This window comes from Pagrus pagrus (assembly GCF_965226575.1).
Source record: "Pagrus pagrus genome assembly, chromosome: 24".
NCBI classification, from domain to species: Eukaryota; Metazoa; Chordata; class Actinopteri; order Spariformes; family Sparidae; genus Pagrus; species Pagrus pagrus.
The window spans coordinates 1,335,147-1,396,094 of NC_140206.1; the positions used below are offsets into that span (position 1 = coordinate 1,335,147).

At 45.2% G+C, this 60,948-nt stretch overlaps 1 protein-coding gene across 1 annotated transcript; it reads left to right on the plus strand.

Annotated features, from left to right (window-relative positions):
* Nucleotides 1-3,743: 3,743 nt before the first annotated feature.
* On the plus strand, nt 3,744-59,917 carry LOC311253085 (zinc finger protein GLI2-like; the record flags this gene model as incomplete). The annotated part of the gene is made up of 13 exons (XM_084346819.1): nt 3,744-3,837; nt 27,908-28,013; nt 36,380-36,582; nt 39,338-39,517; nt 45,663-45,864; nt 46,254-46,446; nt 47,608-47,718; nt 50,060-50,200; nt 52,937-53,086; nt 53,827-53,991; nt 54,743-55,024; nt 56,600-56,948; nt 57,268-59,917. The coding sequence occupies 13 exons, from the start codon at nt 3,744-3,746 to the stop codon at nt 59,274-59,276; spliced, it is 4,185 nt and encodes a 1,394-aa protein (XP_084202945.1). The 3' UTR covers nt 59,277-59,917.
* Nucleotides 59,918-60,948: the final 1,031 nt, after the last annotated feature.

The following is a 60,948-nucleotide window of genomic DNA, read 5'->3' on the forward strand; positions in this document are numbered from 1 at the left end:
ACGGAGGCTGTTTTTCTTTTCAAATTAACGGTTTGATTCAGAAACAGGGAACGAGGTGAAGAAAATATCACTTTCTTGCATTTCCCATCCTCTGTGTTGGTATCTAAAGGACAAATGGTGAAACAAATAGTAAAATAAGCAGCAAACAAGAGGCTTTATCATGCGTGGCCTCGGGGGAATACTCCTTCTCCCTTGTGCTCTGGTTTTAGCTTTCAGATTTTGGGTCTCATTGCTTCTCTTGAAGTTAAGAGGAACAAGTCTGGGAAGTCGGTATAAATTCAAATGTCAGTGTTAGCCTCTATTTGTACATTCGCTGCTCGCACAATAAACAACCCCCCTTCGGTCGGAGCTGGATTCTATTTAAGACTCGCCACCGACCTGGGCTCCTTTTACGGGATAGCTATTATTCAAAGGAGAATAGGTGTAGGGCCCGACCATAAATTCCAGCAAGTGGCCCTTCGAAAAGGGGAACCGCGCCGAGGAATTGACTGCGTGCTCTGTGATTTTACTCTGCTACGCTGTGACCTTTTGAGTTGAGACAGAGTCATTTGTTTCGGTTGACAAGAGCTGCTCCCATAATTCAGCGGGACAGCGGCTGCTGGTAATATCGGTGATGAGCCAAACTGTACTCTTGTTCGGCTGTTACACCTGGAAGGCAGAGGCATTTGTTTTCCTGACACAGGAAATACCCTCTCACTGCAGGCCAGGGTGATTTCTGGGAGTCGTGGCCCTCCACAGGACTAATCTAAATCATGTGTGTCGCCGGGTGTTTGTGAGCTCTTAGTTAATTTACACTGTGTCAGAGGTGTTGTTTTTGGGAGGACTTTGATATTTCTGGGTGAACTCCACATGCTGCAGGAACAGCTACTGCAGAGGGAGGAAAACTGTAGGTGAAAGTACTGAAACATCATGATTTAACAGCGCAAACATCACACATCTGTGATGATCGTGAAGCAACACAAGTAATAAAAAGTGAAGTGTGTTTGCAATCCGGACTGTGACTCGGTGGAAACGGGGGGGAGGGTGATCCGTCCTCTTGTTCTCTTAAATAACTTCACTCTTTGTTGGCCATTATTCTCAAATGAATCATTGTTTGCCCTTTCAAAGGGAGCCGGCAGTCAACAGTGGGAGGTGACACTTAATAACACCACTAACTGAGCTGTTGACTTGCTAACGCGGTTGTTAGCTACTCCTGCAAGTAAATTCACTGATGTTTAGGGAGTCAGTCTCCTGTTTCAGCGGGGCCACGGCCTCGTGTGGTGATAAAGCTAATGTTAATGCACTTATTAAACTATGATAATAACAGTTACTTTGAATAAACACAGATTAAACTTCAAAGTACACCTTTAAAACTCTCACTACATATTATTTTTCTGACTTTAAAAAAGGGGACATTGCCTACTCTTGTGACATGCTTTACACAGTTTGGCTAACTCCACTCCTCATGCTTCTAGATAAGCTAACTGTATTAATATTAACCCATGTTTGCTAATTCAATCATTAGCACTGCAGTTTGTGCCGGTAGAGGAGAAAAACTTTTGCCGATATATTATAAAGTTGACAGTAATTGAAAGGCTGTCAGTAACTTATAAGTTGCTAGTTAAAGTTTTTCTGAGACTGCAATGTCAACATTAGACTTTACAGGATAAAGAAGTTAGCATGCTAGGTTAGCTGTTAGCTGCTTGCAACAGAAAACAGGGGCCGTGCTGGTTTTTGTACATGTTAATGTTAAAAAGATTACGCGGCTACTTAAAAGACTGCAATGCCAAAATTAGCAACGAGGCAAGTTAACATGCTATGCTAACAGTAGCCTAGTATTTGTATTTTTCAAAAGTTAGGTTACTGCTGGTCCAACAAGTTAAATATTATGATACTGAGTGAGCAGATCACTGTGGTTAAAATGCCCCAAGATCTAGGCAACATGCTAGGTTAGCTGTTAGCTTCACGATACACAGAACAGTAGCCCTTTTTTCCAACTTTTAAAAGTCATAGTTGGTTAAATTAACCTTTTAAAACCCCAACTGTCCCATTTAAACAGCTTTAAGGTTGATAATATATAACTTTTCGAGACTTTTTCATCTTAAATAACATTTCACACAAAGATCTTTGGGATGATTTCAGGTAAAAACATCTCAGCTTGTGACCGACTCACTGGCAGTTTCAGAAACAGGACCTGTGACCGTCTGGTTCTGGGGACGGCGCCGGCTGACAAAGCGCTGATTGCAGGTCACACACTCCGATGAAGCAGCAGTTCATCGGGTTTGTAAATGAGCAAACAGGGTTTTACTGCCTGTTTAACAAAGCTGAGCTGCTGACTGACACTTCAGCCTGGTGTCTTTATTGCTGCGGATGAATCAGTGTAACAGGTGTGAGAGGCCCGGAGTGAAGCATCATGGGAAGTCCCTCGCCACACACACACACACACACACACACACACTCAAAGCTGCCTTAGTTGAGGTGATATACGAGGCACATAATGGCCGTCTCTCACGCCTGCAGTCCTCTGATGTGTCCTCGCAAATCATCATTAGTCAGGCTCAACATTTGCTGTTGGCACATTTAGCAGCTCGGTGGTTTAAACTACACAACAACTGTAACTTGTGTTGTTGTGTTTTTGAGGCTCAGAGCTCAGACACATCAGGTTTAGAGAAGTTAACTCAGCTGTATGGACTTCAGGTCACACTTGGTCGTATGTGGAGAGAAGATGAGGTTATATGTGAGTAGGACTGGTTGATTTGTCCGAGGAAATACTTACAATTAAAAGGTCAAAGGTCAAACCCAGAGCAGCCGGTGTGTCCCTCCAGTTTACCTCAGAAACATTGAATAAATGTTCATCATCTGAACCCACGTGGTGCCGACCCGACACACGGTCCCTCTGCTTCTTGTTTATCTTTGCTCAGATTATCCCCGAGCGCCGGGCGAACATGTCGAGGGATCTCTCATGAACGACGGCTCGCCGTGCGGCGGAGCTGCCATTCACGACTCAATCTGCTCCCTGGCAGCGAGGACGTGGGGTCGGCTCGGGGGTTCTGGGGGTTAGAGGCCGGCGGGGGAGGAGGAGGCGGAGGTCTCAGCTCACATGTCATCAAAGTTTATTTGACTATTGACCTTTCCACCAGGACTATTCAGACGGGCTTCGAGGCTTTAACAGTTAGAACAATACCAGTTTATCTTCAAAGAGGGAGTGGAGATGAGGCGGCTCTGTCTTCAGGCTCCATCATGTTACTGATGTTCATCTAAGACCTGAACCTGGGTTCTGCTTGGTTAGGTCTCTTTGTAAGACCGGGCTTTAGATTAGAGTCCAGGACCAGCTGAGGCTGGGCGCCATTTTGGCCCCTCTGACACAGATTTAATGACAATAATGACTTTTATTTAAAGCCCTTTAGACAATTAGTTGATTAAGAAAAAGGTAAAAGGTTTCACCAGGATCTCAGCTGACTGAGGCCTACAGTTGTATCAATGTGGATGTTGGGATGTGAAGGACAAGATAAACTCTCAGTCTGAACCTCTTCACAGCACGAGGTGTTTCCTGCAGCAGCAGCAGCAGCAGCTCTCCCTGCGCTGAGTCTTTTCATGGCGCTCTCCAGCAGGACCGTCTGAGTACCCTCAGCTCCTCTGGAGAGTCTCGAGCGAGCCCTGAGAGTCCTCATCTCAGGCCAAATTAACACTTCCCTCCCTCGGCGAGTGCTCTCGCCTCGCTCGGCACTAACAGCCTCTTTTGTGTGCTTTCACTTTCAGAGACGATGGAGACTTCTTCATCGAGAGCCGCCGAGAAAAAAGACAAAATGGACGGGAACGGGTTCTCCGACCTCCCGAAGAAACCCACGGAGACGAGAGGTGAGGCTTCTTCTCTAACTTTCTCCCCGAGCAGCGACTGGATCTGACTCGGGTGTCCGGTTGTCTGTCGGGCCTCGGCACGCCGTGTGACAGAGCGAGCCGAGGTCTCGCAGGTGCTCGGCCGGGGGGCAGAGGGGGAGCGAACACGGCCCATGAAATATACATTTCAAAGATAAAGTGAGATCTCGGGAGCCGGCGCTCGTGGCGCTCCTCAGGCCCGATAAGGTACCAGCAGCAGTCAGAGGTGACTTACAGTAGATGTCTGATAGGAATCCTAAATAGAGCGAGGCCTTAAAAGAGCATCGTTAATGCGGATCGCCCTGCATCAAGGCGAGTCGAGCAGTGTGGCACCATTTGAGCACATAAACACTGATGAATAGATAACATGACAGGAGGAGAGGAGGCGGCGGCAGGTGAGAACCAGTGTTTGTGTTGTTGAACTAAATCAAGAGTAGCAGCGATCGTCTCTCGCAGGGGAGCGAGAGAGGAGACATGTTTTAAAGATGTCAGCCAGCGTGTGATGAAAGGCCGGCATAATGAGGCTGAAAGACCTTGTTCTTACCTCCAGAGTATAAAACAGAAAAAACTGTCCGGGGCTGGTGGAGCGAGGACGACATGATGGAGCCTCACTGTGACAAAGATGCAGAGTGATGTGGAGCCTTTGAAATGGAAATTAAACGCGTGATTTAGTGACATTTCTACTCGTTAATGAAGGACTTGGTGGCCTGCCATCATAAAGGAACACTCATTAATTGATAAAGAAGGAACAAAGCTGGAAATGGAGCTGCAGAGTAGCATCACTGGTTTGTTGCAACTTTTTAAAGGATGTCACCACAGCTCAGTGTCTTACTGGACCAATCTGTGGCACAACGTCCACATCCAGTGTTTGAGTCGCCTTAACTTACATTAACCGAGTGTATCTGCCACATAAATGACCTTCTTACTTTACCTACACCAGAGCTTCTATGTGGAGGATTATAAGTATAAAATGTTGGTTTTGCTAGTTATAAAGCGTAAGTGGACCTCATCTCTAGTTTTGCAGGATCTGTATCAAAGTTGTTGTTCTCTTCAAGAATATGTGATCGGTCCAGATTGTTTTTTTTTAAATATTTTTATATTTTACACTAAATCTTCACAAAAAAAACTCATAATGAACATTTTCCTGATTATTAGAATCTTTTTTTTTCTTTTTATTTATCCGATTGCAGACTTTTAAAAATGAATCGACTCATGAAGTGGCAGAATAAAGGAGCAGAAAATAGAAATACTCACTTGAAGTACAAGTACCTCAAAATCTACTTAGTTACATTCCATCACTGGACAAAGCAGACGCCTCTTCAGGCTTCACGTACTGTAGTTTCTCTGGCACAGCAGCAGATGCTTCTCCACGAGGAGTTTCCCCCCAAAGCATTAAAAGATGTGATCAGATGAAAGTACTGACCCACATTTAAACCGACCTGCTGAGGTGTTTCTACGGCGAATGTCCCGTGAAGTGGAGGTGAGGACGTTGGAGAGGATGGAGGTGCATGTTTAAAAGGTGTCAGCGACCGTGTGATGAAAGCTGCGTCTAACGAGGCTAAAAGACCTTGTTCTTACCTCCAGAGCATAAAGAGATGAACGACAGCGCGCTGACATGGATGCAGAGCGACGGGCCACTTTGAAATGGAAATACAGCCAGTGATTTGGTGACATGCCTCCTCTTTAATGAAGAACTTGGTGGCCTGCCACGATGAAGAAATCGAACATTAATTGTTCATAAGAGAATATAAATGTGGGCCGGCTGCTACATGTGGTGTTGGCGTGTACGGCGCTCCGGTTCTTCACATGCTCTTCTTCAATATTTGAACAAAGCTGAGGCGAACTCTTTCTCCCAGCTGGATTATGAGAACATTCCCATGATCCTCTCTGGTCACATGGTCTCTGTCAGTGTTTCCATCAACTTCCTGTCCCTGATAAGGCGCTGGCTTGTTATCTGTTGTAACCTTTAAAAAAGGGCCGTGAATAATATCGAAGTTATGTCTTGATCATGATATTAGACAACATATCGGCTTAGAGCTGAATATGATATATCGTCATCGTAGAGTCTGATGAAATTGACCACTGACTGCTGCTAATTGTAGCTGCCGTTAGCATGTTTGCCCAGTTAGCAGTGCAGCTAGCGTCGATGTTAGCTGGCTATACCTGGGCTGGGAGCACCAGTGATTATCGCCGCTTGAGGTACAAAGTGGTATTACCAGACAGGACGAGCCACGGCTAGCTGGTTAGCATGCTAACTTCAGTGGACATCTTTGCATCACAATGTATTTTACATAAATCTGCTGTTTCTTCACATTCTTCTGATCATTTAGTTTATTTTTAACACAGTTTTTAAACGACTGAGAGGTATTTAACAGTGTTTTGTTGTCGCTACAGAAATAATCAGGTGTCCGTTGGCACAAAAACGACACATTTTTCTAGCATCAACATTTTTACATATTGCACCTGTAAACATAAAGAAGCTTTTTGTCGCCTTGAAGTGAAAAAGGAGCTAATTTTTTCTGCTGTGCGAGCCTCCTGTTCCTCCGACCCTAATCCTGACCTCGCTTGAACTCCACCGTCCTGTTGTATATTTATAAATCCTCAATATGAGCCGCTGAGTTTTTAATCTCCTCTCCCCTAAAATAAAAACTCCTCCCTCCATAACTCTTCCTCCCTATCAGCCTCCTGTTTTCATCTTAAATAAACAAGAAGCCGCGACTCTCGATATCAGCGGAGAGGCTCGGCGCTAAAAAACCACAAGCGTCTGCCACTGTGTCGAGACAGAGCAATTACTTATCGCTGTAATATGCATTATTATTCCTGTTGCCAGCTCCTGATAAGTGAATATGCAGCACGAGAGCGCAGCAGATGAGACCTTGAACCTGAGAGGAAAAGACTCTAATATACGGCTGCTGCTTTTATTGTCGGCGTATGTTTTACTGTTGGCTGCAGGATTCCTGTCACCTAAGTCATGCCCACCTCTGAGCCCCGACGCCGCCTCTCTAACAGCCCGCCCTGTTTTATATTCCCGTCTCGTGTTATTTATTTAGAACAATTTCCTCTCTATCAAAGCACATGGCTAATGCCGAGTTTTAATATGTTATTTACACATAAAAACAAGCTATTTACAGCGGTGCATGTGTGCAGAAGGGAGGAAAATGAATGGGCCCCGGCGCCCCTCTCCGATCTGTTATATCACAGTTTAACAATCTGGATTGCTAATAGAACCATTTATCATGGAGCGGTCATTTATTTTATGTGAGCGGCCCAGGTCCTGTTCCCAGAGGCCTATGGAAATGGGGTGCGCATATAATGAAGCTCAAGTGCGAGTCACTTTGTTTAAAAAGTGGATCCGCCTCGCCGCGAGTCAATTAGGATGGACCCAGGTGCTCCAGACGCCGCTATCTGCTCCGTCCTGATGATCCTTCCCGCGACGTCCACTCTCCCCCAGACGTGAAATGTATTTTTTTTTTTCCTGGAGAGTGAAAAAAAAACCTGGCACGCTGACTTCTGGACTCGTGTTCGGCGCCATGTACTAAGAGGTTTCTGGGCCCGCTCTGCTCGCCTCTCCTGGACTCTGCTGCCCAGTTAATAGATTCAAATGAGCGCTTGTATTCCCTCTGACAGCACGCATCTGTCTGCCTCAGAGCACAGATTTACGCCATCTCAGGGACCTTGATGATTTCAAACCCGTTCGTAATAACCGAAGGTATTTAGAGGGAAAATATCAGCAGAATGACAAAGAATCCAGCGACCGTTATTGATGTACGTGTCAGGTTCTGGACTCGGGCCTCGGAGGATTAAAGTCGCCCCGCATTAGGGAAGAAATTTCCCTCTGTTTATATACATATAAGCCCAGAGACATTTCTTTAAGGCGAGGTGGAAATCTGATTTACGCTGGATTGGATAAATTTAGAGTTATTGCCTTTTGAAAAATCCATCATTTATCAGGAGGAAAGTTTATCCTGATCTGCTCCTCAGGAAACACGACTCCCCGACACTCAGGATCTTTTCAACTAAATGCTCAGAGAAAACAGTTCTCGCCTCAAGGTCCGGTTCTGCAGCTTTCTGTCATATCACGTGCTCTTCATCAGCAGGCGGCGTTGGTCCAGTTGCAGATGCACAAATTCACATTTTTTCCCCCTGAGATCTTGAAAGACTTCACGTCCACGTTAGCTCAAAAGTTGAGCTTCAAGGGTCGTTCTTGTCTTTAGAAACAGCAGCTGAGCCAAAAAGTATCTGTTCTGGAGCTTTCGATCATATCAAATACTCTTCTTCGGCAGCTTGGTCGACTCTTTCCAATCATTATCTCCTGGAGCTTCACAGCAGCAGTCTCTGCAACAGCTGAAGCAGCTGGAGACTTGTTTTAAAATGGAAACAACCACAAAATAGAAGAAATAATCCATTAAAACTCTGCAGAATTAGCTGTAAGCACTTCCTGTTAGCAGTGTGCTCATGGATGAACAGACAACTATCACTGGATCACTGTGATACTGAAGAAAACTTAAAAATATGACAATTCTAAGGCAAGTTCTGCACATACAAGGAGCATATATTTTTCTATAATCACTCTCTTCTTCGGAGCCATAACACACATGAGGTACACATATTTTTAAATTCAGTGTGACTCACACTTTCTGAGGGTATAATTCATTCACAATAATGCATCCAAAAATCCACTCAGAACTCCCAGAAAACGGGATGCTCCTTACATGTGCAGAACTTGCCTTAGAAACATCACGTTTTTAAGTTTTCTTCAGTATCATAGTGATCCAGTGATAGTTGTCTGTACATCCATGACTACACTGCTAACAGGAAGTGCTAACAGCTCATTCTGCAGAGTTTTTATGGAGGTTTTTTTTGGTTTGTTTACTAAATCAGGGTTTTGGTGAGATTATTGTCTGGAGACACTCGGAGGTTTATTCTTTTCTCTCCCAGAGGAAAATCGTCTAAATCCTCCTCTGATGCAGATTTCTTTGTTTGTTTCGGGGCTCGTGTTCGTTCCTCTCTCCTCTCCGTCTGTGTCGGTAAACTAGGCCACAGGAAACTACCGGCTGCCGCTAATGATTTGATTAACTGGCTTTGGTGGCTCATGACATACATCTTGCTGAGAGTGAGTTTGTCATTCGAGAGGGAGATTGATGCTCCCTCCCCCCGACTCCCTCCCTCCGTCCCTCCCTGCAGCCTCCCAGGTCTTTCTGCTGAGTCTGGATGGTCCGCGGGGAGGAACCCTAAGTACTTAGCACCTCCTCGGCCGCCCCGGGGCACTCTGGGTGGAGGGGGAGGGAGGGGAGGCAGACCTAAACAGGCTAAACAGACACTTACAGGAAGAAACCAAGAGGAAGCTTTAAAACAGCACTCAGATCCTCATGTAGCTGCTTCTGTGCTAGTTCTGGTGCCGTCTGTCACGCTAACTCGAGCTCTTCGTTAGCATTGGGATACATTATTCCAGTATGGAAGACTGGAGCTGCCAAAATGAAAAACAAATAAACAAACTGCTCGATAAATCAGTTTATATGTCTGGAAACCAAAAATTAAATGGTTCAATAAATACATTTATATGCACTTATATGTGGCAAAAATAACATTAAAAATGAATGTGGACTTCAATTGTATTTGTTTATATTAAACATTTTAAAATGTGTTCCCGTATTTATTTCTGAATATATTTCTGTGTTCTTTTCCCTTTGAACTTTGCCAGTTAAAAGATAAACACTAATAAATAAATGTGTTTGTGTAAATAAAGAAACTAAAATTAATAAATAAAATAGCAAAGTAATAGAACAGGGAATCCATCATTATTTCCATATTTATTTATGTATTTATTTAAATTTTATCTTGCAAAAGGAAAAGAAAACAAATATATTAAGAAATAAATAGCATTAAGTCATAAAAGAGAAAATTTAACGGGAATTCATACAAAGATAAATAAATTCATGTCACGTTTCATAAATTAATTAACATCTTCATTTATCTTTAATGGTATTTTTGTTGCTATTAATGGCATATTATTTTATTCATTGAGCCATTTATTTATTATTTGTACTCCGTCCTCCATCTTAATGCTCAACAATGTGAGAGTTTCTGCTTTTTCAGGTCTTCTGTTAAATAAAAGTGAATATAATTTTAGGGCTTTTGGACTGTTGGGCTCACAGAACTAAAGATTTGACGGAGATTTTTCTCAGTTTTCTGATGTTTTTGACCGGATGATTAATTTAAACAATCATTAGTTGCACCTCTCATGCTCACTTTGGTTCGACTGACACCAGTCTGATGATGATAACATTTATTTTCCCTGTTGAAGAATCTGTGGTGATTTATTTATTTATCAGGCTAAATTTCAGCTTCAGACCAAAAAACAGAAAAAAAAACCAAAACACCTCCATGTGAGGCTTAACACCTTGTTTGGACTCACTAAAGCGGTTCCTTCAGGGATCAGTTCTGGTTCTGTAAGGTGCTTTGGATTAAATGCTGACATCTGCCTCAGGTCTGATCCAGCCTGCGAGTCAAACCAAGGGCCGGACTGCCCGTTGGAAACAATGGGATTAGTCTGGATGTGCTAGATGAATGGAGCCGGGCTGGGCTGAGTAAATAGTGTTTTAAGAGAGGTGAGTTAGTGATAAGGACGGGTTTCTTTATCTCGGCCCGGCGGACAGTGAGTAATTGATGGTGGCGGGACGCTCGGGCCCCCACCGCACGCTAGCGAGCTGCACAGAGAGCACTCGGGGGGTCAGGCCCGCTGGCAGAGAAAAATGTGACCGAGAAAGGCTCAGCATCCACCTCCCACTCCAAAAGGACGGCCACTAATCTTCCTGAGAAGGAGGAGAAGAAGAAGAAGAGGGGGCGGCGGCTCTTTTCTCTTCTCCTGCCTCGGCGCTGTTTAAATGAGGCCCGGCCCGGGGAGGCCTCCGAGAGGCAGGGGCAGGAAAACAGCCCCCTGACATTAACACGGCCGACTAACACAAAGTGCTTTAACTGCTGGACCGTCAGCCTGAACAGCTGTGCTGCTGGAAACATCCAGGCTCCATCCAGCAGAGGAGGGCTGATGTTCAGAGCAGCAACTGGGTTTCATCAGCAGGACGTTAAAACAACAGAATAATCAGACAGAACCGGACTTATCTGCAGGGACGTCCACACCAAGAACTACAACGAGAACCTCCGCCAAGGTCCAACAGCCCCCCTTTAATTTAATCAAGACTAATCCAATATCAGATAACACTTCGAATCGACCAGATCCAGACTCCTATTTGGATCCGGATCAGATTGGACTCACTCACAACACCAGCCACCTGAATACACCTGATAGTTTTAATCAAGATCCACAAATTATTCACTGAGAAATTAGAAAATTTGGAAGAACACCCTCCCTCACAATGTGGAAGGACCCTAAATCTGTCCCTGTATCCCTCAACCAACCGACCGACCGACCAATCGACCAACCAACCGACCGACCAATCGACCAACCAACCGACCGACCAATCGACCAACCAACCAACCGACCAACCAACCGACAAACTGACCAACCGACCAGAAAAAAGTCAGAACTCAGTTTTCTCTCGTCAGCAGTCCTGATCCTCTCCAGTAAGATAGAACTAAACATGCTGTGATATTATTTGAAGGCTGTATCGCCGACCTGAATTACTGCCCGTCTCCACCCACATCAGTCCGAGTCCTCTCCAGTTCTTGCACCTAATGTTGAGCAGAAATAAACTGTCTTGGATCCTGAAAGCGTGTTTGGACCAAAGTGGGCGTCCTTTGACCTCCAGGCTGCAGCAACAACGTGTAGTTTTGTTCGAATGCTTCAGTCAAACACAACCAGACAGCTGCGTGAAGTATGACATCACTTTCACTTCACTCAGATACAAACTGTGTGATGAACTTCAGCTCCTGTGATTCAGACAACATGACTCCCTCAGTCTGAGCGGAGGTGACGTCACTGTGGAGGAGTCAGTGACTGAAGCTCAGAGTTCAGCCTGGACTCAGATGTTTCCTGCAGCATGTGGCCCCTGACTGTGGCCCCTCGGTGAGGTTTCCAGTAATCACAGCGACTCTCTGGCTGTTTCCACATGTGAGGCTGCTGCGCACACACACACACACACACACACACACACACACACACACACACATTTCTGTGGCTCTTTGTAAACATTTAGCTTGATGACTTTCCAAGATGCCCTCGTCCAGTTTTATCTGAAGTTTCAGTCGGGGAGCGGCTGGTCTGAGGGGCCGTGAGATTACTGGCACTAAGTGAAAACAGAAATGTTTGTTCTTATATTTACTGTATTTATACACCGGTGGAAGATCTCTGGATAAAGATCAGAGTTTTAAAAAATTCATACGTCTCTCGGCCCTCAGCTGATCCTCACTTGTTAGTTTTCAGCCTTGAGAAGAGTCATTAAACCAAACTTCCAGATTTCAAAGCTCATTTTTGGCAACAAGATAATTAACCCATTATCACGAGAAAACCAACACTTGTTCCTCGTATAACTTGTGTTTATTAGAAGTCTACGGAGGCCCTGAACCCCCAGATCACAAGCTGATTATTTTGTCACTTTTCTGGGCGTCTTTGCGTTATTTCCAGGTTCAGGCCGAGAGTCTCTTGTCTACAGGATCGCTCATGGGCTGTTGTAGGTCGATCATAGAAGGCAGGCTCCATATTGATGCTCAAAAATGTGAGATTTTCTGCTTTTTGTTGGCCTTATGTTAAATAACAGTAAATATTATTATGGGGTTTTGGTTTGTTGGACTCACAAATCAAAATATTTGATGGCATGGTGGAGAGTTTTCTCTGTTTTCTGATGTTTTTGACCAAACGATTAATTTGGTGATTGAGATAATAATGTTAAGTTGGGTCTCTTCACGATCTCTGATTGGCTGTTGTAGGCTGTAGGGAGGTCATAGAAGCTCCTGTCTGCTTAAATGAAGAAAAAAGTGTAGTTAAAGATAAAAACATCGATAATAGCGATGAAGAAATCGTAACTGTTAACAAACAGCAGGTTTTCACTGTAAATTCTGACAGTAAACTACTGTAATTACACTTTTGCAATGCATGATGGGTAATTATTTGGAACTGACTGTAACTTTGTATATTCACATTAACTCCAGATGCTTATTACAGCATCATAACTGTAATTTCACATAAAAATGCTGTATTTTTACAGTCAGATGGTGTCTGTAGAATAACTACAATATACCGCTATGAATTTACTGCAATTATTGACAAGTAATTTACTGTATAATTGAGGTAATCATGTTCACGGTGCGTCCTTTATGTGTTCGGCAAACACACACAACGTTTCCATCTTAATAGGACTGACAGACGGGCAGGAGGTACCAGTGAAACTCAAGACAACACTTGTGTTTTGACGCGTCGGCCGTCGTGTAGCGCTGATTTGAGTTTGTGTTCTCGGCGCTCATCAAAGTGACGTCTGTCTGTGTTTTGCTCAGGATGGCTGGTTGACTGAAGCCGTCCCAGCGCTGATATATGTAACCACCAGCTCCAGGCGACGTCTGCAGACATCAATCTCTCACAGCCGTTAAGGTTTGCTTGCACTGATTCCAAAAACAACAGGCTGCATTCCTGCAGATTTACAGCTGCGGGGAGCGAACGCTCAGGAGCGATATATGGATGTTTCAGAGGATTAAGCCAAAACTCCCCCACCTTTTTTCATTTTTCTATTTGGTATCCCTCCTCTGCTGCTCTACCAGACTGCAAATCAGTCCCCCGCCTCCTGAGAGGTCGCCTCGGAGGTTCAGGGGCAGCTCCCGGGTCTGTCTGGGTCCAACATGGACTCCTCAGACTTAAACATGAGACGTGGAAGATCACAAAAGTGGAGATAACTGGATGAGAACTGGAGGAAAAAGTGCCTCTTGAACCAGAGACCTTTGTTACAGATGTAGATTATGTCATTTAGAATATTTCCTAAATATAAGTAAAGAAACGAACCAGAATCTGTCTCGTCTCTGATCCGGCCCGAGAGGAGACGGACGCCCCGGCAACACCGACCCTCGATGTAGTCATGTGCTGCTGATGTGATCTGTGCATCCAGCCGGCCACGACCCAGAACCACCAGCAGCTGCCGTTAAATCACGGAGCTGCAGGAGGAGAGTGTGTTCACCCACACAGAAACTGCTGTTTCTGACAAGATGTTCAATCTTTAAGTGCAAAAATTTGTCGGGACTCTGAAAGCAAAAGCATCTGAAGTCCAGACGAACTAAATTCTTCGAGGTTTTAGCAGCTCGTTATGGTTCTGACCCGTACAACCGCAGCCTGGAGGGCCACCATCGATGTTATAAGAGAAGGAGAAACAGAGGAGGCAGACAGAGTTTCATGTCAGATACACAACGTCTTTCTCTTCCTTCTCTGATGGAAGTCAACACATCATCCAGTCTCAGTCAGACGTCACTGCACTACAGGAGCAGTGTGTTCTGGTCCGGTTGTCCTTTAAGCTCAGTTTAAGTTCCTAACATGTAGTTTTTGCTCCAGCGAGGGTAAGAAAGGTTCAGACGTGGTGATAGAGATGGAGGATTGTTGTTCACTCGGAGTGAGAGTCCAAGAAAGCACATTTTGTTTGAACTATCAGCTCCATTTAATGTCTTAAAGTTCATTTTTCCAACCAATTTAATTCCCGACAGCTCGGAAAATGAGTTGTTAGAGAAGAGAAGGAGAAAATGAGGATGGAGAGAGAAATAAAAGGAAGTAGTGAAGGAAAAGGGGCGAGGAAGGAAACAAAAGGAGGAGGTAGGAAAGAGGATGGGAGGTTAGGATACAAAGGAGGACATGGAGAATAGGAGGGAAAGAGGAGGTAGGGAAGGAAATAATATAATTTGACTAGATTGAAGTGTGAGAATCCAAATATTGAGAGTTTTTACAGACTGTTCGGTGCAGGTTTGATGACCAGGTCTCCTCGCTCCATCCAACAATGAGCTTCTTCCATGTTATCCTGCTCAAAGTGAAGATGTTGAGCTTGTTTCTGAAGCCGAACACGTGAGGTGGACTCAGTCTGAGGCAGCGACGGGCCTGAAGCTGCTGCAGCTGCCGTCTGAGAGCGCCGCCGCTCTGTACTCAGTTACAGTGAAACGAGGAGAGGCACGCTAATTGCCTTGTAAGTATTGCAGAAAGCAGCTGGAGATTAGCAATAACAGCTAATTAGCTCTGCTACAGTGGAAATCAAAGCTTCACATGAGGATAAACACACAGTCTGCTGTTTGTCTGCCCATTATAAATCTTTATGAAGCACCAGGTTGTCACATTCATGGATTTTTAGAGAGAGAGCGAGGTGTTGTGTTTCACAAAGTTTCCCCCTCAACACCAAACCCACGCCTGCATCAGCGCCGGCCCGCGCAACTGTTAAAACACCGTAAATATGACTTTGCTCTTTTCTTAACTCAACACTGAGGAGTATTTTCCCTCATAAACGCGGTGAAGTAAGTGGTTCCCCGTCAGCCGGCCTCACGCTCCACACTCAGACAGCCAATGAAACTGATTAGAGGCTCAATAAAACACTTTGTGTTGGAGCTGGAAGTCACTTCAGCACTTTGAAATGACGCCTTTGACGGAGGAGATGCTTCTGATGAAGACGCAGAAACACACAGAGCAGTTAAATAATACTGTCTGTTGCAGCTGACCACAGTGTCACCAGACTCCCTTAACAAACTGGCTAATTTTGAGAGTTGTTGACTTTGGAGAAACATTACGAACATTGTTGCTGACAGACTCTGAATCATTGTCTCCTTCTTGTAAATTCAGCATTAAATGAAAACAGGAAGTTGTTTGTTTCCTTGTACAAAGTGTCAGTTTGTGGCAGCATGGCTGTACCAGCCTGTCTGCTTCTGTGTCTATAGTGCTAAAGTCTTACCTGCCAACATGTAGCAGCTGTTTGAACACACTGTTTACACTGATTTCACCATTTACACTCAATTTATGAAAGAAGAAACATTTTATTTGTGAACATCCTGTCAGATCATATTTACTGTTTTTCAATTGTTCTCCATGTTATTGACTTTGAATTGTGCGAGCATGACGTTAGCTTTCTGGCTAATAGCTGATCCAAGTGGACTAGTTTACCTCCTGTTGATAAGTCGTGTCTAAGATTCGTCGAGACACTCGAGAGAGAACTTCTCTTTATCAGGTTTTTCTGTGAAGTCACTCTGTTCATGATGACTTTTTAACTCTCAAAACCTCCCTCACCTCCCAGAATCAGTTGTCTAACTCCCGAGCTTGAACCCGTCAGTCTTTTTATTTCCCTGTATTGAGACTCGTCCCACCCTCCGCCGCTCTTTGTCACAGTGGCGACAACACTGAACCCACGCAGGGTCACATGAAGGCGTCTCCTCGCTCTCCGCCTGACTGACGAACTCGCTCTTTGTACTTTTACAAAGGAGGCTCGACCTTCCTCTCAGTATTCCCATCGTCTGACTCGAAGCCACCTCTTCATCACACGCGGAGGCTTCTGTCATCATCTGCACTATTACTGTTATTTACCATTTCAATGTATTCTAACAACAAAGTGTCTGCAGCTAACGGCCCGGTACCATTTCCAGTCCAGTCCAGTCATAACTGTAGCAACACATGTCTTTCAGAAATCAATCTGTCTCCACCTCCAGCTCCTGGAGCGTCAGAAAGCAGCAGGCAGCAGCGGCAGGCTGCAGGATAATGTGTGTAAACCGTCGGGACGTGGGTGTAATGACACATTTCTTACTGACGGGGAAACTCGATCACAGCTGACAGCCCGTCTGCTGGGCCTCGTACACAAAAACACAGCCAGCTCTGGCCGTAACGCGAGCCTGAGTGACGTCGAGGACGACAGGAAGCCTCAGCAGGCGGCCTCCCGCCCCCGCTCACACTCAGCCGGGGTTGTCGGAGGTGGGAGGCCTCCCCTCTCCCAACAATCCCCTCAGCCGAGCTCCTGTTTCCAGATCAGGGGCTTCCCCTCCTTCTTTTAAATTGGACAGAAAATGAGTGAAGTCCCCGAGCTTTGTGCCGTCAGGATGAGATGAGTGATGAAGGTTTAGCACGAGTCAGGAGTGTTTGTTTCAGAAACTCACTCGTCAGTTGTAGTTCGTTGTAGTTCTGCATTTATGATTATCCTGTTTCCAGAGTAGTGGCAGTAACTATGTACATCTACTCTGTTACATTTCAGAGATCATTTTTCTAAATCTGTGACGACAAATGGGAAAGAAATTGTGGGAGTTGAATGTTTCTACATCTGTGGAAAAGGTTTTGGCACTTTGAAACTTGTCGTACTGCCACTGCAGGATGCTTCTGGTAGCTAGCCTCCTGCTTTAACAGCTGCTCGTGTTAACAACGATAGTTTGAACATAAAATATTAGAAAACAGTAAAACACTGAACTCTAACTGCTGCAACTGACAGAAGGTTATCCATTATAACCATAAACAATGCTATAAAAATGCAAACAAATCAGAATTATAAATAAAGTATAACTCACGTTAGTACTCGCACTACTTTTCTTTCAAGACTCGTCCTACTCCGTCTCTGATTGGTTGCCTTTGTCGTGTTTCTCCGCTTTACTCAAACTGTTAACTCAAAGTGCAGCTGTGGTTGTGTCTGTTTTTCCTGCCTCATGATATGCTGGTTTATAGGCTGTAGTTCTGCTTCTGACACCGGTCCGGTCCGCTTTACCCGACCTGTTGATAGACACTGCAGCTGGAGCGCTGCAGAGGTTGGTGTGTTTACTGGGGAAACCACACACAGACACAACCCATTAACACCAGACCACCACTGTACAAACAGGCGGGAAATAGCATGCTAGCTAGCTAATTTGTGTCTCATTTGTTGTGTAATTAAACAGTAAATTCAGAAAATGTGTTTTCTTGTAATCATGGGTCAGCACCTCATAATTATGAGAAATAATTACCGACTTAGCTTTTTAGCACATTTAGTGCAGAATCTGTGTTGCTGTTTCTTTTTGTACAAAAATGACACAAACATTCAGCCCTGTTGTAATAATATTCAACACTTTTACCTCCTCAGTCTGAGAGGTGACATGTATTTCCTCTCTGCAGTGTTTTGGCGCTCTGCAGCCTCATTTGCTCGGGAAGCTAATGGCTCTTTTAGACTAATTGTTGTCCTGATGTGCTTTGTCTTGTACCCATTGGTGGTGTTTGCACGAGCTAATTAGCCACCAAACCAGGCCGAGCGAGGACTGAAATAAGGTCAGGAAATATGCAGATCAGTGCTGCTCTCATTTACACCATCTCTTTCTTAATAAGTCCAAACACGAGTCACAGGAACTCATTAGACAGGACTTTTAAGATGAATCGCGAGGTGGACAGAGATTTTTTATTTTGGGTCAGCATTATGTAGCGGAAGCTAAGTTTAAAGGCTTCATATTTAATGTTTTGTTCTATTTCAAGGAGGATGATTTCTCCTTTGAATCCCTGCACAGTTTGGAAAACAGTTTAACGTGGCTCATTTTCTGCTCTCGTCCCGTCCCGATGTGCTCAGACGAGACGAGATGAGGTGCGAGTCAGCATTTAATTGTGTGTGAGGCGGCTTCTTCTTCCCTCCCTAGCCAACCACTTTATCATTACACACTGCGCTGTTTGCAGGGCTTTGTGGCCCTCGCCGTCCCCATTCAGAGGCTGAATCGTGCGGGTCAGAGGTGGCCCACTTGGGATGAGATGCAGGAGGAGGGGGAGGATGGAGAGGCTCGCCACTGCTGCTCCTTCAGGCCTCGACAAACCCAACTCTTACACTCTCTAATGGAGTGTGTTGTTGCGTTTGTGCTTGTTGGACAACAGTTTATTTGTCAAGCTGGCACTGACTTTTGTCTGGAGATGCTCCGACTTTCGATGTTGGTCTCCACATAAACAGCTGGAAATGTCTCCAGGTCTCCATACAAAACACCCAGTTTTGGTCACTACAAAAACAGCTGGAGATTCTCCGACTTCCCTCAAAAAATAGATAATCTTGGTCATCACAAAAGCGGCTGGAAAGGTCTCCTTAAAAAACTCCCCCTTTTGTGGGTAGCCAGATGTGGTGGCCACAAAAACAGCTGGAAAAATCCCCAGGTCTCCTTTAAAAAACACCCTGTTTTGTCGCCACAAAAACAGCTGGAAATGCTTCAACTTCCAGTGAAAATAAACAGTTTTGGTCACAACAAAAACAGCAGAAACTTCCCCAGGTCTCCTCAAAAAGCACTGTGCCTCCAGGTCAGCTGAAGAAGCACCTGGCTTCTGTCTGTAACTGTTGAAAATAAACAGTTCACCTTGTTAAAAGTCCCAGAAACAAGAAGTGAAACTTGGCAGATCTTCAGCTGCATCAAACACCAGAGAGATGGTAGAAGGAGGGAACGTGTTGTGTTGCTCCGTCACCTCCGTCGTGACCTTTGTCTTCACACTCTGGACTCACACAAAACCCTCTTCACACACTTCAAACTGACCTCCGTCAACAATACCTCTCTGTCGACTCTTTTCTCTGCTGAACAGAAGCATGTGGGAGACGGCTTGAGAGGAAACAATAGAGAAAAGGAGACAAACCTAAAGGGAATTGACTTTCTAATCCTGATTAACACTTTCCCACTGCTGAGAGCCTGCTGAGGTCGCACATGATTTTAAAGAAGTTGCTTTACTTTTAAGTTTGTAGTCCTGTTGTGGAAAAAGAGACCCCGTCCTTTTTATTTTTAAACACAGATTAACCAGCTCTGAGAGTCAGAAGTTAAACTGCTGTAATGTCTCATCTGATCATCATTTTCTGCTCTTTCTTTGTGTTCTTGGGGAATTACACCACCATCACTTTGAGCTGAAATTACAAGATCCGGACTCTGATTTGTTTTGACGTCTCCTCACCAACAGAACCTCTGCCCCGGCGCGATGACACGTTACAAAAACTCTCCCATAAACAAGCTCGTCAGGAACCCATCTGAGTTTAGTTTACAGGGCCCGGTTGGCTTGTAATCGAGCAGAGTGAACCAAAGCCTTTCATAAACACTAACTTTGCCACTAAGAGACGTCTGTAGGTGTGATTACAGCTCTGCTTCAGGAGGATCTCTCTGCATATATGTGCCAAAGATGACGTGAGAAACAGCCTTTGGGTGGTGATACATCTGTTTCTCCTTGATTTACCTTACATTTCAGCTGGGTGAGATAATGCCATGATATTTTTAAGCTTTATCGCGATATGTGATACAAGTATACAAGATACAAGATTTTCATAAATGTTAATATCGATATTGTGACAATATTTAAGAGATGACTATTGATACTTTCACAAAATATGAACACAGCCTATAGATGTCCCTAAATCCTACACACTGGACTTTTAAGTTAAAGCACTGATGTACATTTTCTTCCAGTAACTGCAGACGCCTCCACATTTCTCTGTGGCGCTCCACAAGGCAGGATCCTCGGTCCTCTGTTATTCTGTTTATAACGTTACAGCCTCGTCTCTCTTCAGGCTTCATTTGATATTTTCCAATCTGAAGTTCATTTAAAAGGTGTTTCTGAAGAGCTGATACCAGTACTTCCTGCCTGTATATTATAGGATAACTGTTTATCTACTCAGATGTACGGGATATTGTGACAATATTATAGGGATGATATGGATATCTGTAGATGACTATAAGCACTTTCACAAAATATCAACACAATCAGATTTTTGATCAATAATCATCAGTAATGTGGATATAATGACTAAATGGGTATCATGGCATCGCTTTACTGTAACGAGCCTTTAACCAGGAAAATGACATGATATAACCATATCCAAAATCTAAGATAACACGTTCTTATAACGATAACCATATAATATTGATATGGAGCCCAGCACTGACATAGTAAGTGACATATTATTATATTTAGAAAGCCCCAAACACCCTCTGTCTTCACACAATCGAAGGAAAATGAAAAAAAATTAAATAAAGGTAAAAAAAAAAAAATCTGTAGTCCCCTTAACCGCCAGCCGTTGGACTATAAACATCCATATTGTCTAAAACCTCCTGTGTGTCTGTTCAAGCTGAAGAGGTCCGACCGTCTTTAGCAGCAGCGAAATGTCAAACAAAATAAAGCTGGGGTCAGAAAATAGAGAGGATTCAGCTTCAGCAGCATGTGTCAGGCGTGCAGCGGAGCGTTTATCGACACGGGAGGCGGCCGAGTGCTGACGCGACAGGACGCACCGAGATCTATTTTGGTAGATCGAGCTGGAGGTCCGGGCCTCCTCGGGGAGGTGAAGAGACGTCTCCTGCTTCCACCTGCGACGCATTCATCACGAGGAAGAGGCGCATCACTCAAAACATTCCCCCGTGTTCCCTGGTTGTTCTCTCCCTCCTCCAACATCTGTATCTGCAGCGGCCTCCCCCTCATTAAGACATCACAACAAGAAGCGAGCTGAGCTAATGTGTAAAACTCAGGTGTTGCTGCTCTCTCCTCACCCTCCTTCCTCGTGTTGTAGAAGAACTAGGTCTGTTTAATTTACAGATGGCCCACTGGAGTAATTTCCCATTCAGCTGCTCGACTAGTCCGGGCCGAGGTATAATCCCAGGCGCCCTCCTAGCAAGGGTGCCAGCGGGGTAATATGGATGTTAGCTGGGGAGCACGGTGACAGCCCCAGAAGCGACGATTTAATTCATTGTATTTTAATTATCGCTCTCATTCAGCAGCTACGAGCTCTTTCTGTGGCTCGTCTCGACAGCGAGCCTTTATCACCGGCCCGTCGGAGCAGATAATAAACTTTTGCTTTAAGGTAATTACTTAATCTGGACAAACCTGTGTGTTAAGCAGTGCTATTAAGCGAGGTGGTGATAAATCAGGCGTGCAGTGGAGGTGGGTGATTACTCGACGGTGCAATCAGTCTTTGAACCCGAGCAGTCTTTTAAGTACCTAAATTGCACAAACAGCATGCTAACAACATGCCGCTAGTGGCACGGAGAGCGGAGGAGGCCCGTCAGCGGCCCGGCAGCGCCGCCTGCCTCGTTTAGTTAATGCCAGCCCCGTGATGCAGGGGGGTTATTAACATGTGGTCTGAACACAGCTGTCAGAGGCTGGTAGGACCACCTCAACACACATGGATGGATGGATGGATGGTGGATGGATGGATGGATGGATGGATGGATGGATGGAAGGATGGATGGATGGATGGATAAATGGATGGATGGATGGATGGATAAATGGATGGATGGATGGATGATTAGAGGATGGATGGATGGATGGATAATTAGAGGAGGATGGATGGATGGATAATTAGAGGAGGATGGATGGATGGATGGATGGATGGATGGAAGGATGGATGGATGGATGGATGGATAAATGGATGGATGGATGGATGATTAGAGGATGGATGGATGGATGGATGGATGGAAGGATGGATGGATGGATGGATAAATGGATGGATGGATGGATGGATGGATGGAAGGATGGATGGATGGATGGATAAATGGATGGAAGGATGGATGATTAGAGGATGGATGGATGGATGGATAATTAGAGGAGGATGGATGGATGGATGGATGGATGGATGGATGGATGGATGGATGGATGGATGGATAAATGGATGGATGGATGGATGGATGGAAGGATGGATGGATGGATGGATAAATGGATGGAAGGATGGATGATTAGAGGATGGATGGATGGATGGATGGATAAATGGATGGATGGATGGATGGATGGAAGGATGGATGGATGGATGGATAAATGGATGGAAGGATGGATGATTAGAGGATGGATGGAAGGATGGATGGATGGATGGATAAATGGATGGATGGATGGATGGATGGAAGGATGGATGGATGGATGGATAAATGGATGGAAGGATGGATGATTAGAGGATGGATGGATGGATGGATAATTAGAGGAGGATGGATGGATGGATGGATGGATGGATGGATGGATGGATGGATGGATGGATGGATGGCCTGCATGCCCTACTCTGGTTCTCCAACAGGTTGGGAACCCCCAAAGAGGTCAGAAGGAAAAACTGAAGGATCATATTTTTCTTGGTTCCCTGCCAACATCTGAAAACCATTTCTGAAGGAACGCTACCTTCTAGGCTTTAAGGGGGCACAATAGACTGAGTTAAGAGGGAGGAAGAGGACTTTTTGGTAGCTTAGGCAAACTAACACAAGTCTTACCAAACGTTTCCTCAGTGTTCAGCCTCTCATATCTGCTATGTTTGGTGACTTTTGGACAGAAGAATGGAGGTTTTGTGGGACCGAGCAGCGCTTATCCACCCAATACTGTCTTTTTTATCACACGGCTTATGTTTGATATTTGTGTTGGTGATTTAAAGGTCTTGTTCTGCTGCTGATCAGTGTTGGTTTACTGCTCTCTGACTATTGATCCAGCCTGTAGTCAGTACATAAACCACTCTTCTCCTGCTGTGACTCTACTCGCACTGACTCGTCACTATTTCCTGGTAAAAGTCCTCCGCTGCACAGGAAGTGATGCACTATATGGCCCATGTTTACTTTGGGCAAAGCAGAGAAGAATAACTGAAGAAATCCTGATGCAGCAGTGGGACTTGAGCCAAGATATTCAGCTGTTATTTCCAGCTCTGATCTCCCTCGTTCCTTCCTTTCTTGACCTTTTCGTGCAGTTATTTTTGATATGGGATACTTTGACTTCAGGCATCTTTACTGGCTGTAGTCTGGCTGTTACAGTCACTGAAAACACAGAAGGTTTGGAAATATGTAGAGGAATAATACTCAAAAAAGTTTAATGCACAAAGTTTCGCAGCGTCTCTTCAGTGAAGACAATCCTGTCTGAGCAGTTTCAGGACTCCTAAACTTTAAGGTAACGCTGCAGCCACATAAGAAAACAGTGTTTCTGCTGTGTGCTACAGAAGGAGGGGCTGACGATGAAAAACTGGAGCCGGCCCGCTGCGGCGTTAAAACAAATGTTATCGAGCAAAGACTAATAGATGGCTGGAGCCCGAGCGAGGCCACGGCGGCGCTGCCTGACGCTGCGTACGCCCAGGGGGGATCGGGGCCCAGCGAATCAGGTAAATGTGCCTCTTGAACTCTCATGAGCGCTCGCCTTTTGTTCTTCCCGTGGCGGCAGAACAATGGAGCTGTCTCGGTGATGGAATAAGCCTGCCTGGTCAATCCCCCGGCCAGGACGCCGCGCAGGGCCGCAGAGGAAACCTGGAGGAGCGGCTGAACGACTTCCTCCAGGTCCGACGTGTCCGGACCAGGAGGGTCATCCTCCTTCAGAAATCTGAGCTTCAGACTGAAACTTTTAAAAGCACATTTACCAAAACTTTACACACTGAAACTGTTCAAATCATGATGATGCCTGCATTACCCACAATGCATCTGAGCCACTAAGTGACATAACTGGGTGGAGTTACTCTTTAAAGTGCAGTATAGCTTCTGGTGAATGATATTCTCCGGTGAGCGACTGCAGATAAACGTTTCGTGTTTTGAACAAACTCTGTAAAAACTTCTCTAAACGTCCATCTAAAAGTTTAAAAAGCCCAGAATAGAAATGACCTTACGTACTCTGACCCTCCCCGTCTCTCCGTCATGTCCTGGTGACCCAGATCCAGCCGCTCTTTGTCTCCCCTCTTATAACTCACCCCCCACTGTTATGAATGGAGCATTAACTCGAGCTGCTGTTTGAATGGGGCCCTTCAGCTCGCTCTCACACTTATATAGTATGTATATATACTGCCTCTGCTCAGCCGGCACAGAGTGTAGAGTCAGACAGAGGCTGATTATACAGAATTATAATGGAGGACGTCCGGGGGCAGCGAGGCCGATGTAAGATAAAGAATGAGCGTGAGAGAGATTCAAGAAAGAAAACATAACTGGAGATAAAGAGACGGCAGGTGAAGTCACATCCACAGGATTTCTGTAACGGGACGCTAAAAAGTCAACTTTCCACGCGTCTTCTTGATGAAGCCACGCTGAGGAAAGGGAAACTTGTAGGCGTTTAACCAGTCGCAGAGCTTCAGGGTGATAATGATCGTGGCAACAAGAGAGAAACAATACGATTATAAAAAGGTAATATTTCATTGTTGCAAGTGATTTACATATAATTCAGTGTGTTTCTCCTGGTTATTAGCTGCTTATATTTGCCTGCTGAGCAGATCATCACAGCTTCACATCAGTCGGTGTTTGCATGAAGCCTGTTCTTCAGCTTCTCTGCAGGACTCTGCTTGTTCTTCTCAGTTGTGTTTGTTAGTAACACAAGCGAAAGACGTCTGTCAGAACGACTCAGCTGCTGCTCTTGCCTTCGTTGTTTTCCTGTCTTGTGCATCGACCCTTGATTCTTGAAGATGCAGACATATTTCAAATCCTCTTACTGCGAGAGAAAGTGAAGTTTTTGTTCCTTGGTAACAGACAGAACGACTTCTTCTACTGTTGCTCTTTGTGTAAACGCTTGAAAAGTAAATGTAGACACCTCGACTTTACATCCACCGAGCAGTCGGAGCCGATCCCAGCTGGATTTACTCAGCGGCTGGTTTCAGTATCGTGTGTGTTCGAGTCGTGACTGAGTCGTGTTAAAGTCGTAGCTGCCCCTCCTCCCAGTGTTTGTCATGGAAACAGCCTCGGGCTCGTGTCTTTAATTCATCTGAAAGTCTGTAATAAAGGCGCCACACCTGACATTCAAAAGTCAGACGGCAGCAACTGTAATGCTGAGCAGCTGTGAGGAAACAGCAGTCACACTGAGCAGCATCTGTATACGTATGTCTGTCCCTCTGTCTCTGTAGCTACTTAGATTTATAGTTTTATTGGTGTCATGAGCGCTGAGCGACAAAACTGGGGAGGAAAACAATCTAATTGTGACTTTAAGTTCATCCAGAATGTAAAAATAAACCCTTTAAGTTAATAAAAGTGCAGATGGATCAGTGAAAGGGGACACTGTTGGTATTTGGTGACAGGAAACCGACTTCTTCTTCTCCTTTGGTCCAAACTAAACATAGCTCAGACGTGAAAACATCGAGACGAAGCTGAAGCCATCCAGCCTCGTCCCGTCAGGCCTCGGTGGCACTGCGCAGACCGAAAATGAAGTAAAGAGCGCTATTTCTGCCGGCGTTCGGGGACCGGGTCTGTCCGTCAGGCTGTCAGGGTGCAGAGTGAGAGGAATGGACCTGGAATGCTGACTCACTCAGGTCCCGGGGCCCCTGGGAGCCCTCGGAGGCCCCGTTATCCCTTCCCAACGCAGATAATGATCCGTGGCCCTGACCCCGACGCTCCGAAATCCCAGGTCACCCTGCGAGATTCCCGCTAGAGTGTGTGTGAGAGTGTGTGTGACAGGAGAAGAATTTTAATGCAGACCAGAGATCAGCTGGCTCACCTCCTCCTCCTCGTCCTCCTCCTCCTCCTCGTCCTCCTCTCCGTCTTTTTGTTCTTCTGCGATCCGGCAGCTCGGAGACGAGACACACCAGGTTGTAATTAACAGGATCTGAACACTGTACAGAGGGCGAGCGAGGGAAGAGATGATGAGAGAGAGAGAGAGAGAGAGAGAGAGAGTTAGGCAATGCCCTCGTGGAGCAAAATAAAAAACCTGAGAAAAATGTTAACAAGAAACATAACTCCATATAGTCAGTTAAAGGCTTCGTTTACACGGCGGTAAAATGAAGACACTCGTGTTATCGCAGCAGCTAATTAGTTCTGATGTTTTGGGTAAACTTCCCAGAGCCGAGAAAGGAAAACAAGAGCTTTAATGAAAAATAACAAGGGCCATTAAAAGGATGCACGATGAAACACACAGAGCTCGTAAATACTGTTAAACTGGACGCTTAAATTGGAAGCAGAGGAGCAGCTTTATGGGCTTCATCTTCAGGCCTGAAGAAGTGACGTGTTGCAGCCAAATGCTGAATTTGATCATGTGAAGTGAAGTAAAACAGCCTACATGTCACATGTTAGAGGGCAGCAGTGTTCACGTGTCGTTACTGAAAGATGCTAACATATTATCATGTCAAGGTTTATAAGGTGATTTACTGAATATAAAGTATTTCTGTTTGTATTATTCTGTTAATCACTTAATCAGATCAAACCTCAAACATGGAGCAAACATGGAGCAAACATGGAGCAAACATGGAGCAAACCCCAAACATGTCAAAACCAGATTTTCCATCAGTGGTGTGACGTCATCTGGCCAATTTATCTGGACATCTTCAGCTTCTTCTGCTTTTGAACATGTTATCAATCTGTCTCTTGACCAGTTCAGCCTCATTCTGAGTATTTATTCGTTATGACCCGGAGAATCTTTCTGCCAGAAAACCACAAAGTTCACGTCAAACAGTTGCTTAGTCAAGTTTAGGAAAAGTTTAGGGAAAAGGATGGAGGTCAGGGTCGAGTGGTGGGCCGTACCCAGGAGAGGAGGGAGGACTCTCGTCCTGGTCTTGTATTTTCTAAAACAGAAGTAGATTGTGCCTGAACCTAACATGCATCTGGATTAGGCGTCCAGAGATGTGACAAAACGAGGTGAGTGTTGAGGACCTGACTTTACAACAGTCTCACTGGAGCACTTCTTTAAGTCTCTTTCTGATTTTCTCACCTTGTACCTCAGACAAACGAAGGTCCAGAACGCTGCTTCGGTCTCTGCAACCCTACAAACACAAAGCAGAACCCGACCGTCACTTGAGTCCTGGAAACAGAAACAGGATTCATAAAGCAGCCGTGGTGTAAATCACAGCCGGCGTGTTTACAGCTGACCCAGGAGTGTGTGAGTGTGTGTTTAGCTGTAGCTGTGGAGGAGTCTGCAGAAAGCTTTCCCAGCGCTGTCAGACCCGGTTTGAGTCGGGGCTGCAGCTTCCCTCCACACAGTCCATCATCCCGTCTAGTTCAAAGAGCGTCTAGCTGCAGGTCTTTGTCAAAAGCCCGGTTGGATATCTTTTATGTTCAAGATGTAGGATTTCTTAGGACGACTTTGATTATTTATTTATTTATTCCACTCCTCTTGTGTGATAGTGCCAATATTTTACACGAAAGTGCTCAGCTCGCTCTGAAATTCATGTTGCTTTATTGTAGCCCGTTTGCCTTTGAAATCTCTCTCGCAAGCTCTCTTTTTTTTGAAGTCTCCTCTCCCTCCCTCCCTTCCTCGTCTAACTCCGTCTTCTTCTTCTTTGCTTTTCTGTTCTCGCAGCCCCCCACCACATCTTCCCCACCTTCCACACGCCGATCCCGATTGACATGCGCCATCAGGAGGGGCGATACCACTACGAGCCCCACGCGCTGCACGCCATGCACGGGTAAGTGGCCTCTTTTCTGCTAGGTAAATATTTTCTAAGGGTTTCCTCAGACAGAAGTTAAAGTTGTCAGATGTTTTTGATGCGAACCCTCACTTCCTCCTCACTCACTACTGTACAGCACACAGGCTGTTTCTCTCCTTTAACTCTGGAGGATTTGCTGGAGTGGATGTTAGCCGGCGCTGATGAGAGCTGAGCGTTCGCCAAGTTCAGTATCAAAAGCAGATGACAACATGCTGACTTCCAAAGTGAATAATCAATGCTGCTTCTAAATTTCCCCTGTTTCCGATACAGTTTGATTATGTGGGCGAGCTTCTCTGCTCTTTTGGCTCCAGCCGTCTGGGGATGAAACACTGTGAAGCTCGCAGTCTGAAGTTTTGGTTACTGGGAAAAATCTTCTCTCTTTTACCAGCTGAGGAGCCGCTGAGCAAGGCATTTTACAACTGGAGCTTCTGGCCAAGAATGTGTGTGAAGGAACAAACGTTCAGATTTTCTCTTTCAGTAAAAGTTGACTTGCAGGAACATGTTAAATTTGTAGAAAGGTTTATTCTGGTAGATTGATTGCATACGCTTTGTGTCAGATTAAACCACATTTAAAGCTCTTTATTAAAATTCTTCAGACTCCTGGGCAGCTTTTTGGTGTCGTAGTGAAGAACCGACACAACAAGAGCTGAAGAAAACCAACATTTGAGAATATAAAAGTCGTTCCAGTGACTTCACGTCATTTCCAACACTGGTCTCTAGGTTAGCAGATTAGTTACGAACATAATTAAACTTAAGTTATGTGCATTTATAATTGAAGAAACACAAAATGGTTCTTTAAAGACAAACCAAAATCATCGCAGTCATTCTGACAGTCGACCTACTGTAGTCACAGTAGTCACGTCATTTACACGCTACGACACATATAGTAGAAATGTCGACATGATACAGAGGTGACGGACGTTTGCAGGAATGTAAACTGCCAACATTTTATTCTGGGCGGCCACAAACTTGTAGGTTCGTCTCAAAGTTTGAATAGAATATTTATATAAATTACGTCTCAAACTGTCGCTCTCTGCACATTTCCTTGTAATGTTATCATCTGTGATGAAGGTGAAGTATAATACGTTTATTCTTTGTTGAAAACTGCACAAAAAAAATGAATCAATTAATCACATCATCATAATCAATCACATTCACAGAACCAAAAAAGCAATCAGACCTCGGACTGGGAGTTGTAAGCAAGCTGAAAACCTTTGAAACTACAGATTTAATCTACAGCAATGAATCTTATTTTATTATCCGATCTTGTGTTTTGTTCATAAAATCTTACTCGGCGCAGTGACCTGTAATTTCAGCTGTCACATAAATAAAGAGGAGCAAAACTCTCCTCCTGAAGCATAAAATACAAACAGTGGAAGATGAATGTATTAGTTACCCTCCTGGATGAATAAACAGGTAATAAATAAATAACTCTCTGCCGGTTGGCTCGTATCAATCTGCAGCTCGCTCCATTAGCGGCGATCGGCAGGGCCGGATCCATCACCGATGACATAATACATCCAGCACCTCTTTATATTCATTAATGGCTTGTTGTGGAGCTAATCTGTGTGGTGCAGGCCGTGTTGCCCCCGAGCTAGCGCGGTAATTAAACTCCCAGAGTATAGAGGTCACGGCACAGGCTGCATGTGCCGCTGCAGCGCTGGTGGTGAGGCCGACTTCCAGGCTGCGCTGGGGTTCAATAAGAGACGCAGTCCCATTTATTTTCCTGAGGGAAATTCAGGGTGGAGGGAAAAACAAGAGTGTGTTGCACAGAATCCAACTCAACAGATTTGTTGTGGTGAAGAAAAATATATATATTGTTCTCAAATGTTAATTATTGCAAACAAACAGTGAAATGTGAGAGAGTATACCTCCTAAATTTCTGCATTCTGAAGTCTAAATCTGCGTAAAAGTGGACGTGTTCAGAAGCTAAATAATGTTTAACGTGTTGATTTTAATTGCTGATTATAGAAGTATGACTATAAATTAATTTTGCAACAACTGGACGACAAACAACAGCAACATCGACTTGAAGAGACTTTGTAGAAGTTTTGTTTCGACATCGACAACTAGGCCAACGATATCCTGATGAAGCTCGTGACATGTGATCGAGAGAAGCAACTTTCTCGGGGTTAAATTTACAGCTCATTTGCAGGATAACGCAGCTGGAATTACAGACTCGTTTGGAAAGTGGATTACGGTGCATTTATGTGCCAATCAGAGGCTTCAGTGTTTATTTTTGAGAGTTATCTCAGATGCAGACTGTGCAAATTTGCCTCAAAGTGAATCATAGTAATTCATGCTTATTTTCTAGAAGAGTGACGTTATTAAGAAATACAGCAGCAACTAGACCAACAACAACAGAAGCTTTCTGCTGCAGGGGAAGGACGTGGGTCACAGCGACGCTCATATCCCAACAAGATTTGTTTTTAGAGAGAAATTATTTTGGCACAAATGTTGTTTTATTCTGGCTAAAGTTTTTTAGTTGTTGCGTTCATTTTCCAATGATTTGTTTCAGAAAACGAGGACGTTGTCGAGGTCAGTGTGGTTAAAATAGAAGTGTTCAGAAGCTAATTGTTCATTATGTTGATTGCTGATTACACAACAGTGACTTTATGAATCAGAATTGGAAGAACTGGACTGCAAACAACAACTTCTCGGTTTATTTCGAATGCAAACATCTTTCTCGACTCGTTTTTAAAAAGCTCAGCTGTGCATCGTCCTCAGCAGCGTTCGGTTTGGATATGATGTGTGTGGAGTGGAGCTGAAGTCTGTGGCACACTTTGAAACTGAACAACCAGCCTCCTGCAGGAGTTTAAGGTTACTTTATCACAGAAGAAAAACTGGCGCCAGGACAAAAAAAGTCAATAGAATTCTCCAAATAGTACTCTTACATTTAAATTCACAGATTTGATGGTGATGCATACTTCGCGCCTGGCGGCAGCAGGGCTATTCATCACGGCGGCTGGGAGAGTGCAGGCCGGGGGAGGGGAGGGGGGCCGGCTGTCCGCGGACTCGGCCACCTTGATTAATGTGATTTGATCTTGACAGTGGACCCCTAATTCATCAAGACCTTGATCTAGCTGTCGCTCCCCCCTGCCTGTGCCAAATTCACCTAATTACAGGAACATTGCGCAGCAAATTAAGTGCGGTGTCATTTGTCGCCTGGCGCGGCACTTTATTATCCGCTCGTGGCAGCGTGTCAGAGGTCCCCTCCTTGATTGTCTAACATGACATCCCTGCGCCGTCCCCTTTATCATTGTTTGCATATACCGTAATGAGAGGGCTGGTTATTTTGTCAAGCCTGTCATAAAAAGCAGCCGAGGGGAAGCCTCTTTTTTCTTCCACGCAGCGAGGACGCTTTTTCTTCCCTCGCCGTCGCCGGCAGATGACAGTGAGGCGAGGAGGTAGCAGGAGGGAGAGCACGAGCAGGAGCGCTTCCTCCTCTGGAAAACATGTCAGAGGCCGAGACGAGATGTGGCGGTCCTGACGGGGAAAACTCAGATCCGATGTATCAGAACGCAACTTTTGTGAAAAAGCATTTATATTTCTGTAGATGAAACAGAAGAAAGGAGAAGAGTGAAGGAAAAGGCCACGAATGTTAAATAATTTAACGTAATATCGTGTTTTTTACACTGATCTGGTCCAGGTAGGTCAGCTGTTCAGAATCAGATAGGTCAAAGGTCATGAGGGTTAATGCATCAGAGGTTTTCAATCAAAGGTTTTGCACAGGTTTAAGAAAATAAGCTGTCATTCAGTGTCCAACATCCTGTCAGCTGTTTTTTGACTTGAACTTGTGTTGACTTCAACATTTCTTTGGTTGTTTTTCCGTTTTAAATCATCTCCAGCTACTTCAGTTGTTCAGCAGAACGCTGCAACTCGTTTTTACTGTGAAGCTCCAGAAATGTTTTGTGGACTACGAGATGACTCCATAAATCTGCTTAGAAATCCTCAAAGAAGACGCTCCTCACATGTGCAGAACCTGCCTTAGAAACTTCATGTTTTTAAGTTTTCTTCAGTGTCACAGTGATCCAGTGACAGTTGTCTGTACATCCATGAGTACACTGCGAACAGGAAGTGCTAACAGCTAATTCGGCAAAGTTTGGGGCCAGAGGAGACGAGGCCGGCAAACCAGGAAACACAGTAACCGCAGTGTGTGACGGTGTGTCAACATGTGGAGGCATGAAGCCGGGACATCTCCAGCTGTGTTTGTGGCGACCAAGTCGAGTATTTTATGCCAGAACGTGACTTTCCAAGTTGTTTTTGTGCATGAACCTAACCAGAGCAGAGACACGGTGTTCAGATTATCTGTGGTTTACACGAACATAACAACACAAGCTGGCTGGTGTTGCAGACATTGATCTTCAGGTGAATGTTGGTGCACCATGTGATGAAGTATCTACTGTGTAAGTCCTGTAAGTGAAGACGGCTCTGGTTTGTTTCTCTGGAATCAAACACGTCGATTTTGCAAAGAAAGACGTCGATCAGTATTTTTAGGAATGAATGAAACTCCTGACAGAAACGACATGATCCAGTATCATCCTGTGAATCTCTCTCTGCTCCTCTGGTGTGATGTTTCTACAAAGATTTAAAACACTCGCTTCAAACGGGCGACTTCTCACAGAAAGAGTCTCCGTCCCGCTTTGAAGACAGAACAAACCAGAGGATGAGACGGTGAAATGACTTTTTAAGGAGGCCGTGATTTGCAGCGCTGTGATGTGTTTGTTTGTATCTAGGTCATTTCTTCCTCTGCATGAGGAGGAAGGCGTTCGGGGGGTTCGGGTTGGGGGTGTCGGGGGGTGTTGCCTGTTAAGTTTGAGGCGTCCGCTTCACGCAGCAGCAGACTCATAAACCTACAGTGGGAGTTTATTCAGCCGCACGCTGGACGGCGTGATTTATCTAAATCAGAGAGCTCCCCGAGCCCGACACCGGAGACGAGACTCACTGTCACACTGTAATTCATCTCTGGTGTCGCCGAGAACTTAACACACACACACACACACACACACACACACACACACACAGAAATGATAAAACAGACAAACACTTGTACTGCAGGTAAAAGAAACACAGTTTGCATACTTTCACTGGCAATAACACATCCATGTTCCTCAGATATCACTTTTACTGAGAGATTTTATCACAAGACGCCACATTTTACAGTTTCTTCAACAGAGCTGCACTGATTAGAAGATTTGTGGGGATTTTTATAATCATTTAGTCATTTTTTCAAGCAAAAATGTCAAAAACCATCAGCTTCCAGTTTCTTAAATGTGAGGATTTGCTGCTTTTGTCATTTCTGACACTAAACGAAGAATCTTTGTGTTTTCAACTGTTGGTTTGACGACAAAAGCAAACGGAAGACGTCGCTTTTTTACATTTTGACAACATTTCTGCAAACCACAGATCCAAATTTATACGAGTCACACAAGTCTGAGCTGACTTTCATGTCAGCAGGCGGATGGAGGGACGGTGGTGGAGCCAGAGACCACTGTTCACGCCTGTGTTTCACTAATTGTAAGCGTGAAACCACCAGATGTTTCTGACTTTTACTAGCCGAGTTTTTACCAACAAGAATTAGATATTTTGACGAGACGTTGAAAAACTATTTAAAGTCGTGTTTGTGCCGACAGAAGCAATCAATAATTGGCAAAATATAACAGGCAGATTGATCGATAATGAAATAATCAGAGTTGCAGCCCTATTCTTACAGTTCAATCATATCCAGCTGAATCTGTGTATTTTTAAACTTTTGTCCAAACTAAACGAGCAGTCTGATGTCGAGACTAAAACAAAGCAAAGCATTATTACAGATGCCAAACTTTTCTTTGCTGATGACTTGAGACTCTAGTTGGAAGTTAAAGACTCGTCTGTCAGTGTTTCACTGTTTAAACGTGATGGAGGGAATATTATTTTATTAAGAAGAAATACAGCAGTGTTTATAAAGTTATCTGTTGTTGTCTGATTTTGTCTGTTTGAGACTCGAGTCACATGAAGCTAAAAAAAATCCAGCACAACTAGCATCTGATCATAAAAGTCCACCAATGATGAGTTCAGCTTTTACTGTTAATGTGTGAGGAGACACAACACAGACGGTTTGTGTTAGTGGTTGCAAAGAGTTGATGATTGTGTTATGAATGTTTTGGCAGAGACTCTTTAACAATGAAGCCTGAAGTCCGTGTAGAAAGAGTCTGAGTCTGTGTTGTAACGGGTCTATGAAGTCAGACACCTCATTAATGGTATTAACATCATGTCAGCAGCTGCTGGGCCAATACAAACAAATGTAAACAGCAGTAAATGAACAGAGAATAAGGTAACGTCTGCCAGGAGGTGTGAGAGCTGACACTCCTGATCAGCTTCCTGTAAAGCTCACCAGGAAAGACGTGTTGGAGACACGTCAGCTCCACGCCGCCCTGCTGCCTGCTTCACATCATCCAGGCGGCTTTCATTCAGGCTGAGGCCAGGAGACTTTTACATGTCAGCAAAGACAGTTAGAGAAAAATATCTGGCTCTAAAGATGTGTTAGCAGCTGCTCTCTAACCTCGTCCATCTGCTGTTTGTGGAAAGTTGGAAATGTCCCGACATCTTGTTAAAAAATCTAGTTTTGTTTCTAAAAACACATTTGGAAATGTCCTGATGTCTCGTCAGAAATATCCTGGTTTTGTCGCCACAAACATTGCCAGAAAATGTCCTGACACCTCGTTATAAACATCTGGTTCTGTTGCCACAGTGGTTTCACTCTTACAAATGTTGAGATGCAGTTTTGAACAGTGGTCTCTGACCTCCTGCCCTGAAATACAGCTCACAGACATGTAATGTGATCGTGATGCGACGCCATCATCACTGGTGCCATGTTATTCTGGCAGCTGGGCTGCAGATGAATTCGTCCGATGCAGCAAAGTGTTTCTCAGAGTTTTGTACTGAAACGCTCACTCAGCGTCTGAAAGGAGCGAGGCTGTGTGTGTGAATGCTTCTGTAATGAGCGTCCTGAAGAGACAGAAATGAAACCCCCTCCTCTCTCTGGTCTCAGCCCGGCGCCGGGTTACGCTCTGGAGGCCCAGCATTGTGTTCGCCCAGCGCCGCGCAGACGCCCAGAAAACTCACCCGCAGCCGGAGCCTCTCTGAATACGTGAATATTACATGACTCGCTCAGCGCGGTCAGATCTGACGTGTGCCCTCTCCTTTACGGAGCAGAACAAAGCTTCTCGGGCTGCACGTAGAGGCAGAAATATTTATACTCGCGTACGAGTCGGACTGATTGTTGGAGCAGCTTGTTATCACGGTAAACAAACCCTCTTAGACCCGATTCAAAGACGGACAGAGCTCACCTGCAGGCGCTTACATGATGAGAGCGTTAATAATTCACACACACTGTGGGGATGATTATGTTTTTGGGTGGAAAATCAGATCTTTATCTTCTGCAAAGAGAAAAACATTGCCTCACTCGTGATGCAATCCAACAATGTGGCTGCGAGGTAATAAGCCTTTGTTGGATGATGGACGATGTATTTTTAATGAAGCAGCCAGGTGAGAGACAGAAGGAGCCGGTAAACACCGAGGAAAGGCCGACGCGGAGATCCGGAGGTCTCCTGGGTCTCACACGCAACACGAGGAAAACACGGAGGACAGTTTGATCACATGTTCAGTCAGGACTTAAAATCTGTTGATGCTGTGTCAGATCTGAACAACCAGGACGTTCATGAAGCCGAGAGACGTTCCAGTTCTTCTCACAGTGATGTCTGAAGAGATGAACCAGACCTACACACTTTAAATTTCACACTTCTTAATGTGTTTGCTTTCATAATCGCATCATTTTGTTTGTGTTGCAGCTTTCTTCAGGGTCAGTTTTCAGTTTTCTGTTGAAAACCAGTTCCAGACTGATCCAAAGTGTGCGCTCATACAGTGAACAATCAAACTGTGTCGTGTCTGTAACAGAGATACTTCTGAATACTGAACGTCACTCAGAGTCAGAGACGCAGATTCTTTGGTGTCAGCGTTACGTTCTTTCATCACGGTCCAAGTAATCGTCCCCGGGTCGACCCTGGAGATGAGCTAACGGATAAACGACACCGACGAACGCCCCGCGGGTAGCAGCGTCACCGCAGAGCTTCCTCCCTCCTCGTCCCCTCGCCTCCCCGTGACCCCGGCCTCACCTCCTCCTGACTGTGATCAAACGCTCGGTGGAGGAGCGGTGTCAGACGTGATCTCACTCTCGGCGAGCTTCAGAGGATCAGGTTTGCAGGCGGATTGTGTGCAGGCGCTTCAGGTGGTCGCGTCAGAGATGAACTGTATGAATCTATAGGTTTATTTGAAGTCACACGTTTCTTCTCTTCCCTCTCGTCCAGTCCTGCAGGTTTGGCCGGCAGCCCCGTCATCTCCGACATCTCCCTGATCCGCCTTTCACCCGCCGCCGTGGCGACCGGCGACTCCCCCTTCAGCCCGCCTCACCCGTACGTCAACCCCCACATGGAGCACTACCTGCGCTCCGTGCACGGCAGCCCCACCCTGTCCATGATCTCAGCCGCCAGAGGACTGAGCCCCGCCGACTGTAAGTGCACCCTCCAGCTTTCATCTCTACAGCTGAAGTGACGTCTGACACTCGCCTCCATCAGCATTCACTTCCTTGTTTTGCTCACTGTGTTTGAAAATGGGCTGTTTTTCTACCTTTAGGGTCCAAATAACTATATGTATAATAATTTCACATTATTTTAGTCAATATACTCCAGATAATGCTGCAGGTTCAACTGTCTGTGGAAGGTTTCAGCTTCTCTCTGGAGTTATTTTATATATTTCACATTGTTGTTTATATTCTGACCAAAATTGTGATTTTTGGGTGAAAACGTCTCTAAAGTGAAAATTGCCTGTTTTTCTACCTTTAGGGTATAAAAAGTGATTTAACATTATTTCAGTCAATACATTTCAATATATATTACCACTTGGTCAGGGTTAAAAAAAAAAGATTGTGTTTTGGTTGAAGATACCTGGTTTTGTCGCAGCAAACGCGGCTGGAAATGTCCCAACATTTGAAAAGGTAGACATCGTGGTCATGAAACAAGTCATTCAAGATGTCTCTGTGACGTAACGTTGACCTTCTTTTGATAAATGCAGGAGTTTACTTCTGTTTTTAACTGTGCTGCACAAAATATATCAGAGGGCACACGATAAAAAGATTAAAAACATTTTCTTTTTTATGATTTTGTTCTAACAATTCTTGTGAAATTGAAGATGATTTTCTCGCCACTTCGGATCTTTAAAAATCCTTTAAATGAAGAAGATGTTGCTTCATTTTAAGATGAAAGTTTTGTGATAGAATTTATTACAGAACAAAAGATGATCGAGTTGATTTTTAAATCAGCGTTCGACGTCGTCACAAACGATCGAGTGTTTTTAGTTTAACCAGAGTCGACCTCCTGTACGTATCTGTCGTCGTATCCGTCCTAACGAAGGTTTGATTTAAAGTTTTTGGGAAACGAATGAAGAATAAAGTGAATCCATCATGAGAAAAGACTTGAAGCAGCAGCATCCTGTGTTTTAACAGAAAGTGACCTTAGTGAGAGGACGGAGGATGAAATGATTCCTGCTGCTGATTTACAAACAGGACTACATGAATGGGTTTTGCAGTGACCTGCGTCTCCAGGTGGATCCTTTAAAACAAATCTGTGGAGGTTGATAAAAGCAAACCAGCGCTGGCGAACGCTCATCCAGAATGACCAGGACGCGATGACAACTCCTCCTTCAGGCTGAATTACAATAACAGATTGGAGCGCGGCGGCGGGGCCGGATATAAATCTTCTTTTACAGTCTGTCAGTGGTAATGTGGCGATGCTTTTAAACTTAAATAAGCGGCCGCGCCAGAGGAAAAAGTACGGGGGGAGTGTTTGCGGTGGAGGGAATGCAAATAGCTCGTTGAAAGACGAGGTTTGGAAACGGAGGCCGTCGGCTTTTATGTCTTCCAGGTGACCTTTCTTTATCCTCCTGTGAGTTAAGATAACATCCAGTCGTCATCTTTTCTTCGCGTCTTTGCGCTCTTTCTGCTCTCTGTCACGTTTCCCACAGACTTTCCTTTGATTAAGAGAAACGCTCTGGCCTTTATCTCCCTCGTCCTCAGCGCTCAGGAGTTTTGACGGTGGAAATGTGATCCTGTGAAGGCGGCGACGTCGGCCATGAAGTCAGCGCGAGCAGGGCGTCTGCTCTCTGTTAGCTCGACGGTCCTAATGTGGTCTGAAGGATCAGTTAGTGCAGCGAGGGCGGGAGGTGAAGTGAGCGGGGGGGCGTTTGGTTTGCAGGCCGGCGTCGTCGGGAGCAGACGGAGAGGTGGAAACAAATTCACATCAAACTCTTATTGGCTCCGACACGTTTAAAGGCGCAGATGTGAACAGGAACAGGAGACGGACACTTTATATATGAAACTTAAGAAATCTGAACTCAAGACGGAGAAAGAAACTCAGTAAACACTGTTTTAAATGACTTCATTGTGATCGCAGATGTTTCCTCATGTTTTATCTGTATGACGACACCTGGGATGATTATATGCCCGCCCTAGAGCCTACAACAGCCAATGGGTGATCACATAGACTCTGACTTCTTCTTCTTCTCTCTCCTGAGGCACTGACACACCAGCCTCCGATGGTTGATGCATCATGTAGCCAATGAGAATGAAAATCCAGTAAAATATAGTTTATATCAGTTTTTAAAGCCTTAAACTTGGAAATGATGCAGTTAATGTTGTTTTACGCTCATTGAACAGGCTGTTTTTCCGCCTAAACGCTTGTTTTTGACTCTTTTATCTGCACAAAGTTTGTGTAAATAAGGAAATAAAGATCTATAATGAGTTCAGTGCTCCTGTTGCTCTCAGGGTGCTTAGGTCATAAAATGTCTTTTTTTTTCCAGGCGGCTGAATATTTCCTCATGAAAACATGTGTAAAGTGTTTATTTTCAGTGATATTGTTGTTAAACTTGAACCATGAGACTGTGATGTGGCCTGTTGGAGCGGGAAGAGGCTACAGCTCGTCTGCTGGCTGACTGTTTTGTGAGACTAAACCTGGTCCTGAGTGTCTGACTGTTTCCCTGCTGAGACTGAAGGAGTCCCTGAAACAGCCCGGAGGCCTGGACGAGGCGGTGGGGGTGGGAGCACCTACACGGGCCGCTGCACATCAGCGACCCGCCCCGCCGGCCCCTCGCTCCATTCAAACATCTCCTCAGCGTGAGACGGGACGGGGCAGGAATTCACCCCTCACCCCCTCACCCCCTCACCCCCTCACCTCCTCACCCTCTCACCCCCTCACCCTCTCTGTCCTCCACAGTGGCCCACGAGCATTTAAAGGAACGAGGGCTGTTCGGGCTTCCTCCTCCTCCGGGGGCGAGTCCAGCCGAGTACTACCACCTGATGGCCAGCCACCGGAGCCCCTACGGTGAGCTGCTCATGCAGGGGGCCGGGGCCGCCGCCGGGGCCCACCTGTCCGACTACATCACCCCCATCGACGGTGAGTTAATGTGGATACTCACAGCTGACTTTTTAGCCTCTTCTAGCTCCTGATTTTTGTCTTTTTTCACTCGCTGGTGAACATTGTGGAGCGTTCAGCAGCTCAGGAGGTGGTGGAGACCAAAAACAGAGTATTGGACTCCACCTGATGAATCATGTGGATCAGAGTCTGTTATAAATAACTTTACAAAGTGGTGATATGTCAGAGGTGTGTGGTGAGTTTCTGCCCCCCAGTGGCCATAAATGTATTAATGCAGCTTTAAGTTTTAGTTCATTTTAATGAAGACAAACATGTTTAAAGTGGAGCAGCAGCTAACAAGATTATTAATTCATTAATCTTCACAGCTTTTGTTGAAAATGAGCCCGAGGTGGCGTCTTTAAATGTATTATGTTACAGTTTTAATCAAAAAAAAGACTAAAAAGACACAAGAAATTTTTTTTTAGAAAGACACACGGTCGGTGACATGGAGAAAAAACGGTGGAGGAAACTCAAAGTGTGCATCAGCTTTGGGTTGTTAAATAAATGCTGGTCTGCTGTCGTCACATTTCTCAGGTGATCCACTGTGAACACTTTTCTACACTACAGGAGAAAAAAACTAGAATAAACTGCCAAATTAGTAAAATTCACACATTAATGTTTGCAGTAGTTGCAGGAAGCGGATGGTGATTACATTAAAGGACACTTCTGCTCTTTATGAAGCCGACGTGGAGGCTCGTCCTGCAGCTGGAGTCGGGTCTTCCTCCCCGTCAGCCCACCCTGCTTTGACACTGATTAAGGAGAATGAAATTCCCATCAGGCCCGTGGAGCTCAGGTGGATGATGAAACAAAGATCACAGGAGAGGCGTATAAATAAAAAAGGCCTGTATACATTTTTCATGCGGAGCTACTTCAAACGGCCGAGGACCTTCAGCTATCCGCCGCTCGCTGCTCAGTGTTTCCACCCTGAGCCAGCACTTTTCCATAAACACCCAGGACTTATGGTGCCGCTGCGACACCTCCAGTGAGCGGGCACGCCGGGTCGCGGCGGGCGTATTTAATGTAATAAACGCCGACTTTGATCCGGCGCTTCGCTCTGCGCCTTAAAAGGGTCGTGGTGTCTGAGAGGGAGACGGATGGTGGAGGGAACTCCTGGTGATGGACTCCAGAGAGGAGAACCGGTGCCAGCTTCACGTCTCCTCCAACGAGGCGGCACTTCCTGTTTGTCTGATCCTCAGATAGATGATCAGAGCTGCGTTCAGAGCCGGTTCTGAACATCTATTCTGTTAAAGAAGCTGTTATGGACCCGGTGTGAAGGAGGCAGGTAGCGCTCCAAGTCTGTCCTTTCAGAACAGGTAAACACTTGGTTCTGTTGTGGGTGTTTGGACAGAGAACAGCCGGGTCCGGTCGTGTTTGAAGGCTTCTCTGATGCTCAGACACTGACACAACATTTTAAAACTCTCAAAAGGCTTTTAGTCGGTCTGAGAGTGGAGACGCATCGTCTCACGTCGCCTGTGACGAAGAAATGTTCATTCCTGCATTCGTCTTGAGAAAAAAGGGAACCAGCGACTCAGGATCGTGGATTTACAATCAGGTGTCACCTGAACAGCCAATCAGAGTGATTTCTGTCGCGATTCATCGTGCATTCACCGACGCTCAACACCCTGGTGTGGCAGGGAAGATGTGGCTGTTTACCTGAAACACGTGTTCTGTTAAGTTCTGCTGCAAAGGAACCAAGAAATCTTTAATGTTGGCTTCAAACTGTGACGTTGATTCATGTGGTCCGAACTGAAAACTGAGTAGATGTTCAGCAGCATGTTCTGCTTCAACACGTCTGTGGGCTGAACAATGACACTTTCAGCTCCTGTAAGAAGGTAAAACTTCCAAAAATCAAACGGGCTTGTGACACTGAAAATACGTGCTGAGTTCTGGCAGAGCACCGACGTTACAGTCAGGGGAAGGTTCACCTCCAGCCCGCGGTGGCCGAGCGAGCGGTCGGCCCGGGTCGAAGCCTTCCCCGCAGGCTGTGAATGAGCCCGCTGTGTTGTGGTGTCTGAGGCCAAACTCCGGCTGCTGCGATCGCCGGCAGGCCGCCAACACGGTGAGGCCGTCCAGCCGGGCTCACTAAAGCTGTCATAACTCCGTCTGCAGCCGTCCCGAACGCTGTGCAGGCGCTCGGGCCAAAACAAACGCAGAGCACGTTTGGCTCCGGCTCGCCAAAATGTCATTGTTAAGTTATTCAGTGAAGCTGTAGAGAAGAAAAATCACTTCACCTGCCAAGTGCAGTGTTTGGTTATTTGAAACTGTGGCACAGACTGGGAACATTTTCCTCTCCACGACTGGAGGAGAGGAGGTCTGAAGGAGAGGAGGTCTGGAGGAGAGGAGGTCTGCAGGAGAGGAGGTCTGGAGGAGAGGAGGTCTTTGCTGCATATTCGTCTTTCAACGCTCCCGCTTTATTTTTAAGCTATAATTTTTGCGTTGTGGGAGAACAATGGTGGTCCTGAGGGTCACATGTGGCACACAGTGGCACTTCAGGAAACAACGATGTCCCAGAAAACATGCAAAAAATATTCAGAAACCTCAATAACATTTGACAAAACACAACAACTTTTCAAAGAACGCAACAATATTCCAGAAAACAACAATCTTTTTATGAAAACTCAACAATATTTCATATCAAACAGCACTTTCCACAAAACACAATATTTCACAAAATGCAGAGGAGTTTTGTGAAATGTTGCATATTCTGGAAAGTTGTTGTGGTTTTCAAACTGTTATTGTGTTTTCTGACCTGTGTTCAGTGAAAGGTCGTTGTGTTATCTGGGAAATCGTCGGACTGTTGGCGTTTAAAGTGAAAACAGAACATCTGACCGAAGATGTTTATAATTGTTGTGTTTTGACCCTCAGGGGCCGCCGTAGGAAAACAGTTGTCAGTCATGCAGAGTAAATGTGACTGCATCCAGAGCACATAAAAACTCCGGTATGGCCCTTTAAGTGCCTTGCTCAAGGGCTCCTTGTTGAGTGAAGACAGAGCATTTCTTCTTCTCCTCCTCGTCCCCTGCAGCTGCGGCATCGTTTGAACCTGCAACCCTCAGTTCAGTTACACACAGACCACAGTGGCACCGCGAGCACGCACACACACACACACACACACACACACACACACACACACACACACACACACACACACACACACACACACACACACTCACCCTCCCAGTGGCGGCTGCTGATATAAATCACAATGGAGGGGGGGGGTGACGAGCGAGTCGAGCCGGGCTTTTCCATTGGTCCATTTATCAGGGGAAGTGGCACATTAATAAACACATCTCCCCAGAGGTGAGGGGAAGTAACAGAGATGAATACGGCTGCTGGTGGAGAACGAGCCGCCGCGATCACCGATAACAAAAAAACACACCTGATCCTCCACACCTGCCCCCCCCCCCGGCCCCCCCCGGCCCCCCCCGGCCCGCCGTCGCCGTCACCTCGAGCTTCGTCTCAACTTTAGCTGCTTAAATGTCCAAATTAGCGTCCCGTGAAACAGCCCCCCCGAACGCTAATGTCTTTGGTAATAAACCTCCCGAGCTGAGACGTCCCTCGAGGAGCGACTTGATGTTTTTCTCTTCTGTGGATTTGTTCTCTCATCATTCAACTTCCACATGTCCCAGGATGAAGACGTCTCCTCCTCCTCCTCCTCCTCCTCCTCCGGGTCTCACAGCACCGGTTTTTAAACAGATAACATATGTTAGAGATTTGTAGTCAGAAACAACCTTTTAGCCGCCGTCATTAAGGACGGCAGTGAAAGCAAACGCAGCAGAATTAATCGGTCGGGATGATTACACGCCGAGCTGCTCGCTGTCGTGGACGAACGTCGGTTTCTCTGACAGTCCGGGACAAGAAGTGATGGGTTGATCCGGGCCAGATGTGGTTTGGATTCCAGTCCGAGTTTCTTTTTAAAGCGGTCGGTAAAGATTGTCTTAATGTCGAGTGTGTCAGCCTGGAGGAGAATCTACAGACTGTTTTAAAATCTGCATTTTCCGTCATCTTCGTCCCTTTTGCCAGCGTCCTGCCACATCTTGTTATATTGTGTCACCGACTGAAACAATCAGCTTCAGCTGTGCACATAAAACAACCACCTCTCTGATGAATCCAGAGCTGGAGAAGTAATTATGTCCGAAGCTGAAAGTGTCGTTCAGTTTCTGGTGGAGAGTTTCCTCTGTCCTGTCACAGCACATTTTAAAATCTGCCTTTAAATCCGTCATCTTCTTCTGCCCCGTTTGTCAGCGTCCTGTCACATCGTTTGGCACTTTATTGTCACCAACTGTGAAACATCGAAACAATGTGAAAATAAAGAAAGCACCAACCAAAAATGTTCATTTAACAAGCTAGAAGTGTAATAGTTTCCTCTGTCCTGTCACGTTTACAGCTGCTGCTTTAGTTTTGCTGCTAAATCTTCATCATTTCCACGATATTTGTCACAGCGACGTCACTGCACACATGGAAACATTTTAAATATTGAAAGCAGCTTCTTCGATCATGAACGTGGATCGTTAAAGAAAGCGACGGCTCGGTTTATATCGGGTCCTGCCTTCCTGTCGAGGTTAGACTGCTCGTAAGACGCTTGTTTGTCTGTTTGGTCAAAGACAAAGAAAAAGTTCACACTTGAAATTATTCCTCCTCAATTTAAGTCGATTATCTAGCAAAAATACCAAATATTCTCTGTTCCAGCTTCTATAAATGTGAGGATTTGCTTCTTTATTCTGTTTTAAATCACCATAAAATGAATATTTAAGACATTTTGATCAACAATCATCTGTACATATTATGTTTTTTGGACATTTCATCGACCACTTGCTGAGAAAGATCTCCCAAAAAACAGCCCGCTGACCGAACAGGAAGTTCAGAGCCTTCACAGTGTGCAGCTTCACTGTGTGGAGAAGAGTTTAAACCTCCAGTCGGCAGCTGAATTTACATTTCAGAGCTGAGATCGATCACATCGCTCTGCATACATTTCCCCGCAGTTGAAATCAATTCTCCGTAAATTGCCCTCATTTAGCATCGTGAAGCACAACCCAGACTGTGTGATGTTTATCTGAAGTAATTACGGGGAATTATTGTGGGAAGATTGATTAGTTATGTCTGAATCTTAATGGGGTCGCCACATGTGGGCAGATGTCGGAGCTCCACGGGCATACAAACATGTTTCTGTGGTCCTGAAACTGAGGACAGAAGACGAGGACATCAGCAGCTCGTCAGGACAGATCCCGAGAAGTTTTGTCTTCTTTAAACACGTGAAAGAAACAAATGAGAGTTAAAGTTAATATGAGGTGTGTGGACGTTTTGTCCTCTGAGCTTTAAGGACTCAAATAAAGACACAAATGACCTGATGAGTTTCTTTTCAAGTCAGAATTTGTGTCACTGGGACGGTTTTCCTCCAGATCTTACTGAGTAATATCCTCCGCCAGCCTCAGTTTCCGTCACCGTGAACAAATTGTTTACTGTATTAGCTGTGAATCAATCTCCAGCGCTTATTGATAGAGCTGTTCTGTGTCCGCGGGGTCGGAGTGTCGCGGGGAGGCGACGGCGGCATCAATCACTCCGATCCGAAGAAGACGACGGGGCGAGGAGGCGACTCGTTTGATATCAGGACTCATTCCTTCAGAGTCTTTACAGTTTCACAGGGGAGCAGGGAGGCGATGTGGGGTCAGGATGGAGGATGTGGAGCATCCATCACCTCCGTCACAATAACATATCTTTAGCTGTGGAGACGTTCGTGCACCTGCTTTTGTAAATCTCACAGTAGGTTTGAACAAGCGACATTCAGCCACTAACGAGTTCACATATACATGTTTTAAATTTGAAATTACTGGATTTTCTCTCAGCTCTCAGCTCCAAACACATTTGTACGGTGGCCACGAGGGACAACACACAACATTTAAAAAAGCATCTTTTCATAAAACACAACATTTCATTGACTTTATTTTGTTTCGTTTTGTGAAATGTTGTTTTTTTGCTTTATGAACTGTTGTTGTGTTTTGACCCTCAAGGCCACCGTACATGTCTGCCTGCTGAAGGTCTAAATCTAATGTAATCACCTGCCGTCTCACCTGTCGTCTCACCTGTCGTCTCACCTGCCGTCTCACCTGTCGTCTCACCTGTGTGTCCGCAGTGTCGCGGTTCTCCAGCCCCAGACTGACGCCCAGGCTGAGCAGGAAGAGGGCGCTGTCCATCTCGCCGCTGTCCGACGCCAGCATCGACCTGCAGACAATGATCCGCACTTCGCCCAACTCGCTGGTCGCCTACATCAACAACTCGCGCTCCAGCTCGGCAGCCAGCAGCTCCTACGGACACCTGTCGGTCGGAGGCCTCAGGTAACTCACCTGGACTACGTAACACCATTAACATCTTCATCTGTGTCCTTCTACAACCTCCTATTTCCTTGCCCACTCCCTAGTTTCCTTTCCTAGCCTCCTTTCCCCCCATACCTCCTACTTTGCTTCCTACCACCTCTCTTTTCTTTCCTTCTTCCTCCTTTCCTTAACTTCCTCCTCCTTGTGTTGCTTCCTACCACAATGTTTCCTTTCCTCTGCATCTCATTTCCTTATTCCCTTCCCTTTCCTCCTTCCTTCCCTACCGTCAGCTTTCTTTCCTACGTTCCCTTTTCCCTTCTCTGCCTCCTCCTTCCTTCCTTGCTCCCTCATGTAATCCCACCTTGCAGTAACACCTGCAGTACCAACATGTACTGATGTCTCCTTCGCAGCCCGTCCTTCCCCTTCCCTCACCACATCAACCCCATGGCCTACCAGCAGCTGCTCTCCCAGCAGCGAGGGCTCAGCGCCTTCGGCCACACGCCGCCCCTCATCCAGCCTCCGCCCACCTACTCCAGCCGGCAGCCGGGCCTCGGCCTCTCCTCGCTGCCCGCCTCCGCCCACAACAGCGACCTGTCGTCGAAGGTAGACGGACTTCTTCTTTACCTTTATTCTGTTCTGTTCACATCTTGTCCTGATGAATGACAAAAGGACAGAAGAGGATCAGGACCACCGTGAAATCAGTTCTGACTTTTTTCCCCCGATTCAAAAGTGATATGTGTAGAAATATCCAGAAGTGTTTAACAGTCTTGTGTTGCTGGTTAATGTTCATGTTGTTAGGGTTTTACATAGTTGAGGTTTGTGTATTAAAGGCTCTCAGGATGAATCAGCCCTCCCGTCTTAAATACATAATTTCTCTATGGAGTTTGGCTGCAGGAAATCCCCCCTCTCTACCTCCAGGTATTTCTCCCTGGCAGCTTCTGGAACAACTATTTAACCAAACCCTGAGTTTCTCCGCCGTGTTTGTTCTCACAGTGGATTTTGTTTTGATGTCGGCGCTATCACCCTCCCCTCGCCCGGTCGCAGCCGACCCGTGTTTAGATTCGCGGTGTCGGTGTGAGCAGCGTCCCCTCGGAGGTAAACTCTCAGTGGGGGAGACGGTTCAGAGGGAGACCCATCATTTCCCTCCGCCCACGCCGTCCAAGCTCAGTTTTCTCTCTCTGATCCCGTCAAGTCATCTCTGACTCAGGCTGAAATTATAGACGTGTGGGAAAGGTCAGCGAGGGCACGGGGAGGTGGAGACGCTGCATCATGTGGCGTTTAAAATCAGACGTATGAGCTCATTTTATATAATTCATGTGTTTTTCTGTTTAAATGACGATCCTGCTGATTGTATTCGTCACCTGAACTCACACTTCTTTACTTTCTTTATGAAATAAATCATTCCTGAGATTTACATACATGCGATTTCCTTCAATTTATCTCACAAACCTTTTAGAAAAGAGTCGTACAGAAGAGGACGTCTGGTTTTTAGTGAAGAAAATACTTTAAACGTGCAGACATGGTTGTTTTCATGCAAGTCTGTGGCTGCCGATGTTAAACTGTAAAAGACACGTGAGCTAAGTAAAGATGATATATGATCTGTGATCCAATGAAGAAAAACAAGCTAAAATGAAAGATGTGAACAATATTTTTTCATCACTGCCAAAATAAAAGTTATTATTTCTTTTATTATATTTGAGGAATTTTTGCAAATTATTCCGTCAGATTTTTACACTAAACCCTGTTTTTCCTTCCCGTCCTCAGAGCCTCAGCGGCGACTCGGCGGTCAGCAGCACAGTTGACCCCATGATCACCAAAAGGTCAAAGGTCAAGACTGAAGCAGAGGGACTGAGGCCGTTGTCTCCGTGTTCACCGGTATGAAGATGCTGCAGCAGTTTGGATGTTTTCAGGATCAAACGTGACGTTTTAATTACAGGACACTCAACAGTGAAGTGTTCGTTATATCAGTCTTCTCCTCCGAGGCGTCGCGCTGCTGCAACCGCAAAATGTGTCATTTTTTAAAGGAAGTCTGGTGCAGCAAGTGACTTCAGACACTCAGTTAAGAGAATTGTTGAGGATTTTAATTAATTCAAATAAACAATTCAGCTTTTATTTTTCTTTCCAAAAATGAAAGGATGGTAAAAATGACAGTAGTGCTGCGACTGATAGAGACAATGAGACATTCAGAGAGAATAAGTCTAAACAATTAAGGACTTTTGACAAAGTGGGGACTTTAAAGTCGGGGGAGAGAAGACAATCAAGAAAATGTGGGAAGTTGGGATATTATTTGAACATGAGGACGATTGAACTCAGTTTCAATTTTCAAAAATGTCTCAGGAGAGGACAGTTTTGATACGTGAGGACAGTTTTGGAAATTAAAAACATTTTGGAAAATCAGGAAATGTTTGCAAAGTCTGGACATTTAATGTGAGGTCAGGACTTTTTAGACAAATCTGTGAGGACTTGTTAGGACATCAGGACATTTTTGGAAAGTATTTTGTAAAATCAGTGAACCGTTTTTAAAGTTTGAGGGATTTTTGAGAAGCTAGAAGAAAATGTTGAAAGTGAAAAATGACTTTCAGGAAAGTTAAAGGAATCAGTTTGAAATCAGACTCAGAGTCAACACATTGTGTTCGCAGAGGACAGTTTTGATAAGTGAGGACATTTTAGTAATTAAAGACGAGGGCCAGGACGTTTTTAAAAAGCGGTGACCTCTTGTTTTCCTCTGCGACTCGCGGCCCCGGGGAGCCGCAGCCTCCCGTGACCCCGATGTAAAACGTGTCTGGGAGGAAGAAAAACTCCACATGATAAGAGCTTTGCATCCGTCGGTTCGGTCGCTCGGCTGCCTCCGCTCTCCCCGGCCACTGTAAACTGTGCCAGAGCACTTCATTTTCATGAAATATTGGCCGGGCTTTATTGTCATCTGAGGAGCCTTTTTCTCTCTCTTTTGACAAATTTGCGGCTCCTCTCCGATAGCGAGGCAGGTTTGGGCTTGATGCATGAGGACGGCGGAGCGCGCAGTCGTCTTGGGGCCACCAGAATTGATGAAGATAGCGTGCGTGGGGCAGAGACAAACATGCTGCAGTCAGCACGTTGTGTGTGTGTGTGTGTATGTGTGTGTGTGTGTGTGTGTGTGTGTGTGTGTGTGTTGGTGGAGGCGTACAGGAAGCCGGGTGGGACAAGCTGTGTGTCAGTTTGTGTCTAACACGTGCATGTGTGCTCTCGTACGACTCGTTCGTGAGGACGACTTCAGTCTCAGACAGCGAGCGTGACGTCAATTTTTAAAGTGACGACGTTTGAGATGTTTTTCTGTCGTAATTGATGAGCGTCACATCTGAACGATTTTCAAAGAACTTTCTGGACAATTAAGACATTTTGTCGAAGTCAGCGATGGTATTTTGGAAAGCGGAGACATTTTTGAGAAATAATGTTTTTGGAAAATGAGTCTTGTGGGACATTTGTGGAAAGTATGAACAGCAGCATGTTTTGGGAACGCTGGGACAGTTTTGTAAAGTCAAAAGTATTTTTTCGAATTTACAAACATTTTTTGAGAGTCAGTATTTTTGTAAAATGAGGATATATTTTTAAAAATGTAAACATGTCTCTGGTCCTCTTCTCTTTGAGAGTCGTGACTTGGATTAAAAGTTTAGGATTTGAATTGTTTTGCAGAAAGCATTTTGTAAAAGTGTTTTCACAGATTTTTGTATTTTTCCTGTTTTTTCTTCAGAAGCGTTCCCTCCTTGTTGAACAGTGTGCCGACCCTGTGATCACACACTGATCGTTTGCTTTTGTCTGAAACATGAAGATCATATTTGTGCGTTTGCTTCGTGAAGGTTCACGCTGCCTAAATTACAAGGAAGCCCGGAGCTGTAAACAGAAGTCGTGTGTGTGTTTGTGGTGGAAGTTGTCAAAACAAATCTGATTCCAACCTCTTTAACTTTAGAGCAGCATGATGCACTTTAATCTGTAATTTACTGTCTCTGGTGTTCATATCAGGTAAAACATATGAACAAACAGCTCAGTGACTCTAACAGCTGCACTCAGACACTAAGCTGTTCCACATGTGCTGCAAACACACACCGAGTGGAAGAAAACTGTGAAAGTCCACAGAAAAATATACCTGTGTCAGCTGCTTTTTACCGATTCTCACGGTTTTTATATTAATTTTTTAGAATATATATATTAATTTGGGATGTTTGGTTTGTGTTCTCCACAGAACCATCACGGCAGCCTGTTGGACCTGAAGGACGACGTGGATCGGGACGACTGTAAGCAGGAGCCGGAGGCCGTTTACGAGACTAACTGCCACTGGGAGGGCTGCAGCAAGGAGTACGACACGCAGGAGCAGCTGGTCCACGTAAGTGTGTACAAATACACACTCACACTGCAACAAACAAGCAAAGTACCCTGTGATCTGCAGAGAGTATTTATATCAAACAGAAGAATAGAGGCACGAGGTAAGAAAAGACAAATCAGGTCACTGTTAAACTGTCTGACCTGAAAACATGGATTCTCCTGATGCTCCACAGAAACAGCAGTGATGGCTCATCCACATTTCACTTTACAGAGACCTGTCTCCACCACGTCTCTACACAGACCTGTCTCCACCACGTCTTTACAGAGACCTGTCTCCACCACGTCTCTACACAGACCTGTCTCCACCACGTCTCTACACAGACCTGTCTCCACCACGTCTTTACAGAGACCTGTCTCCACCACGTCTCTACACAGACCTGTCTCCACCACGTCTTTACAGAGACCTGTCTCCACCACGTCTCTACAGAGACCTGTCTCCACCACGTCTTTACAGAGACCTGTCTCCACCACGTCTTTACAGAGACTGTCTCCACCACGTCTTTACAGAGACCTGTCTCCACCACGTCTTTACAGAGACTGTCTCCACCACGTCTTTACAGAGACCTGTCTCCACCACATCTGTACAGAGACCTGTCTCCACCACGTCTTTACACAGACCTGTCTCCACCACATCTTTACAGAGACCTGTCTCCACCACGTCTCTACAGAGACCTGTCCCCACCACGTCTTTACACAGACCTGTCCCCACCACGTCTCTACAGAGACCTGTCTCCACCACATCTTTACAGAGACCTGTCTCCACCACTTCTTTACAGAGACCTGTCTCCACCACTTCTTTACACAGACCTGTCTCCACCACGTCTTTACACAGACCTGTCTCCACCACGTCTTTACACAGACCTGTCTCCACCACATCTTTACAGAGACCTGTCTCCACCACATCTGTACAGAGACCTGTCTCCACCGCGTCTTTACAGAAACCTGGATCTGGAGAAACAGACTCACAGCTCAGACCAATCAGATCACAATTAATCGACAAGTCCAGTTCAGTTCCAGTTTAAATCCAAGATCAGGATATGTTAGCTAAGCTTAGCTTAGCATAAAGACTGGAAACAGGGGGAAACAGCTAGCCTGGCTGTCTAAAGTTAAGACACACACCAACAACAAACACCACTAAAGCTCACTAATTGACATTTCCATCTGCCCAACACTTTTGTGCAGAGTGTCTGGCTATATTTCAGGCTGGTGCTGCCAAACCTGGCAACCTCTACGACTTTCTGCTTTGCATTTTTATTTCATCACTTTACAACATATTAAGAAGAAAAGAGAAGAGAGTTGAATCTTAACGCATGTTTCTGGTGACCAAAAGAATCCAAGAAATGCTGAAACCGATTCCTCCTCGAATCTAAAGAGAAAACCAGCGTCGCTCTGCCAAAAGAGAGGAAGTGATGGAGTTTACGGGAAACGTGGTCTTGATTTGCAGAAAACAATAGCACAGTAACAATACTGCGGGCAGTCGTTTCCACCGCAGTCTCATTTGTTTACAGGAATCACATCAAAGCGTCAGAGCGATGTCGACAATGAAACACTGATGTTTAAAATGCCACACATAGCAGCTCCAACAGTCTGTAAACAGTCACAGAGGTGAGCTGCTTTATGGGAGATTTTCTCCAGACAGAAAGAAGAATGAAGTTTAATGAATGATGGACAGCATCGCCCCCCAGCAGGCCTCACTAATCCCCTCACCCTGCTGCCTCTTTTCTCTCTTTGCTTCACTGGAAGTGAGGAATGCTTAAGACCCTTTTAACCAAGACTCTGCTTGTTGTGATGGGAAAGAAAAACGGAACTGATGACGGTTTGGAGGTCAAACAGACGACGGCAGGGAAAACTGCAAACTGCAAGAGTTAGACAGAACGAGGATTCAGAGGAAGTTTTTGGTGGTATCTGAAGGGTCTGCTCACAGCTCAGTCAGCACTTTTGAAACAGTGGTTTGAGAAAGTAATCTGAACTCAACGTCCACTTACTGGAAAAAGAGGAACTTGAAGTTACTGCTCAGCAAAAACCCAAACAAAGTCAACTCATTTTAGGATGATTAAATCTTATCAAGTACTATTTGTTTTGGATTATTTTATTTCAAGGTAGCCTGGATTGATTTCTGGACTTGAGGGTCCTGGTGAGAATTAAATCAACTGGCAACCATCAAGAGAGATGCAGGTCATATTTTCCTACTGTGAAGCTGTAAACACGTCTGAATACAACAGCTATAAACACAGAAATGTCTGATACGTTTTGTTGATGTTTTATAGCAAAAGAAACCAAAGAAGAAGACTAAAGAGGAGGATGATTCAAGTACTGGAAGTCAAAAATAACACTTTTTGTGACAAAGAAGTGGAGACCGATCAGAGTTTATCCACTTTTTCTTAAAAAGAAATATAACTTAAACCAATATTATCAAACAAAACGACGACTCTACATTGTGGGAGCATATTCAGATTTGACTCTTAAAACTGACTTTTATTTTGGCGGGATCGAGAGTCTACGTGGTCCTAATTAGCGGGGCTGAAACACGTTTCCTCTGCTGCAGCTTCCTTTGAGATTTACTCTGATAAGATGGATTTCTACAGAGAAATCCTACCGAGAGCAACATGAGAGCCTCTTAGTGGACAACTCTCGCCAGAAAACCTCTCATTTCTCTGCATGTGTGTGTGTGTGTGTGTGTGTGTGTGTGTGTGTGTGTGTGTGTGTGTGTGTGTGTGTGTGTGTGTGTGTCCCACAGCACATCAATAATGACCACATCCACGGAGAGAAGAAGGAGTTCGTGTGCCGCTGGGAGGACTGTTCGCGGGAGCAGAAGCCCTTCAAAGCTCAGTACATGCTGGTGGTTCACATGCGCCGGCACACAGGGGAGAAACCACACAAGTGCACGGTGGGTAACGGATGGCCTCGGCGCCCCCACGGGTGGCGACACACACTCTCTAAACACCGGCAACACACACACTGTCAGTAAAACACACACACACACACACACACACACACACACACACACACACACACACACACACACACACACACACCCCTGGGATGGCTGGATTGAAGATTTCTTTCTTCTTCTACTCATCACAGATTATATGAATACATTAATCTTACTGCAGCTGCTTCATCAAACATCAGGAAGGATTAAAGGAACAGTTCACCAAAAAATATTACGTTTCTGGAGAATTGTTTTAATAAAACGATAATAATAAAAGAAAATGCTCTAAAACTCCATTAAAACTTTGCTGAATTAGCTGTTAGCACTTCTGTGTGCAGTGTACTCATGGATGTACAGACAACTATCACTGGATTACTGTGATACTAACGAACATTTTAAAATGTGATGTTTTAAGGCAAGTTCTGCACATGTAAGAAATGTTAATTTTTCTGGGATTTCTATAGATTATTGAACCTGTAATTGCGATGGACTTCAAAATGAATTATGTCTTCAGAAAGTGGAAGTAACACTGAATATATAATTATGTGTATTATGACAGATTTGTCAACAATATGTTGATTTATTGTATGTTTATATGTAATATATAAACTTCTTATTCTGAGGTCCGAGACAGAAACGTTCCTGCCATACGTCAGAACAGATTAACACCTGTTTTTCTTTCTCTTCCTCTGCAGTTCGAGGGCTGCTCCAAGGCCTACTCCCGTCTGGAGAATCTCAAAACTCATCTGCGCTCGCACACCGGTGAGAAACCGTACGTCTGCGAGCACGAAGGATGCAACAAAGCCTTCTCCAACGCCTCGGACCGAGCCAAACACCAGAACCGGACACACTCCAACGAGGTACAGGAAACTAAAACTTCACACAGACTTTCTTATAGAGAGATCCGTAAGAAATTCTCTCAGAGGGAGATGAAACACGTGTTTGAAGGTGAAGCCCCGTCACTCAGTACTGTTCACCTTCGATCTGTGGCCCTAATCTTCTCTATATCGAGACAATTTCATGTCAGGCAGTCGCTTTACAACCCCAGTGTGCGTCGTTTGAGAGTAAATAATGAGGTGTAGACATAATGAGCACGACGGCCCACGATGCATTAGGGCGCATTACGCTCACCGCCTCCCCTCCGCCCTGCCGAGGCGGACCACCTGCAGACGGCGAAGAGAAAATGAAACCTGGCAGCGTTTCAGAAACCTCGCTGCTTACGGGAGAGGCTTCACGCCATCATTTACTGCACACAAACCAAAATTCATCTCCAGCAGAGTGACATATTTCTGCTGAGACTAACACCAGCATGCTTCAATCTTAAAATATGTGTTTGATGTGTGTTATGACTAAGAAGAAGAGAGAAGAAAAGAAGACCCTGCTTATAAATGCAGAACTTGCCTTAGAAAAATCATGTTTTTAAGTTTTCTTCAGTATCAAAGTAATCTAGTGATAGTTGTCTCTACATCCATGAGTACACTGCAAACAGGAAGTGCTATCAGCTGATTCGGCAGACTTTGAATAGAGATTATAGAGATAACCTCACCACTAGAGGCCACTAAATCCTACACACTGGACCTTTAATGAATATCTGTATATATTTCTCTGCAGAAACCCTACGTATGTAAGATCCCCGGCTGTACGAAGCGCTACACGGACCCCAGCTCTCTCAGGAAGCACGTGAAGACGGTCCACGGCCCGGAGGCCCACGTCACCAAGAAGCAGCGCGCCGACCTGCCGCCGAGGCCGCCGGCGCCGAGAGAGAACGGCGAGAACGAGACGGGGAACAGAGAGAGAATCCAGAGGGAGGACAAGATGTCGGACAGCAACAGCTCCCCCAGAGGTGTAGAGGACTACCTGCACGTCAAATCCATCAAGACGGAAAACTCTGTGGTGAGAACGCTCAGAAAGATTGCCAATAAATGATTATAAATGTGTAAAGCCTTAAGACCCAAAGTTAATTCGAAGCTGTTGTTGAACAGTTTTCGTTTTCCCCCGCACAGTCAGAGTCACTATAAATGCTTCTGACATTCAGCTGAAGACGTTTGAACACACAGAAATATTTATTATTTATTCTCGCTAACACTTCCTGCAGATAACTGGCCCTTAGCTGGAAAACACACTGGGACCACATCAAATAGCCTTAAAATAAACACTATGCAGGAAATATCCAGGTGCCTGGCAAAAAATGTAAAAACAAAACAAGAAGCATGATCACATTATAGTTCTTTATTTCCTTAATTACACTAACTTTGTGCACATAAAACAGTCAGAGGTCAGCTGAGGAGGAAAAATAGCCCTGACATTTCCATATTTAGGCCTCTTTGTTCAAACCTTTCCTCTGCTTGCTGCTTGATTGTCTTCATTTTTCTCCCTTTCCTGACTTTCCTAATGGACAGACTTTACTAAGGTGAGCTCACCGATGCTTCCCCTTCACCATTTTGACCCATCTTTCATCATCTTTCAGCATTTCCTCCATCACATAAACTGTTTAATTCCAAAACAAGATGACAAATTTAAAAATAAAGAGAGGAAGTGCTTGGACTGCATGTCATCTCTGAAGCCATGTACGTCACTTTTCCTTGACACCGGCAGTTTAAACCGACAGTGGAGACCTATCAAACACACGTCAGAGCCTGAACATGATAAAAGCCGCTCCAGGATTAATATTCAAACACTGGGAATTGGTTATGGCGCTCTGTGCAAACAGAGCCAACTATCAAGCTGTGATCACGACAGCTTTTTAGCAGCGAATATATTAGAGACTGTGAGGAAACTGAGGCTGGTCGAGGTTAATTTAGAGAGATCTCTAACTGTTATTGTCTGAAGGAAAGAGATTTAATACAACACTTTTACACTACGATGTAGAAATGTCAAATCATGAGCCGTGAATTTCAACTTGATGTCTTTGTTAGAAAACGGATTACAACAACAACTTCAGTCAGAATAATGCTTTCAAAGTGCACGCTGAGCCGTGAAGTTTGGCTTTATTTGTTCCCAGAAGAAAGAAAGAAGAAAGAAAAGGGAGAAAAAAAACAACTTCTGCAGGTGAAAGAGAGAAAAGCCTCGGAGGATTTTCAGTGTAAAACTAACTGAAACAAGTCGCTGACAAGCAAAGCTTCATGCTCACCTAAATGTTCAAACAGCCTCCACACTCAGTTCAGTTTTTGAAAACGTGATCACATCTTGTGATGATCGCTCTGGCACTCTGGCTCGGGCTCAAGCAGCCTTTCATCCTGCCCATTTCTAATTCACAGACAGACTAAGACAGTCTCTAATCTGTGGTGCACCCCCACCTCTTCACCCCATCCCAAAAAACACTCATTATTTACAATTAAGCCGGGGGAGGAAAAAACATTCAATGATTCACTGTTCTCCGTGCCATGTGAAGCACTGTTCCACTTTTGTTCTGCAAAGAAAAACTGTTTCCTTGGACAAACAGTCTTTTTTCTTCTCTTTCCTCTGTAGATGTATCAGTCCAGCCCTGGCGGTCAGTCATCATGTAGCAGCGAACCATCACCACTTGGCAGTGCCACCAACAATGACAGTGGAGTAGAAATGGCGGCGCACAGCGGGGGAAGCCTGGGGGACCTCAGCACCCTGGACGACCTGCCCTTCGTGGAGTCCTTGGGCTGTGAAGACTCCACCGGTGGGGTCGCGGTGTTGGGGCTCCACTTCCGAAAGCAGCTCGGCACCTGCCAGCGCCTGGAGCATCTGAAGAAGGAGAAGCTGATGACAGTGAGGGACTCATGTCGGTGGGCCAGCAACCCAACGCCCCTGGTCCTCGGCACCAAGCTGCCACCCATACCAGCAAGCGGTGAGTAACGGGATGAAGAAGATGGTTGTAATATAGCTGCATTGAGTTCAGACCTGGTATCGACAACCAACCTAGTTTCTACAATATCACCAGACTCCCTAAACAAATTCCATGATTTTAAGAGATGTCGAGTGAGGAGAAACTTAAACTTTGTGAAACAGCGTGAAACAGATCATTGGTGCCTTCTTGTAAATTCAGCATTAAATGAAAACATGAAGTTGTTAGCTAATTGTTAAAAACAGTACAATGCTAAAAGCAGGAAATAAGATTGAGTGTCTGACATGTTCTGTTCTGTTTCTGTTCATCTGTTCCTTCACAGGGTCCCTCCTGGAGAGTCCAAGTATGGGTGGTGGTCCGGTGTCCTTCCCTGGATATGGCTTGGGTGATCTGAGCTCTGGCAAAACGACTTTGCTTGAGAACCTTTCAGAGCGCCGCGACAGCACCTCCAGTACCCTGAGCTCAGTTTACACCCTCAGCCGCCGCTCCTCAGGCATCTCCCCTTGCTACTCTAGTCGGCGCTCAAGCCAGGCCTCACAGTTTAGTGCCAACCGCCTTAACAACCTCAGCTCTGCCGACTCCTATGACCCCATCTCTGCAGACATCTCACGCCGCTCCAGTCAGACCAGCCAGTGTGGGGGAAGCAGCGGAGGAGGAGGTGGGTATGGAGGAAGGGGCTTACCCAGCCCCCTCAGTCTGACCCCTGCCCAGCACTACCGCCTCAAGGCGAAATATGCTGCTGCCACTGGAGGTGCACCACCTACACCTCTTCCATACATGAAGACCAACACAGCCCTTTATGGCGACTCCCAAGAATCCTCCATCACCTACAAGGTACCCTCCAGGCAGTACAGCAGCTACAACACACGGAGCTTGATGCCTCATGAGGTCCCATCCAACATCCCCCGCAGAGCCAGCGACCCTGTGAGACGCCTGAATCATCACAACCAGCCGCAAATGCAGCGCTACAACAGCATGGGTACACTGAGCGGAGGGGTGACCATGCAGCCCCATCCACCTCCAGGCTGCCTGCGATCGGATGGTAGTCCCCACCGCCACCCTCACAGCCTGCGACCGCCCAGCATTACAGAGAACGTCACCATGGAGACGATAACGGGTGACGTCTGTGAGGAAGACCTGATGCTGTCAGACAACAGAGACACAACCACTCAACAAGCACTGGTCCCCAACTTTCAGAGAAGGATGGCCATCGTGAACTTACCCAGTCAAGTTAGCATGAGTCCAGGGCAGCAACGACAGATGTGTCCATCTTCACCAAGGGACTGTAAGGCCAATGTTCAGTGGAACAACTCCTTGGGACCCATGGATGCCAGCCAGCATTACTCCAAACTACAGCTTCATGGAAACCTTGCTGTCCTCCAGCAGAACCAGAGCTTTGGATCTTTACACAACAACCAGCAGATGATCCAAAACCTCATCAACACAACGCAGCAGAGATGCAAACAGCCGAGTACCGAACCAGGAGCGAACCACTTCCAACAGTCGTCAAATCTCAATGAAGGACTTCGCTCTCAGTGCAGGTTCAACATAGGCATCAGTCCCTTTGATAAGAACGGGAACACCACTTACCGACCTTGCAAACAGGAGCCAGTCGACATGGAGACTGTTGACATGCACTTTGCTGATGCTGGATTTCAGCCTGTGCAAGTTAAAATTGAGGACTGTGACGGATCAATCATGATTTCTGAGCAGCAGAACTGTAACATGAACCCCCAGATTCCCTTGCAAACTGGGAATCTCCAACCAAGGCCACCAACAGTACCAAAATCTCTGAACAGGCACCTTTCAGGGCCAAAGGTGTCACAACAATTGAGGCATCCAAGTCAAGCCAACGAGGATGTAGCCTCCAAATTACCCAGCGGGGAAGTTTTAGGACTTCATTGCGGACAGAACTCTGACGACAACGCCTTGTACTACACAGGGCAGATTCAAGTATTTGAACCCAACGGGAACGTGGACCCTCATGTTTCCCCTGTGGTGAATATACCTCCCAGTCCTCCCAGTTCAGGCAACAACCAGGCATCCAGGACTGTAGACTGTACTGCATCATTGGTGCAAACACAGATAGACTTCGATACCATGCTGGATGATGGGGATCACTCCAGCCTCATGTCGGGAACCTTGAGTCCTGGTCTGCTCCAGAGCTTATCCCAGAGTTCCTCTCGCCTGACGACGCCTAGGAATTCGGTCACGCTGCCGTCTGTGCCGCCAGCGACAGGGAACATGGCCATCGGGGACATGAGCTCGTTGCTGACTGCTCTGGCAGAAGAGAGCAAGTTCCTGGACTTGATGTCTGAGCAGAAGTCTTGAACTCCTGATGCACAATAAACGTAACTTAATATTGATGTGATCGTGTGCCAAAAAGCCTCCACAGTGTGTGACTCTTGGTTTCCTGTACAGTCTCATTTGTTAATTATTTAAAGTGGCCATTTTTTTTATCTTTTTAAAAAGCCATATTTGAGTTTTTTTGCCTTAGGTAGTAAATATGACATGAACAACAGAAATCTTTCAGTTGTCTGCAGTAAGATCAGTTTACTAAGTGCCTGGCTCAGCCAAATGATGACATCTAAATGTGTAAATGCAACCAGGTAATCATCTGATACCTACATATTTGATTGTACCATCAGCACCGACTTGTTTTTACACTGTAAATTACTTGAGCCTCTGTATCAAACCGCTCATTTCTGCTCAAGGAGAAAACAGTCCAATCATAACAGTGAGTCATTATTCGATTGCTGCATTGCTGCTGAGATTAACTGTGACATCTCAGTGTCAGGCATCAGAGACTTGATTTGTGACTGAATTATGAACTCATGCATTGATAAATCGGTTGTGCTCCGGCAGCGAGATGAGAGAATCAGACTTTTCTTTTCTTTTGTACATTATTAAACCAGTTTGTTGTGCTGGATGAATGTAAATATCATTTGTACATTTTTAAGAAATACAAAATTGACATTGATTTTTTTAAACAAGTACTGTCTGTGTTGTCCTTCATACATACAAACGTTTCTTTCAGCTCTGACAGCTAATGTTAGACTGTCACATCTGGATTTGTAAACATCAACAGATCGTTTATGTCCCATAAAACTGTCCTTTACGCGTTACAATTCTTCTTTAAAAAGATGGGGGTATTTTACAAAAACAGCTCCAGAGTTCAACTAAAAAATACCAGCGTTCAGTGATTCAACAAGAAGCAACAAAAGATAGAAATTCAGTTTGTTACAAAGTTTCTCAAATTTGTCCAGAGTAAACCCCCTTTACAAACAAAGGATCTCTGAAAAAAGAAAATACACCCAACATCAGAGTTTCCTCTGGTACCAGTCAGCTGATCATCTTCGATCGCACAGGAGAAGAGTCTGTAAGTGATGCTGCAGGCTAACGCTAAGCTAGCTGTGTCATCTTCCAAGTGTTGTCTTCCTTAGGACATGTGCCGGGTTCATGCAAGTCAGCAGAGATGAAGAGAAAAAGAAAACATCGGATGAATTGCCAATCTGGGTTTTGATTTTGATAAAAAGTGAAAGCTTATGTCGATTAAGGATCGTAATCGTGACACCCCGAGTCCAGATTCACCACAACTGGATCAGAAATGTTTCTAATTCAGGACATTGTTTGTCAAAGTCTTGATTCATACGATTGATTAAGGTCCGGAGAGGTTTAAAGAACTAAACTGCTCAGTTAGGGTCAGGAATCATAATTTGAGTTACAAAATGTTGAACCTTCCTTGTTGTGGTTAAAAGAGGAACTTTTTTTTTCTCGCTGGTTGTCACATCGAGAACACTTGACATGATCTTGCAAATCTACCAAGGTAATGCCACTTCCTCCTTTGCTCCAAACAAACACGAGACATAATTCACATGGCCACTAGAGGTCATTATCACAAGCTGCAACGTTGATTTGCCTACAGAAACGTGTTTTTTTGATAATAAAACATAAAGGCCAAACATTCCACAGGATCAGCTTCTAAACTGTGAGTTTCTGCTGC